A 71,605-nucleotide genomic window follows, 5' to 3' on the forward strand; every position below is an offset into this window, starting at 1 on the left:
GAGTCTTCACCTTGGTCTCCTTTAGACAGGGGTCAATAATGACAGAGTATCCGCCTTTCACACTCAGGCCCCCGGCCGCAAGTACAGTGTCCTTCGCCTCCTGGGTGCGGAACCTCACGAGCCAGAGATGGTTCATCTGGTAAGCGCCACTGCCGCTGACATCCTGAAGGACGCCGGCATCTTCTAATGGTTGACCAAAGTCCTCTATTCGATACGGGAGCTTCGAGGTGTTACCATGCAAGAAAACACACAAACGCATACCTTTGTCAGCCGGCAGTGACGGTAGCTGAAAGCGATAACCAGGAGGTGGTCCAGGCACCGATTCATCCCGACCAACAAAGGCCCTTGCGACACGTCGCCCGGAGCGAGCCATGCCAGCTCTATTGCTTGGAATGAACAAAGGCGCGTCTAGTGAATGCGGTGTCTTCGTTCACTCCCATCTTCCTCCCTTCCCCGACGGCGAGACCCAGGTGTCCACCGAGGTATGCGAGACAGGTACATTTCCTTTCCTCAAAAACTAATTTGCCGAAAGGGCGATGGCGTTCTGTGCACTCCCTGCCAGCGTTGCAAGACGCTGTCGCGTTCCACTCTTAGTGGCGAAGCTTAACCGCATATCACTGACGCAACCAGCAACACCGCGCTTAAGGCTTTCGCCTCACAGCACTTTAGGACAGCAAAGTGCACCACTGAATTTTTTAAAGCGAAAAGCTTCACTATACTCCGTTTCATACATCATGTGCAACGCGGTGAAGGCTACGGAAGTAGTCCGCAGAAAAAAATAGAGGTGTATCCCTCCGCGCTGTTTTGTGGCCGTGCGGTCTAACGCGTCGCTCCATCTTCCTCCCTTCCCGTTACGGCGAGGTTTAGGTGTCCACCGAGATATGACAGATACATTTCCTTTCCTCAAAAACCAATTTACCGACGAGCAAGGCGTATTTGTCCGCGTTTCAGATTGGTCCAAATTGTCGTCACGCCGCTTAGCTGGACGCCGTTTTCTCAAAAGTAAAAGGGAGGCGGACAGAAAGAGTAAACACGGCGGCCAGCGGGGACAGCGAAAACGTGAAATGGAAAAAGACGACACACGCAAAATACAAAATCACAGATCTCGACCGATTCGCTCGCAATATCATCGTTTTTTGTCACGCTGATGACAAATGTATTACCCACGAAGCCTGTCGGCAATGCATTTGTTATTTTTCGCTCACCACAAGCAACGCACTATTTTCTGTCACGGATGCAGGCTGCGCAAAAAAGAGCGCTAGCTTTGACAGCGTTGCACCTGATGTATGAAACGGAGTATAGGCTAGTCAACACAGAGGCTAGAGTGGGCCCCGTCGTCAAAAAAAGCCACAGGTGCGCAAGCGCGAACTGCGTGACGTCACGGTGGACACCTGAACCGCGCCGTAAGGGAAGGAAAATGAAAAGAAAATTGGTTTTAAGGAAATGAAACGAGGCCTGTCTCTCATATCTCGGTGGATACCTTGAACCGCGCCGTAAGGGCCTTAAGGAAAATTAAATGAAAATTGGTTTTAAGGTGAGGAAATGCCTGACTCTCATATCTTGGTGTACACCCGAATGGAGTGACGTCACACGTTGCACAAATAAAAAAATAAAGAAAAGACAAGCAGTGCATGATGAACCTCTCATATCTCGGTGGACACCCGAACCGCGCCGTAAGGAAAGGAAAATTAAAAGAGAATTACTTTTAAGGAAAGGAAACGACTCCTGCCTCTCTCATATGTCGGTGGAGGAGGAGGAGGAGGATAAGCTTTATTTTCGTCGACAAATGTATCTGACGCTGTGGGGTTACAGCCCCATCAAGTGGCCATGAGCCCGTGGCGTTCGGCGACTTCTATACTCCGTCTCACAAGCTGTTTGCAGCACTACGAAAGGTACAGCTCTCTCGTCCAATCAGGATGGCGCGCACTACATTAGTGTGTTCCTACGCGCCTGTGGTTCGATCCACCTGATGTCCAGGTGGCTTCTTTCTACCTATATAGCAGGTGGCGCTTGATGTCTTTTTATTCTTTTTTTGGTTTGTTTTTGGACAGGCGGACGCCCGTTCCAAAGGAACTAGCCCCACTTTTTTTTTTGTCGCAACCTGTTCTCATCAGTTCTTCTGTTGTCGCGTCGCAGTAAATTTCAGTAATCGTGTCATGTGCCTATAAATTTATTTACTCCAGCGTGCCGAGGCAGCCGAGTGTCGATGGTGGCGAAATGCAAAACAAGCCCATGTGCTGCGCGAGAGGCAACGCACGTTAAACGGCCCGCGTTCGACGTCTCCGTTGTCCACTTGTAAAGCGTTCGCTCGCTCACCTGCGTGAGTTTTGCCGTCCTCTTGATGAGCGCATTTGTACTCCAACTGCCCCCGCACTCGACGCGAAGCGCTTCAAGAACATTTAAAGCCATCTGCTTTGCCTGCTTGGGTAAACAGCGCACTGTCGGTGTAGAGCACACAGGAGACACAACAGACTCGACCGACGCCATGTTGGAAAGTGGCGACGCATCACTACCTCGCAGCAGGCCTCCGCAGAGCTGTGTCCGTACGGGCTTTGTCTGGTAATTTCACCAGTGATTGAAACACTCCCTACCATTTAAATATACCTGTCCAAATCATGTTTTTAGTTGCAATGCTTATTGTTTTGATTAATAGTCATACACTCCTCAAATATTCGAGGGACTATTTTCTGCGTTTCTGCAGCCCTGATTGGACGAGAGAGCTCTACCTTCCGTAGTGCTGCAAACATCTTGTGAGACGAAGTATAGGGCTCTTGTCACAACCCGGATCTGTGTGTCCGAGTCGGAACTGAGCAATGCGGCCTCCGACTGGTCTGGATTCGAGAGCTGCAAGCCTCTAGGGGGGTAGTCCCGAGGGCAAGCCCAGAGTATGTGGGATAGAGTGGCATGTTGGCCACACATTTGACAGGAAGGGGAGTAGACCCCAGGGTATATGCGGGCATATATCGCGGGGTTGGGGAAGGTGTTCGTTTGGAGTTGCCTCCACGCAACTTCTTGGGGTTTGGTGAGATAACTATGTGCGGGGGGATATAGAAGTCTACCTAAGCGGTAGTGCATGGTTATGTCATGAAATGTGACCATACGATCTCTCGCCGTCCGCAGGACGGGCGACACCACAACCCGGTCGACGAATCCTCGGGCATAATTGTGGGCCGCCTCGTTCCCTGGATGCGATGAGTGCGCAGGGACCCAGATCAATTGGATCGGGCGGAGTTGAAGTTTGGTGGAGTGGAGGAGAGAGAGGGCGAGAGGGGAGACCCGGCCTTTGGCGAAACTACGAATCGCCGATTTAGAGTCGCTGAAGATGGTTTCTGCAGAGGTGGAGACCATCGCCAAGGCTATGGCCGCCTCCTCGTCCTCTTCAGGCGATCTGACCGGAATGGAGCACGCAACTAGCGGCCGTCAACAGTAGTTTACAACCGCGAGGGAAAAAAATTACCGACGATTACGTTACTTCCTAATGCGAAATTTGAGCGCAGCAAATAAGCTGTTTCACCTTTTCGATAGATTGAGGCAAAGAAATCGAGCAACACATGTATGCGCTATCACAGAGGTTTTTTTTTTATTTTTCACACGTATTCCTTTAACAAAGATTCCACTAACAGTTCTTGACAGTCATGAAGGAAGCTTTGTGGTCGGAGAAATAGACTGATATATGTTCGACTTGGTACACCAATGCTTGATTCTCAAAGACGAGATCTATACAAGTGCCTCGCGAGGTTGTCACAGCCGTGGGATGCGTTACGAGCGAGAGGAACGGGATGTTCTCCCGCATAAGTGTTAGGAAATTGCTGTTTGTCTTTATGTCAACATTAATGTCCCCCACTACTAACATCGGTGTGGATCGATGGACGGTTAATGCGAGTTGCAGGAAGTGCACGACGTCTTTCGTGAGTGCGGTAGGGGCGAAGTAGGCAGCTACTACCAGCAAGCCGTTGGGCAACTTTGCGGCGCACAGTTCGCCAACTTCATGTGACGTGCCAAACATTTCGACTGGTATTGCAGAGAGACCTGTGCGCAAGTAGATAGCGACTCCCGCCGCTCTGTTGTGGTCTCTGCGAGCACCAAAGCAGTACAGGAAATCTATGATTTCGAGAGGCTCTTCGGGATCCATCCAGGTTGCAGCAAAGCAAAGTACAGAGGAATGGCGCAGAATGTGATCGTGGTGTACGTCCTTGGCATGTGCGGCAAGGGAGCGTACGTTAAGAATGTGGTTGTGAATGATGAATCAAGTGCTGCCAGCGAATGACGCGTCCATTGGCTGTCTGCGTGTGTTACTGATGCGTGGTTAACATGTTAAGCTTCGCCTGTAAGAGTGGAACGCGACAGCGTCTTGCAACGCTGCCAGGGAGTCCACAGAACGCCATCGCCAATTCGGCTGTATGCCTTGCTGGACGGTAAATTTATTTTTTGAGGAAAGGAAATGTATCTCTCTCGCATATCTGGGTGGACACCTGCACCTCGCCGTAAGGGAAAGGGTGAAGATGGGAGTGAACGAAGACGCCGTATTAGCTAGACGCGCCTTTGTTCATTCCAAACCATTCAGCTGGCATTACGGAGTGGCTAGCGTGCTCGTATCGCACTCCGGAGACCCTGGTTCGATTCCCCAACTCGACCAATTTCGTTCTCGGTTTTATTGATTTATGCGGTCTAACTAGAAAGGTTAATTAGGCTATTTCATATTTATATTATTGTATTTCTATCCATCGTGTTCTGTCATTAACCTGTCAATTGTTGGAACTGTCTAGGATGTTCGACACAACGTATATGAAACGAGCAACGTCTTACTGAGTGGGGAAGTGCGTGGTGGTGGAGGGAACGCGGCTTCGTACTTATGTTTTTTTCAGCAGCGTCTCCTTCCGCGGACGCTGTTGTCGCTGCGGCGCGCGTCTTTCTTTTCTTCTGACCTCTTCATTCTCCTCTATATTAATTAGGCTAATTGATTAATTAAGCAATTAACTAAACTCAGTCCAACTTAGTTGCAGCATCACTATACGATCCCTTTGATTGGTTGCATGGTTACTAGCCAAAGTACAATTGGCCCCATTTGAAATTCGCGCACTGTGACGTCACGAGCATTTCGACCAATTGAAAAGCGTGACATTGGGGGCGGAGCTGGTTACGAGGCCGACGCCGACGCCGACGCCGACGACGACGCGAAACCCAGGAACGGACGCCAAAGAGCTGCGCTCTAAAAGCTTCGCGGTCGGGGTATTGGGCGGCGTCGACATAGACTGCTCTCTGATCTGTTAAATATTTTTTGTGCAGAGACTTAGCCCTGTGCTTGCGGCGAGCGACATGATACTCTGGGTGCATATTTTTAGGAAGAGGGGTAACGATAAGGTCACCAGGGGTGAAGTGGCCACCGACGTTATGGATGACGCCGAGGCATGAGATGGGAGGATGGGGGATGTTTTGATGCTGATAGTCTTACCGTGAAGCTGAAGATGCGCGATAAAAAGAGGTGGGCGGGCGGTGAGAGGGAAATGAGTTTTCAAAATACAAGGCTTTTGGCTGGCTTGGCCTGAAGGGTGATCTCTGCGCTGGTCTTAGAAGAGAGTTGTGCAGCGGAGATGACTGCGGCGAGCAAGTCGTAGAGAGGAAGCTTGGGAGTGAGGGTACCAGGGAGAAACTGGATGCCAACTGTGAGGATCTCTGCGCGCGGTCGGGTGGCGGAGGCAGGTTTATTATACGGCTGGCACCGATGGTGCTTCAGCCGATTTCCGGTGTTGGAGTGATATGTTCGTCTACCGGAGACGGCTTAAGGTCCATGTCTGCCGACGAGTCGTCAGCCTGAGACGCAGTCTGCGACGCGGGTGCCTACAATATAGCTGCAGGTCTTGGTGTCAGCGGAAAATGAGGTTCGAGTAGGCGCTGCGGCACTGGCGGCGGTGACGAACGCAGCCGGCTGCGATGCATCTATGGCCCCAAAACTATTGGCGTCCCTTAGAGCGTGGAGTTTGCTAGAAATGGAGGCTACGGCGGCGACGAACGCTGCCGGCTGGGCCGCGGCTGCCGACCTGGAGCTCACAGCGTTGAACGCGAAAGGAATGTGCGTGGTAGCGTGGGCGGCGTTGAACGCAGCTGGCTGTCGGCCTAGGATTGGTCACGTCGCTCATAACATTGAGCGCGGTTGGAGTAGGCCCCACGGCGGCGGCGTCAGAAGCTGAGGCCGGCGAGTCATCGGCGGGTCTCGGCTGCAGGGGCTTGATGAGACGCTGCATTCCAGTGGTGCAGGCGCGGCGCGTTAGGGTTAGCGAGGAGCCGCACCGCTTCTGAGTTTTGGAGGGCCAGCTCGGCAGCGGACCGTGAAGCCAATGGTGTCCACGTGTGTTGGTAGTCTTCCTTAAGCGATGGAAAGTAAATCCAGGGGCGGGCGAGGCCTTGGACCAGGCCAGGGGCAGGTGAAAGCGGAGCACAATAGGCAGCCAGCTAACCAGGGCGGCTCCACCTAGCGGAATCCCCTCGCTATTGAAAAAGTACCATACGATTTTATATGGGAAAAATAGGAATTCATCGCAGGTGGTCGAAATTTCCGTAGCCCCTCACTACGGCATCTCTCATAGCCTAAGTCGCTTTGGGACGTTAAACCCCTATAAAACATTAACATATGAATTCATATGGGACACACATCAATTTATATAGGACACACATTAAGCCATATGTGTTGTCCCATATGGGCACTAACCTCAGTTCTTATTATGGGGCATAGGGGAGCAAGTGCAGTTGATATAGGAGGTGATTGAGACCATACGGGCATGTGTGCACATGTGCTCATATGAGACCTGGTTAGGTTAACAGAACTCACTACCGTCATGTCCATCGAGCACGGGAGAGACCCTTGGATAGTCACCGTTTTAGAAATTCTTTAGAGTTCGAGTCCGTGCTACAGATAATTCGTCCCGAGAATTCATCCGCCCAGCTGGCGTGCTCTATTGCCCTAATTACCTGCTCTACGGACGCAAATGATTTCTGGTCACTGAGCCGCCTCAGTGGCTCAGTGGTTATGGCGCTCGGCTGCTGACACGAAAGACGGGGTTGCGATACCGGCCGCGGCGGTCGAATTTCGATGGAGCCGAAATTCTAGAGGCCCGTGTACTGTGCGATGTCGGCGCCCGTTAAAGAACCTCAGGCGGTCGAAATTGCCGGAGCTCTTCGCTACGGCGCCCCTCGTAGCCTTGAGCGACTTTGGGACGTTAAACCCTCATAAATCATAAACCGAATTCTGGTCATCCCCCGCCATGTAGGCACTGACATCTGCACTGCTTTCCACGAAAACACCCACTGTGATTACTGCGTAGTGTTGGAAATTTATACGCGCCAGAATCTGCGGTGCTACTGCCGTGGAATATACGGCTTTGTTGGGCACTTTGTGCGCTGTTGCCTCTCCTGTCAAAGCCGTAAAACCCCTCCTTTCACTTCACCTCTTCACTGTAGTTGCCCTGTCCTGCACGTCCGTTTCACGATTTTGGCATAGACTTCTACAGGCATTTGCCTACCGTTCTTGCTGGCCACAGCTGGATTATCTGCTTATCGTGCCTGCAGGCCAACTCAACTGTTATTTGTTATTTATTTTATTTACCACCACAATATACATGGTGACAGGGTGCCCATAGTAAAAGCGGCCTCTTGGACCGCTTGACTTGGCCATGGACACCCAGCTGCGAACTTTGGCAACAAAACCGTGGCACACTTTCAAACTAAATACAATATTGCAAAAAAAAAACCGCGACAGGTACTTCCCGCAAGAAAAACAAAATGACAAACAATGCAATGAAGAGTGCAATACAGTCAATTCGGTTCACAGATTCAATGCAGTATCTGTAAATAAAAATATGCTAAAAGCTTTCTGTGTGAGGTGGTTTTTAGGTCAATGTCATTGACACAAAGAGCATTTAGCAGACGCGCTAATATGTTTTCAAGTGTTTGACAGCCATATGTTGTTCTGTATGTTTCAATGTGCCACTGATCGACGTTTCTTGTGTTGTGTACTTTATAGCTTACTTCAATGTTGCAGAGTTCATGAAGGTAGGACGTGTGATTAATAATTTCGCGCTTCAGTGCGTGGCTGAGGCGAAAGGTGTACTATTTAGTTACCGGGAGTATTTTGTATTTATAAAAAGGTTCTTGTGTATGGAATGTTCTAGGAACATTTTCAATTATTCTGATACAATGTTTCTGTAATACGAGTAGCTTATTGATGTTTTCTTGCGAAGTTTTTCCCCACACTAAATTACAGTAATTGAGGCGAGAACTAAAGAGTGAATGATATATGGCCAGCAATGCTCTTATTGGCAGTAGTTGGCGATATCTGCAAATTAAACCAACAATTTGCGACAGTTTGCTGGCAATAAAATAGGCATGGTCATCCCAAGTCATTTTTTCATTAAATACAACGCCCAGTGTTTTAAATGTAGGTACTATATCTACATGAACATTATTGAAGCAAATGTCTTTTACAAGTGTAACTTTCTTATTTTTTGCTCTAAAAATAACTGCTTTTGTTTTCGCGACATTTACCTGTAAACCATTTTTTTTGTCCAGTCATATAAATTTGAGAGGGTAGAATTCACTTTATCTATTAAAGTATCTACTTGAGTTCATGAAAAAAATATACTGGTATCGTCAGCATATATTATGTACTTTGCAGGGGCGATTTACACAATATCATTAATAAAAATATTGCCACGCGCCTAACGCGCCGCGCGGCCTCCGCGCTGAGTCGAAGACGACGACGAAGCGGCGGTGGGCTCTCGTGGCGCGCTGTTCTGTTCTGTGTCGTGGAAGCTGGCTCGATAATTAAAAAGAAGGCTCCCGGTCTTGGGTTCTCCCCGACGTCTACCTTCACGGCTCCTCTGGTCGTGACACTGGTGGAGGTGCGGCCGATGCTCCCTACTCCTGAGGACGACTCGACGCGTCCGCCTCTTGTGACCACCCCTGTCCATCGTGCCAGCCGGAGGATCCGCGGCCTGTCCCCCGAGGCCCTTCCTATTGTCAGCGCGCCTTCAACTACCACTCCACTCATGGCGACGCCACTGCCCGCCCTGCCTACGACTGTCCCTGCAGCCAGCCCCACCTATCTCACCCTTCAGACTCCACGCAAGCCTAAGCCCTTTCACGGCGACCTGTTTGAAGATGCCGAAGACTGGTTGGCTCACTACGAACGGGTCGCGACCTTTAACTGCTGGGACGACGCTACAAAGCTGCGTAACGTTTACTTCAGCCTTGAAGACTCTGCACGAACGTGGTTCGAAAACCATGAGACTACTTTTTCTACGTGGCCGGACTTTCGACGTCAGCTCCTGAGTACGTACGCCAACAGCGACCGCCGGGAGAGCGCAGAGCGTGCACTGTCCTCTCGAATTCAGCTCCCCAATGAGGGTGTTGCCATGTACGTCGAGGATGTGAAGCGTCTTTGCCATCGCGCCGATCCGGCCATGCCTGAAGAAAAAAAGTTGCGGCACCTGATGCGCGGCGTAAAAGACCAGCTCTTTTCCGGCCTCGTGCGGAACCCGCCCAACACCGTCGCGGAGTTCCTGGCCGACGCCGTGCACATGGAGAAATTGCTGCAGCAAAGATCCCATCAATACGACCGGCAACTGCGCAAGACGTCGACTCTATCAACGTTGGACCGGTTGGACCATGATCCCAGGACGAATCCGGACTCTCTTCGCGAACTCATCCGTTCCGTGGTCCGCGAGGAGCTGCAAGCACCTTCAAGCCACCTTTGCCCCTCGCGTCGATTCCGTCACCAGCGTCATCCGCGAGGAAGTCCGACAGGCACTCAGGGCACAAGACGCTGCAGCTGTGCCGGCGCCGCAACCGACCCCAATCGCCCCGACGTCGCACGCCGCATCGCTGCACAGTTTTCCCCGCCGCGCCTTTCGTATCGCCGCGATGCCGCAACCCAAGTCGCCGACCCGCTTCCGCCGCTGCACCGACCCAATCGCCCCGACGCCGAACGCCGCATCGCCGAAGAGTTTCCCCCAACGCGCCGCTTGAATCGCTCCGACAGCGCAACCCCAGTCGCCGACCAGGTTCCGCCGCCGCACCGACTGAATCCTCCACAACAGCCATCGACGGGCCGTACTGAAGGCAGGGTCTCCTTGGATATCCCTGTTCTCGTCGACACAAAGGAGGTCAGCGCGTTGGTTGATACGGGCGCAGATTACTCTATCCTTAGCGGACGGCTTGCGACGGCCCTGAAAAAAGTGACGACACCCTGGGACGGTCCCGACATACGCACGGCAGGCGGACATCTCATCATCATCATCATCATTTATTTACCCTTAAGGGCCCCAGGGGGCATTACATAAGGGGGGGGGGGTCGAACAGTAATCAAGTCACAAAGAACAAAGAACAAAGTTGGAACATAAACTTAGGCACATGTAGATACAGCTGTGAACACTTCAAAATAAAAACAAGCGAGTAAGTAGGTAAACACAAGAAAAAGAAAGAAAAAAAAAGAAAAGAAAAAGAAAAAAGAAAAAGAAGAAGGGCCTTCAACGGGAATCATTTGGGGAATAAATCAATTAACATCTGTTTAAATTTTAGGGAATTAACTTCATTCACAACACTGTCAGGAAGGACATTCCACTCGGCTATGGCCGCTGGCAAGAACGAGGAATTGAACGCATTGGTTGAACCATGAATGCGTTGAATACTACGGCAATTAAACAAACGTCGCGATGATCTTAAAGGGGGCAAAATTAGGCTCTCACGCAGTTGGGGAAAATTATAATAAAGTTTATGAAATAGACAGAGCCTTGCTATCTTACGACGGGATGCCGATCTTACGACGGGATGCTTGTCGCACCACTCGGCATGTGTGCGGCCCGGGTTACGGTTCGAGGCTGCACATTCGTTGCCACTTTTCTCGTTCTCCGCGAATGTTCTCGTGATGTCATCCTTGGCATCGACTTTCTTCGCGAGCACGGTGCGATCATAGACCTCCCGAACCGCTTGGTGACCTTTTCTACCGCAATGGCCACAGAAGAACCTGCGCACCAGGGTTCTCGGTCCGCCCTGCGAGTCGCCGACGATAACGTTACGGTGCCACCACGTGCCAGCATTCTCGCGAGAGTTACCTGCGACGAGCCACATAGGGGACTCCGGGTTGTCGAGCCTAATGTCTCCCTCGTACTCACTAAGGGGGTTGCGGTGGCACGGGGCCTTGGATCCTTTCATGACGGTTGTACAGAGGTCCTTGTCACCAACTTCTGCAATGAACATCGACATCTGTTCCGTGGCACAGCCATCGCTTACGTCGACCATGTTCAGGAAGTGGCCGAATGCTTTGCTTGTGCGGAGGACACACCTGGAGCTGACGCCGAAGCGGTCACCAGCGTAGACATAAATCCTGGCCTTCCACCCACTGAAAAGAGGCAACTCCAGGACCTCTTGCGGGAGTTTGGTGCGTGTTTCACGTCGTCGTCCAAAGTGCGCCAAACGTCGATAGTTAAACACCGCATTATCACGCATGAAGGAGCCCGACCCATCCATCAGCAGCCCTATCGTGTGTCCCCTCGTGAGCGAGATGCTATTCAAACACAGGTCGAAGAGATGCTCACAGACGGCGTCATCCAACCGTCAAGCAGTCCGTGGTCGTCTCCTGTCGTCCTCGTGAAAAAGAAAGACGGGACACTACGGTTCTGCGTCGACTACAGGAAGCTGAACAGTGTGACCAAGAAAGACGTGTACCCGCTCCCGCGTATCGACGACTCACTCGACCGACTTCGTCAAGCCAAGTACTTCTCTTCAGTCGACCTCAGAAGTGGTTATTGGCAGATAGAAGTTGATGAGAGGGACCGTGAGAAAACCGCCTTCATTACACCGGACGGGCTGTATGAATTTCGCGTCCTCCCATTCGGGCTCTGCTGTGCTCCTGCCACGTTCCAAAGAATGATGGACACCGTTCTCACCGGTTTGAAGTGGCAGACCTGTCTTGTTTATCTTGACGATGTCATCATTTTTTCCGCAACGTTCACGGAAGATCTGCACCGCCTCAGGACTGTCCTCAAAGCCGTTCGATCCGCCAACCTCTCCCTCAAACCAGAAAAATGCCACTTTGGGTTCACCGAATTGAAGTTCCTCGGGCACGTCATTAGTGCTGACGGAATCCGCGCTGACCCAGAGAAGCTTGCTGCCGTTGCTGCCTTTCCGGTCCCCTCCCACAAAAAAGCTGTCCGACGTTTTCTGGGCCTGTGCTCCTATTATCGCCGCTTCATTAGAAACTTCGCCCAGCACGCCAGCCCTCTGACGCTCCTAACCCGTGATGACACTTCATTTTCCTGGGGCAACGAACAACAGACTGCCTTCGACGAGTTACGACGCCAACTCCAATCAACGCCCATCCTGGCACATTTCGACGAAGATGCCAACACGGAGGTGCACACGGATGCGAGCAACGTCGGTCTTGGCGCCGTTCTAGTTCAGCGGCAAAACGGTGTCGACAAAGTAATTGCCTACGCCAGCCGCGCACTGTCGCGTGCTGAGTTGAACTACTCTACCACGGAAAAAGAATGTTTAGCGGTAGTCTGGGCCGCCGCCAAGTTCCGCCCATACCTCTATGGCAGACCGTTTCGTATCGTCACCGACCACCACTCGCTGTGCTGGCTGAAAAATTTAAAGGACCCTTGCGGCCGCCTAGCACGTTGGGCATTACGCCTGCAGGAATTCGATTTCACCGTCACCTACAAGTCAGGCCGGAAACACACCGACGCTGATACCTTGTCACGTGCTCCCGTCGAACCTCCTCCGCAAGACCCCACCGACGATGATAGCTTCCTTGGAGCGGTCAGCACATCTGAGCTCGTTTCCAGACAGCGTGCCGACGCCGAGCTCCGTCTGCTCATCGAACATCTCGAAGGTGGGTGCCCTGAAATACCACGAAACCTAGCTCGTGGACTATCGTCGTTCTGCCTGCGGAGAGGGGTGCTTTATAAAAAGAACTCTACTTCAAGTCCGACAACTTACCTGCTCGTCATACCGTCTGATCTGCGGGATGAAGTCCTCCTTGCCTGCCATGATGAACCGACTTCCAGCCACCTTGGAGTTACCCGCACCTTATCCCGAATCCGGCAGAACTATTACTGGCCCAACCTAACTTCAAGTGTCAAGCATTATGTCCGGACATGCCGGCAATGCCAGCGGCGAAAAAAACCCGCGCTCAAGCCTCCTGGGCTGCTTCAGTGCATCGAGCCGCCACAAATACCATTCGACAAAGTCGGCATGGACCTTCTGGGGCCATTTCCTCTCTCGTCGACCGGCGACAAGTGGATCGTAGTCGCCACAGACTACTTGACCCGCTACGCTGAAACGAAGGCCCTTGCGCGAGGTACTGCCGCCGAAGTTGCCCACTTCTTTATGCACGACATCGTGCTTAGACACGGCGCCCCATCGGCCATCATTACTGACCGAGGCAAGGCGTTTACAGCCCGAGTCCTACGTGACATCTTAGCGCTTAGCCATACTGCTCATCGACCAACAACAGCGTATCATCCCCAAACAAATGGTCTAACGGAACGGCTCAACAAAACATTGGCGGACATGATCTCGATGTACGTCGACGTTGAACACAAAACCTGGGATGAGGTCTTGCCGTACGTCACCTTCGCATATAATACCGCGACGCAGGAAACCACCCAGTTCACCCCGTTCCGTCTCGTGTATGGCAGAGAGGTCCGCATGATGCTAGACGCCATGCTGCCGTACGGCGACGCAGAGCTTCCCCCTGAAGCTGGCCACTTCGTGGAGCAAGCAGAGCAGGCCCGTCAGCTGGCCCGCTTGCACATCAAGGACCAGCAATGCGCCGATGCCCGACACTATAACCTTCGGCACAGGGACGTGCACTACGAGCCGGGCGACCACGTGTGGGTGTGGACACCAGTGCGCCGCAAGGGATTATGCGAAAAGCTTTTAAACAGGTATTTTGGCCCGTACAAGGTCCTGCGCCGCCTGAACAGCGTCAACTACGAAGTTGTCCCCCATGGAACTGTGGTCGTCGGCCCTCAGCGTCAACGGCCTGAAATCGTGCATGTAGTGCGCTTAAAGCCGTACTTTTCGCGTGACTGAGCGCTGTGTTCACGCTGTTTCGTACCTTTTCCCCTTACCCCACGTGTGAACTTGACTCCCCTGCATGTCATCTAGCGCGCACTGTATAGTTCACCTCACCCCCAGTCCTCCCCTCACTGTACATATCCCATTCCACATCGAGACGATGTTTGCTTTCGCGGGGGGGAATAATGCCACGCGCCTAACGCGCCGCGCGGCCTCCGCGCTGAGTCGAAGACGACGACGAAGCGGCGGTGGGCTCTCGTGGCGCGCTGTTCTGTTCTGTGTCGTGGAAGCTGGCTCGATAATTAAAAAGAAGGCTCCCGGTCTTGGGTTCTCCCCGACGTCTACCTTCACGGCTCCTCTGGTCGTGACAATATTAAAAAGAAAAGGACCCAGTATGCTTCCCCGGGGAACACCGCGGTGAAGTGATTCTATTTCCGATATATACCCATTATTACTGACAGCTTGTCTGCGATTACTCAAGTAAGACTGTACAAGGGATCCTGCGTGACCTCGGAAACCGTAGCTGTCGAGTTTGCGGATTAGTAATGCATGATTCAACAAATCAAACGCTTTTGTAAAGTCTATGAAAATGCCGATGACTATTTTATTTTGATCAAGGTGTTTTAATATGTACTCTTTTTGAGCTAGTAATGCGTGCTCTGTAGAACGGTGCTTACGAAATCCATACTGTGAGTCAGTTATTATATTTTGTTTCTCCTCGAACTTCCATTACCGTCTGCTTCCGCGCTTCACGTTCCTTCCCTTCTTCTGAAGAACTTGATCTTGAGTCACAGTGCTCCTGCGCAGCGACCAAGGTCGCGTGTACCTATCTGATTCACTTGAAGCCCTTCCGAAGGAGTGCCGAATTATCTACCGCACCGCTACGCCTTGCCACTGTCAGACGGTGGCCTGAAGGTGGTAAAACCACCCTCAGCATCTAGCCACTGTGACATGCTAGCGATGTGCTTACGTGAACGCCGACCAATCCAGCTGGTACCTAGTTTTCTCACTTAATCTCCAACGCAGATAACCCCCCCTATGGAAACCGCCACTGGATTCCATTCCTTCCTTTCCGACACGGGCGCAAACCATCCTGCACGATGGAAACTCGTCTTCCCTGCCGTTTCGACATTTCCGAGTCCATGCCACTCTCCGAAGGCGCCACGTACTCCGAATAATGCCGTCAGCTCGCTTCCTCGAATACGACACAGAACCAGTGGCAGCAAAAACATCACCGCGACACCTCGATGCGAGGATTCTTCATCCTATCCTCCCGACTCTCTTGCGTTGCTCTTGGTGACTTCTTGAACTCCCGACCTTTCACAGAAGCTGGTCTCTCGGTGTCATGGTCCCTATCGCGTCCTTCGAGAAACGTCCCTTGCGCCCATGAAGTGAGCAGACGCCCGGACTCGAGAATGCCAACAAGAAAAGCTGGCTTTAATTTTGTAGCGCGTTTCGTATATAACTACAGATAACCGGTTCAGGGAAAGGAACCTGGTAAAAAGAAAAGTGATAGTCGTCGAGCGTTGCAGCACTCCGAGGTCATAACATTCTTCTTCATAACAATCTCTGCCCCTACTGGCAGAACCACTGTGGAGGTCTTCGTGGACCTCCTCAGTAGCGATGTTGAATCCAGGGATGGCAGGCGTGTAGACGCAGGCAAACCTTCTGCAGGCGGTCCTCTGGTCGTTTAGGAGACCGGGATGCCTTCCGACTGGATCTAGGTGGGACGTTGGACTGATCAGGTGGCCAGAGAACATCCCGGAAGCCGCAACTTGACTCGATCCGCGTGACGGCGCACGGCCTCCCCAGTAGCGCCATATGTAGTTACCATCCGAGAACCTTGTGTTCCCCACACTGTGACCGGAGTCCAGGGCTCTCTTCGTCCAAAGCTGCGTAACCACACTGAATTTCCGTCTGAAACAAGCTGCGTACATGAGTATGGGTGGGGTTATGTTCGACAGGGGCCAGGGGTACCACAACGTTGTTGGTTTGGTTGGTTTATGGGGTTTAACGTCCCAAAGCGACTAAGGCTATGAGAGACGTCGTAGTGAAGGGCTCCGGAAATTTCGACCACCTGGGGTTCTTTAACGCGCAATGACATTGCACAGTACAAGGGCCTCTAGAATTTCTTCTCCAAAGAAATTCCAGCCGCCGCGGCCGGTATCGAACCCGCGTCTTTTGGGTCAGCAGCCGAGCACCATAACCACTGGGCCACCGCGGCGGCTCCACAACGTTGTATTATATAGAGTGCGGCTGGAACCCCAACAAGCGCATTGCCAGGGTCTATCCGCAGGCCAACGGGGTCGTGTGATAACCTTATCTAGGATCCTTGCTATACGGGTTTACAACGGCCCTTGTCGGTTCTTCTTCAAACCCTGCTTAACGGTCCGCACAGCTCGTTCTGCCAGACCGTTTGAGTGCGGATGATACGATGATTTGCGCATGCGTACGACTGTTTTCGTCCGCAAAAAGTTGGCGAACTTCTTTACCCTGAACTGAGCAGCGTTATCCTAAAGACCTTTATCCGATACGAAGGTTTCAGGGATCCCTGAAAAGTGCTGAACGTTGTGGTCAAAGCCTCAATTGGTGAGCACGCTGCGGCGCTTTCCATAGGCATGATCTCAGTCCACTGAGCGTGAGCATCTATCAGCAGCATTCACTTTTCAAAAGAACCGGCGAAATTGATGGGTAGCCTCGACTAACGCCATCCAGTTGCTGGCCAGGGCACCGACTCCCAGCTTAGGCGGCACAGGAGCCGTCGGCACGCAAACATGACAACTGTTTATGAGCTGCTCTATGTCAGCAGCAATCCGCGCGTACAAAACAGTGAGCGTGATAGTATCTTCACCGCCCCGATGCCTTCATGGGAGTCGTACAAAAGGTGTAGCATCGCCGTTCTTTCCTCGGTGGGCACAACACGCGATGACCCCAGTGCACGAGCCCGTTTGTTCTTCTCGTCCGTAACGCCATGGCCCTCGAAGAACGCTTCCAGAGATTTTGGTTGCTGGCCACTTGTCGATGGCCTTGTAGAACAGCAGTGGGCCTTAATGGTTCTTTTCCCGAGTGACGTTTGTCGGATCGTACCGCCCTTGTCGCCGCTGAGGTGATCAGACGTCTGAACCGGAGAGTGCCAGCAAGGAAAAATTACCAGCAGTTTAAATCAGCTTAAACCGATGTATGATGCGCAAGCCCGGTAGCAACGAAACACCGTAGCAATGAGACGGCGGAAGTCTCAAATCCGTGGACTATTTTTTGGTGGGTGACCCGGATCAAATTTGGAGGTCGCCATCGTGCCAGGCACGGTCAGTTAAGGTCGGACATCGATTTTTGCCCAATTCGCCCAGGTGCCACTTTTTAAGGGTGATACCCGGGCCAAATTTGGAGGTGGCCGTCGTGTCGGGCACGCGCAGTTGTGTCTGGACGTCGGTTTTGGCCGAAATCGTCCAGCACCAAATTTCGGCGGTCGCCCGGGCTAAATTTTTAGAAATCAACCTGGCCAAATTTGGAGGTTGCCATCGTGTCGGCCACGGCCAATTAGGGGGCCACATTGGCTTCGTTCGAAATAGTGCTAGGTTGCTAGGTTAAACTTCTGGAGTCGCCGCCGCGGTGGCTCAGTGGTTATGGTGCTCGGCTGCTGACCCGAAAGACGCGGGTTCGATCCCGGCCGCGGCGGTTGAATTTCTTTGGAGGAGAAATTCTAGAGGCCCGTGTACTGTGCGATGTCATTGCACGTTAAAGAACCCCAGGTGGTCGAAATTTCCGTAGCCCTCCACTACGGCGTCTCTCATAGCCTTAGTTGCTTTGGGACGTTAAACCCCATAAACCAACCAAACTTCTGGAGTCGCCCAGGCCAAATTTTTGGAAAGGGGAAAAAGGATCCTGGTGGTTCAGCCGATGCCGAGCGATTGGACCTTTAAGGCCCGTCGGCAGAGGCAACACACCACTTTGTCCCCGGCTTCCCCTAGACGGCACCTCCGGCCTGACCCGACCGGGGGCAATCGGCTGTCACCTTTTCCTGTCCTCCCCTCCATCTTTCACTTTCCTATCTTCTTTCTTACAACTATCCTGTCTTCTCCTCTCTTCATTACTTTTTCCTTTTTCCAAGCGGTGAGTGTTATCCCTGTTGACTAACTACCCTGAGTTACTTCAAATTGGGTTACAGTTATGGTGTACAGCTGGCGAGGGCAGGGCTTGCTTGCAAGTTCCTGTCCCGTCCCCTCGTTGGGCTCCATGGTGGGTGGCTGGCACCGTAGCCGAAAGACAAATAATTCTTATGGCTTTCCTTTCCTCTACCACGGCCGGACTGAATGCACCGGAGCGCGCTCTCTCTTTCCGGCCTGCGCAACGGGGGCAGTTGCCGCCTGCGGCCGCAGCTTGGAGGCGGCGCTGCTGCCCTGCCCGGCCTAGGGTGCCTCGATGCGCGCCCGCTCTCAGAGCGGGCGCGCATCGAGGCACCCTAGCCCGGCCGCTTGCGCCGTCGCGCTTCGGAATGCATGCGCGCGTATGCTACGGGTTTTTCGGGCTCGGTAGGATTGCCGGGCATGAGATAGCAGGCGTGCAGAAATGTACCATGATCGACTTTCGCTTTCTAGGATCGCGCAGGAGCAGCTGGCGAGCGGAAAAATAGCAACACAACCACTCCGCCACGCATTTCTGGCGAGTTAGTATTTTTCATTCTCGGTCATTGAATGATTCCACGGCATCGCTGTACGGTAGAGCTACCGGTAAACGGTAGCAGTGCGCTCAATATTAATAATAAATAACATAAGCTCTGACATTTCACTAAGTAAAGTACGCCGATCAAAATGCAAAATACCTTTTATTTACAGTACCAAAAATTTCACAGCAAGACACAACAAATCTGGTATTACATGCGAGCTTGCTTGCGAAACATCACGACTCATTATCGTTTTTAAATGCTAAAAACTCTGTTACTGATTCAAAAATTTGCCGTCAAAGTAAGCGCGAATAATGCTTTCATAACACTAAGCTGCACATTGCTATAACATCTAGCACAGAAACAGCAATACCTCTCGCTTACAGAGCATCAGAGCCTGAAATGTTTCCTTGAAGGCTTGTGAACATAAGTACATGTCCTATCATTTTGCTCAGTGACCTTTTTTGTGTAATTGACCAGATATATCCTTACAAATTTCTCAGCAATTAAGCACGCTGACCTTTTAGCATGGCTATTGTCCACCCCCTTCTGGGCATCTGAGTACAGCTGACTTTTCAAGCTGTGGCTCAATTACAGTCTGAAGCACCTCAAGAACGTTTGTGCGGGGCAACTGCTCCACAGCCTTTTCGAAGAAGTTCTCAATTTTGTCCAAAAGAGCTAACAGCTCCGGCTTTGGATAATAAAGTCCACTCCTGTCCTGACTCTGCAGAAGCTTGTAAATCGGATCACTCCAATTACTAGTTGTCACAAGAAGAGTGCAGGCATCACACCCGAAGTCATCGATGAGCTTAGCTATATACCCTCCTACATATACGTTGCCCGAACATGTCACGGAGGGTGTCGGAACAGCTGAATCATCATCTGTCACGCTCTTGGGGTTTTCTAGCAGAGCTGGTGACAGTGTTGCAGCCACTTCCTGTGCGCCAACTTCGAGCACCTTGACGTCTTTTGGACGCGGGATATCTTATTTGACAATATGATCAAGTGCTGCCGTAACGGCCCTCGCGTTCAGCATATCGTTGCCACCACACATTGATCTTAGCCTGCCGAAAAGTGCCTCAACGGTGTCACTGTTAAATTTTTTTGTCAGCACGTAGTTCACACCTTTTTTCAACAGGTACCGCACTGTCTCCACAGCTGACTTTGATGTGAATAGCAGGGCTTGGAATGTCTCATTGGTGAAAGCATCCTTTCCCGAGGCCATGGAAAGTTTTTGCATGCTTTCTATGTAGCTGGGAAATTCATCTTCAAGCCAAAGCAAACGTAGGTCATTTTCTTTAGAAATCGGCAACTTTTGGCCAGTTCCTGTCAGAGTTGTATCATGAATATCAAACCATTTTTTGATGACTTTCATGAAGTGAATCGAAGAGCTTGCATCCTTGAAAATGAAGAGAGCGCGATCACTGCGTGAGTTTTCTTGAAGGTGCTCCAACGCTGCAATCACTTGTGGTGAAAATATCTGCACAGCTCGTAATACATTCATCTTTTCCAAATTCGAGGGATACACATGCTTTCTGGTTAAATTCCTTGCCAATTTTACAGTCATGTTTTTTTGGTACTCATAGAGGTTTTGCACAAACACACCGCTGACGATCCCTGAGCCGTCAGTCAGCTCACGCTCCAGAAACTGACTGCGAACATTCTTGAGCACATGGCATGGATCAAAACTAAAAAAATAATTCGCTTCTTATCATGGGGGTGTTCCACTACCGTCGAAAGGCACCCGTTACCGAAGCGCTTGAACATCGTTGTGTTCGCAGAGTAATTGTCGGTCACGATGCGGACAATAGTGAATCCACATGACTCTACAGCCGATATCACCTCTTTCGTCCATGCAAACAAGTCTCTTCCGCTCAGCTGTCTGGTGAAATAGTAAGCGCACGGTATTTTATAGTTGCTTGTGACACCGTGAAGTACAAAACACAAGACTCGGTTTGCTAGAGTTGCCTTCGAGTTGGATGGCACGTTTTCGTTCGGTCTGTCTTTGAAGCCAAAGACTGTATCTGACTTTCTGTCATAAAGACATTTGGGCTTTATAGCAGCCTCGTCTATTATTAGAGACGCCATGTGCTGCTTGCTGCTCAGCATCGAAGCTTACTGCACGAGCCTCTCTTGAACCGCAGAGCTTATCCCTGATGACGTTGGGGTTGGTCCCATGTATCGCTGGAGCGTGCATTTGGCTGGCAGCGTTAAAAGACCAGACGTTCGGGCGTGGTCATAGGCTTTTGGCGAAAGAAATCGCCATATCACACACTCGCGAATGATTTCCTCTGGGTAACATGGCCTCTGCATTTCGTAACATTCCACTTGGTGTAGCAGAAATGATGCCTTTTTGTCGCCTCCCTGCGCATTCGCCACTATCTTCTTTAGTGAAGAGTGGCTTTTGCTGGTACGGTAGTACTCAACCACTTTCTTTTCAGCTGTAAGATCTTGCAAGACCTTCGTGTACCTTGAACGGTGATAAGTAACCTGCGAGCGAAGTCGCCCGATCATTGCGAGGTATCGACTTGCGCGCTCACTGGCATCGTTCCTCGTTTGTGTGCTTATATCGAGCATCGTGCGCTTCTCGGGGCCATCGTTGGCTGGGCTGTGAACATCATGCTCCAAATCTTCTGTGTCTGCTTTCCGCTTGACTGGGCGTCGCGGAGGCACAGGTTCTCGATCTGTGGGATCTCTCCGAGCTTTCTTCGCGCATGGTGCCTCGTAGGAGGGGTACCCTTCAAAAACAATAGGCACAGCCCCTGGAAGCAGCTTCCTAATGCGACACTTAGAATCATAGCCACTCTCACGAAAGTGCTTGCTGCAAACTACAGTAGATGCAGATTTGTCATTGATCACCAGGTTTTCCCTCGAAATTTTCTTCTGCCACTTAGCACACAGTTCACTATCACTGGGGGATTGGTGAAAAGAAACTCCGGGACTCTTACCGGACCGAGACTTACAAAAAGGTACACAGCAGTACACCATCGCGCGATGTACAGTTCAACGAGGCACTGGCTCACGGTATGTGAGGCATCACATACAGAATAGGTCAAAAACGTCCTATGTGCCGCAAGCTTCTGTCCCCCGCTGTACAAGGCATTCGCTTCAGAAGCCAACGAATAGCCGATGAAGGGAAAAGAGTCAATGTACACCAAGCTCGTGACGCACAAACCGGCCACGTTCGGAGTGCTCAAAAGCTCGAAATTTGCCACAAACAAGCGTGCGCTGAAGCCTCGCGTCCGCTGTTGCTACAAAGGCCCGACGGCTAGCGGGGAGCTGACGGAGGGTAGGCGCATCGCGCCCTCACGCGGCGAGCGGGGGCGCGAGGCGCTGAGAATATTTTCCCTTGGTCTTCAGGCGAATGCGCAGGCCGCAAGAGAGAGCGCGCTCCGCTGCATGCAGCCCGGCCGTGCCTCTACAAACGATCGCCCTCAAGAAAGAGTGTGGACCGAAGGGACTGTAGAATTTTTCAGAAAAAAAAGAATGAAACCTTCACCAGATTCCACGTAGTTCACAGTGAAACTGAAGAAAAACCCTCAAGGATGCTATCATCATTTCTCGTCGCAAAATGTCTTACAGAAGCCTTGGACTCAGGATATCAGATTACTAAAATTACATGTGGAGATCTTTTAATTGAACTAAAAGATAATGTCCAGTACACAAAGCTCCCAAACTTAGTATCCATAGGGGACACGCCTGTCACCGTAACTGCTCATAGGTCTCTGAACACCGTCCGTGGCGTGATCTCGGAAAGCGATTTTGTACATCTCACCGGGTAGGAAATGTTGGAAGAACTGAGTGACCAGGGTGTCACCGTTGTCCACAGAAAAAAAATTCGGAAAGGCAAATAAAAAAATTGGCACAAAGAACCTCGTCCTTGCGTTTAACTATAGCACGCTTCCAAATTGAATAGCAGTAGAATACCTGAAAGTAAATGTCCGCCCTTGCATTCCAAACCCGCATCAATGTTTTAACTGTCAGAAGTTTCGTCATGGCTCACAAAGTTGTCGCGGCCACAAAGCACGTGGCAAATGCGCGTCAGCGGCACCGCACTGCGCAAACTCTGAAGGGGATAACCCCGCTTTCTCAAGGTCTTGTTCAACATGGAAGACTGAAAAAAGATCACTATCAAGACGAAGGAAAACATCTCGTACAAAGAAACGCGTATGCGACTTTCACACACCATTGGAATATTTTTCCTTCACTGCAAAAACAAACTTCGCCGATCTGGTGCGGGGCCGCGGCACACCACACCAGGCTCCGGCACTTGCCCAGGCCACACCCAGTGAGCCTGTGGCAAGACCATCCACTCCCATGGTTGGAATAGACAACACTAGTCCACCAACGCCAAAGCAGGCTTCGCAGACCCCCTGGCCGGCGGTCCCGAAGGCCTCTTCCCACAGGTCGAGGCATTTCTTGAACATTCACGTGCCTGCTGCGCGGTCGTCCAGCGCCTCTGTGGAGGCGATGGACACTGCCCAAGGCAGCCCTACGCCGTCCACATCAGACAGACGGTGGGGCTCCTTGGATCGGTCAAAAAAAAGACAGGCTCTGAGTCACGGGGCCACCAAAAACCTAATCTAGTTTTTTCGCTTCACACATATAAACTAAAATGGCTTTCCTAGTATATTGGAACTGCAGGAGACTGTTGGGGAAGTTGAGCGACACAAAAGAAGTCTTTGCTTCGCTGTCTCCTGTCGCCATTTGCACACCAGGAACAAACCTCTGTCCCCAGCGCTCAAATGTGCTTAAGAAATATGTTTTCCGCCGCGACCGAGAACAGGCGAGCAGGCTATCGGGCGGAGTCGCCATTACAGTACAAAGCGGAGCTGCAGCTCGTAAAGTACAACTTAAAACTAGATTAGGGGCCGCAGCAGCCACGCTGCTTACTTATAAAACCATAACAGTCTGCTCCGTATACCACTAGCCACACATGAAAATAACCCACATAGATTTAGAAAACCTTGTGGAGCATCTGCCAGAGCCTTACTTGGTAGCTGGAGACTACAATGCGCATTCATCTTTTTGGGGAAGTGAGAAAACAGACACCAGGGGTCAGATTATTAATAGATAATTTTATTCTATGTAGTAATGTTTGTTCTCTGGTAAACCCAGATTTATTTATTTATTTATTTATTTATTTGAACATACTGCTAGCCTCACATTTGAGGCCGTCGCAGGAGTGGGACATCACATACACTAAAATAACACAGGTCAAGTAAGTGTCAACACAAAGGCGATCGTAGTCCAACAAGGCAATATGCAATATACAAAAGGCAAAACAAAATAGCAAAACAGGAGCAAGTAGCATATTTGAGGACTTCGGCACAGTGAAGAAAAAAAACTAAACAAGAAAAGAAAAAAAACACAGTAACAAAAATGCAGACAAGTTTTTAGTGAGCAAGAAATGAAACAATAGCTGCTGAAGAATGATACTGTCATGAGAAACGAGCAATAAGGTTAAAAAAATATAATAAACGAGAGTCACATAAGAAAGTCGGGATGTCATCGTCAGCAAGGAAAAAAAAAAGAGTGCAAGAGTACAGCGCACCAGCATCGTTGTCGTTATTGCAAAACAGAGCGTGATATGTTGGCGATGAAATCTTTGAGTGATGCGCAGTTGACAGCATCGCAAGGCAGACTATTCCACTCACGGATTGCTTGTGGGAAGAAAGAGTACCTGAATATATCGTTGTGAAATCTGTACTCGGTTAAGTGCTTTTGGTGTTTTGCTCTGGTAATGCGCGTGTTTGACTTTATTAAGTGCTTACTCGTATCGATTTGCATACCGCCATTAAGCAGAAGGAAAAGAAACTTGAGGCGCAGTAGTCTGGCTCGGTTATGTATAGTGGGAAGGTCGGCTTGTCTTAAGAGCTGTGTAGGGGAGTCATGACGGCGATATTTGTTAAAAATAAATCTGACCGCTTTTCGTTGTACGCCCTCTAATCTTTCTATATATTGTTTGCGGAAGGGGAGCCAACATATTATTGCATAGTCCATTATAGAGCGAACAAGTGAAGTGTATGCTAAGAGCTTAGTGTCGACTGATGCGGATTTAAGCGAGCGTTTAATCGAGTAGAGAGCTGCCAGCGCTTTATTAGTAATATAGGCTACCTGCTTGTTCCATTTAAGATCCGAGGAAATTATTACTCCTAAATATTTATATTCTTCCACTTTCCTTAACATCTGTCCTTGTAGATAATAAGGGAAATTTATTGCCGCTCTCTTATTTGTTACTGTCATGCAAACCGTTTTTTCTATATTAATCGTCATCTGCCACGTTTCACACCATTGTGCTATGCTTTCAAGGGCACTATTTAGAATTGCTTGGTCTGCATGGCAGGCTATTTCTTTGTAAATGATGCAGTCGTCTGCAAACATTCTTACTGTTACGTTAGTGCTATTATGCAGGTCGTTGATAAAAAGAAGAAAGAGGACAGGGGCCAGAACGGAGCCTTGTGGCACGCCAGACATCACATCGCCGCAATCTGAAGAGTGCCCTTTAAAGTATACATATTGGCGCCGGCCTGTAAGGTAGCCTTTCAGCCATTTGGTAAGGTTATTGTCACCGAGATAATGGAAAAGTTTTTGGAGGAGCTTAGGGTGGGAGACCCGATCGAACGCTTTCGAGAAGTCTAAGAATATCATGTCTGTTTGGCCACATTTGTCTATTGTAAACGCTAGGTCGTGAATTGTCTCTATTAATTGAGTAGTCGTAGACAAACCTTTTCTAAAGCCATGCTGGTTAGGCACAATTATGTTATTTTTTCTAGAAATGATAGGATATGTTTAAGAATTAAATGTTCGAGAATTTTGCATGTTGTACAAGTAAGCGAGATTGGTCGATAATTGGATGCGTTGGTAATGTCGCCCGATTTATGTATAGGAATGACCTTGGCAATTTTCCATTTCTCCGGGATTTCGCCTGTTTGCAGTGATTTTTCAAAAATAATCATCGAGAACTTTGACATCCATTCCGCGTAAGGCTTAAGAAATGCATTTGGTATGTTGTCGGGACCACCGGATTTTTTAGGATCTATTTCCAGTAAGAGGGAAAGAATGCCCGATTCATTTATGATCAAATCATCTATTTTTGCTGTGTTACTCGGAGGATATTCTAGGTCAGGTTTTTTCCATTGTCATGCGTAAATACTGATATAAAGTAATCATTGAAGTCTGTAGCCTTCGCGATAGCCTCGGCGGGTGGTGGATTACTGTCCTGACGTGAATTCGAATTCAGGTACCGCCAAAACTTGGAAGGAGATACTTTGATAAAATTACTTAGGGTGACGTTCATGTACTCATCTTTAGCCTTTTTTATAGCTGCCTTTAGTGCATGAGACTTTTCGCGTAATTTATCAGTGTAGACGGGTAGCGGCAGTTTATTCCTCAGTTTCCTATGTCTTGCAGTCTTGCGCTTTAATTGTATAATTTTTCTTGTTATCCAAGGGTTTTTCTTATGCACCGGCTTGACCTTTGTGGGGATATATGCTGATAAGCAGTGCTGAATAATTCTTTCAAACGCTGACCATAATACTGAAGCTGAACTATTCATGGCGAGAGAACTAAAGGTGGAATACGATTCATCCTAGATATTCCAGGACACTAACGTCGTCGGCGTTTGTCCAGTCGAAAATTCGTGCACTCATCTTTACCGCAGGTGGTGGCACGCCCAGCAGCAAGAAGCTGCTCTGTGGTCTGATACGCCATCCACAACTTTCCATGAAACTCTGTCATTTGCAATGCTATCACTCACAAAAATCAAGTCGAGTACATTTCTGCTTACTGTGGTAACACGCGTAGGTTCCTGGATAAGCTGTCTAAGGCCGAAGTTAAAGCTTACATCAAGCAGTGCATCTGTATGAGCCGTATCGGAATTTTTTTTATCAAGCGTGTCCCACGTTATGCCAGCCAGGTTAAAATCTCCCGTAAGGATTATCTTAGTATTGTGGGTGAAATGACTTTCCATATAATTTGCTAGCACGTGTAAGATATCTAGGGTAGCATTAGGGGGCCTATACATAGTGCCTAAAAAAAAAGACGGATTTGTCTACCATGATTTTGCACCAAAGTGCTTCAGCGCCTATGATTTCTGGCATGGGTGTGACGTAGATGTTTTACTTGATCAAGATTGCCACACCACCGCCGCGAGAGCACCTATCTTCGCGCATGACAGTGTAACCAGGAGGGAAGACATCGCTACTTGAAATATCAGGAGAAAGCCATGTTTCTGTGATTGCGACAATATCAGGAGAATGTTCGAGAATGAATGCTTCAAGTTCTGTGGTTTTGTTGACTACACTTCTGGCGTTTATTTTTCCCCCTTTGAATGGTTGGTTTTTTGCCACGGGTACTCTGGCTTCTCTATCGTCGTCCCAGACATAAACCTGCTCATTGATTTTAATCTTGTCGTACATAAGTGATACTTTTTCACCCCTATCTCGGCTGTCTTTGCTGCTATCCCAAAGTTTTTTTCGAATGCCACGTACACGTAAAGAAAAATCTTCGCCGACCGAAACACCGGAATTCTTTAGTTTGTAACAATTCTTCATTATGTTTGCCTTGTCTCTGAAGCTTTGCAACTTCAGAATAACTGGTCGGGTTTTGTTTTCTGCTTTGGTGCCTAGGCGGTGCATTCTCTCGATTCCCGAGATTGTGACACCAAGGGTACCGCTAATTTTTTCTGTGATTTTTGAATTCAGGTCATCTGTTTTCTCGTCCTCTTCTTCCGTAATTCCGCAAAAAATTAAGTTTGATCTTCTACTTCTGTTCTCAAGGTCATCAACCTGAAGAGCTAGCCTACTAATGATGTTTTCAAATGTCTCCATTTTCTCCTCAACACCTGCGATTCTGCCTTCGAGATGAGCCAACGTGTCCAATTTCGCATGAATGCCTTCCAGAGATTCGTTTATAGCCTTGTTGTCATTTTTTATTTCAGCTATCTCACCAGCCAATTTGCGGATTTCAGTCAGGACTTCCTGCATGTTAGGTCCGGGGTTACTTTCCACATCCCCAGCAAGCAACAGCAAGCACCTCAAAGAGACTATGCTATCACAAATAATTGTATACTCTTCGCCTGGGCAAGGCAGCACCACAAGAAAAATGTCGCTACTTCTGTAACATTTGCCAAACCGTTTTCTCACCTGGAGCAAGAAGATGAACGGTTTACTCGACATGTTCACTGCGGTGCCACCATGCCCAATGCCGCTGTCGGTCGCATCGCGCCCTTTATAGGCACGTGGTGACGATGGCGCTGGGGAAGCCGCTGTGCCTACGAGGGGGGCGTAGACCAGTCGATCCAGCCGTCCAAGAAATGCGCCGGGAACCAGCTCGTTCAGCGGGGCTTTGCAGCACTCGGTACAATGCGGAGCGAGCGGTGCTGATGCGGTACGGTTGATTGTCCGGGTGCCGTCCACGAAACGGTCGCAAGAAATGAGGAGACCAAGCGCCTGGAGCAAGAAGATGAACGGTTTACTCGACATGTTCACTGCGGTGCCACCATGCCCAATGCCGCTGTCGGTCGCATCGCGCCCTTTATAGGCACGTGATGACGATGGCGCTGGGGAAGCCGCTGTGCCTCCGAGGGGGGCGTAGACCAGTCGATCCAGCCGTCCAAGAAATGCGCCGGGACCCAGCTCGTTCAGCGGGGCTTTGCAGCACTCGGTACAATGCGGAGCGAGCGGTGCTGATGCGGTACGGTTGATTGTCCGGGTGCCGTCGACGAAACGGTCGCAAGAAATGAGGAGACCAAGCGCCTGGAGCAAGAAGATGAACCGTTTACTCGACATGTTCACTGCGGTGCCACCATGCCCAATGCCGCTGTCGGTCGCATCGCGCCCTTTATAGGCACGTGATGACGATGGCGCTGGGGAAGCCGCTGTGCCTCCGAGGGGGGCGTAGACCAGTCGATCCAGCCGTCCAAGAAATGCGCCGGGACCCAGCTCGTTCAGCGGGGCTTTGCAGCACTCGGTACAATGCGGAGCGAGCGGTGCTGATGCGGAACGGTTGATTGTCCGGGTGCCGTCCAAGAAACGGTTCGCAAGAAATGAGGAGACCAAGCGCCTGGAACAAGAAGATGAACGGTTTACTCGACATGTTCACTGCGGTGCCACCATGCCCAATGCCGCTGTCGGTCGCATCGCGCCCTTTATAGTGTAGCGTACTTGCTGACGAAGGGGGCTTTATTAGCAGGCACGAAAGGGAAGGCCAGGCCAGCTGGGGCAACAAAAGCGACAGATTCCCCACAGCGCGAGCCGTACTTCGTCGTCGTCGCCCTACTTCGTATGCGCCACCTGGCAATACTAGGTGGCATTATCCCCCCCCCCCCCCTTATGAAGAAAAAAAAAAGAAAGAGCGCTGTCGCTATCGACGTAAGGGTGAAACAAAAAATAAACAAAAAATCAAGCGAAGTGTCGCAACTGAAGCGCGCGAGAACATCAGCACGGTTGCGTTACCGTGTATAGTACGGTTTAAGCAGCACAACGTGCACAATGTCAGAGTCGGGCTGTCGGCGTCGCGGTTGTGCAGCACCGTCCGGAACCACTTCATAGTTAACCTCACTCACACGCCGTACCACTCTGTAAGGGCCAAAATAGCGGCAGAGCAGTTTCTCACACAAGCCTTGGCGACGAACAGGAGTCCACACCCAGACTTGGTCACCGGGTTTGTAGTCAACCTGTCGGTGGCGAAGGTTGTAACGGCGCGCATCCGAGCTCTGCTGTTGCCCGATGTGCACGCGGGCCAGCTGACGGGCTTCTTCAGCACGTTGGGCAAACTGTTGGGCGTCTGGGGCGAGTTGGTCATCCTCTGGGCACGGGAGCATGGCATCAAGCATGCTCTGGACTTCGCGTCCATACACAAGGCGAAACGGGGAGAAGCGCGTAGTTTCCTGCAGGGCGGTGTTGTAGGCAAAGGTGACATACGGCAGGACCTCATCCCAAGTTTTCTGTTAGACATCTACGTACATGGACAACATGTCCGCAAGGGTCCTGTTTAGAGAGAGAGAAAGGAATTTTAATGAGGGAAAGGTGGAGAGGTCGGCCGGTGGTAACATGGCCCTGGCCTGCTACTCCACACAGGGGAAAGGGAAGAGGAGGAAAAGGAAAGTGCGAATGAAGGCTGATGATGGCATAATACAATGAGTTTCTCGGGTGATGTCTACACACACACACACCACACACACCACACTGGCTGGCACTCGCATCGCGGTGAGTAGACGCACATAAAACTCATAAAACTGGTGTCAGCAATACAAACACCGACACATGTCATTAACCATGTAGGTTGTGCACAGGCGGTCACAGACGAGTATCCAGGCCTGTTTCACACAAAAAGGTGAGCAGGGCCTTTGTCACACGGCACCAATCAGAACGTCTCGTCCTGGCGCCCAGAAGAGTTTCCTCAGAGAGAGGGCGAGAGTCCAGTCGTTTCACAGTCGCCTCCAATGTTGTTCTTTCAGCAGTATAGTTCGGGCACTCGCAAAGAAGGTGTCCAATAGTCTCTGGAGTGTGGCACTGTGCGCAATGTGGGTTACTTTCGATGCCGATCTTGTGAAGATAGTGTTTGGTGTAGGCAACGCCAAGCCGTAGCCGGTGGAGTAAAGTCCCATGACGTCGCACCACCATAGATGGCAAATGTAATCGTGAGCCAGCGTCAAGCTTACAAACGCGGTCCTGTTGACGACTCGAATCATGCCAGTGCGACTGCATTGCCGCTTGCATTAAATGCGCCAACAAGGCTCCAATGTCTGATCTAGAAAAGGCTATCTCAATGAAAGCACCATCACTATGTGCCGTCCGAGCCTCGGCGTCAGCACGCTCGTTTCCCGCTATGCCGCAATGGCTCGGTATCCATTGAAACTTTATGATATGGCCGCGGTGGAAAGCTTTGGCTAACAAAACCACAATTTGTTGAACCAGCTGCTCGCATGCCCTTGGTTTTAGATAAGTTTGTACGAACTGCAATGCCGATCTCGAGTCGCAGAATATAGTCCATTGCTGCGCTGGCTGGTGACCAATATAAAGGACGGCTTCTCGTATGGCTGCCAATTCGGTTGCCGTAGAGGACGTTTTGTGCATGAGCCTGAAACGGTGACATGAGGCATTTCCTGGCACTATCACCGCTGCAGCTGAAGAAGTGGTCGTCACGGATCCGTCCACGAAAACATGCTGGGTGTTAGTATACATAGATGTAATGTATGACAGCGCCAGCTGTTTCAGTCCGACTGTTGGAATGTGCGTCTTCTTTGTTATCCCTGGGATTGTTGTCCGTATAGATGGTTTTGGTACTGCCCAAAGTGGCACCTCCGCAATCTGGTGTGGCGCGTAGTTCGAAGGCACCGCATTGCGCTGCATCCTAAGGGCTCTGGAAAAGGCTGCATCTGGACGCGCCGCACTAATGTTGGTCAGGGGGTGATGACGATGCCTGGTCAGATGCCGCAAATGCACACGAAGTGGCTCCTGTTGAAAATAAATTCGTGCTGGGCAAGCTCGGGCCTCATAAAATGTGCCCCATGTAGAAGTTTTACATGGCAAACCAAAGCATACTCTTAAAGCACGAGCCTGCGCGCTTTCAAGCACATGCAGGCCTGATAGTCTGACTCCCGAGAGAACGGGTGCACTGTATCTGAGAAGACCGACTACCAGCGCCTGGTACACATGTAGTAAAGATCGCTCAGAGGGACCCCAAAATTTTCCTGCCATACACCGCACAATGCTTACAAAGCTGTCGAGCTTTTTCTTGAGCACAGAAATGTGCTTCGTCCAGGACAGGTCACGGTCTATCGTAACACCTAAGAATTTGTGATGTGTTACGTATGGAACAATTTGCCCGTCGATTGTGACCGGATACCACGCCATTAACTTGCGTGTGAAAGCCAATGCTACGCTTTTAGTTGGCGAAAGTTCAAGCCCCTGACGGCGCAAGTACGCAGACGTAATGGAAACCGAACGCTGCAATCTTGCTTGCACTTGGGGACGCGTGACACTTGATGTCCATATGCAAATATCGTCTGCGTAGGCGGATATCGAAACAGTCTTCGGCAGTTGTTTGAAAAGGCCAATGAGCACGAGATTGAACAACGTTGGACTAAGCACTCCTCCCTGAGGAACACCACAAGCAACATGATGATCTGCTGTGTCTCCTTCAAGAGTCTCCATGTAGACTGTCCGGTTTGTCAAATAGCTTGCAATCCAATTGTGTAGACGTCCGCCTATGCCATATTCATCGAGTGCATTTAGTACTGCATCATGCTGAACATTATCGAATGCGCCCTTGATGTCGAGGAAAAGAGCAGCAGTCAACCTGTGACGGCGTTTTTCATGTTCTACCGTTGACACGAGATCAATAACACTGTCGATGGCAGACCGGCCTTTGCGGAAACCCGTCATTGTGGAAGGATACAGTTCGCGTTTTTCAAGGAACCATTCTAGACGGGTTAGCACCATACGCTCCATCGTCTTGCCAATACAACTTGCCAGAGCTACTGCTCTGTAGGATGCTAAGTCGAGTGGCGATTTTCCTGGTTTGAGCAAGGCCACAATGCGGCTTCTTTTCCACTGCTGTGGAACAGTGGCAGAGGCCCAAGAGTGGTTGAACAATGTTAAGAGGGCTTCCATTACCTGTGGGCCTAGATGACGAAGCGCATTGTATGTTATTCCATAATCGTTCGGTCAAGCCATTGCTCTGCGGATGGTAGGCCGTGGTCTTGCGGTGTGTTGTGCAGCTCAGCCGAAAGATGTGGTCGATTAGCTGCGCTGTAAACGCCGTCCCTCTGTCTGTAATCACGCGCGAAGGAGCGCCATGTCGCAGGACGATGTTGTGCATGAAAAACTCTGCGACTTCTGAAGCTGTGCCACGAGGGATCGCCTTGGTCTCGGCGTAGCGAGTCAAATAGTCGGTAGCAACTATGATCCACTTATTGCCGCCCTGCGACAAAGGGAAAGGGCCGAGGAGGTCCATGCCGATCTGGTCGAACGGAGCGCGAGGGGCAGTAACGGGCTTGAGAAAACCCGCCGGCTTAAGTGGTGGCGTTTTCCGGCGCTGGCATTCTCGGCAGCTTTTAACGTATCGTTTGACATCAGCAGAAAGTCCAGGCCAGTAGTACATATTCCGCACTCTGGCGAGCGTACGTGAAAAGCCCAAGTGGCCAGACGTGGGCTCATCGTGGCAGGCGAAAAGAACGTCAGCTCGGAGGTCGGCTGGAATGACGAGAAGGTAAGGTCTCTCGTTGCCTCTCGAGTTCTTGTTGTACAAGAGACCTTGCCGCAAACAGAAGGAGCCAAGACGTCGAGAGAAGTGGCGAGGTATAGCCGTATCACTACCTTCAAGGGCGTCAATGAGAGGGCGAAGGTCCGAGTCCGCCCTCTGCCGAGTCAGTAGGTTGGTGGCGGTGAGAGTACCAAGGAAGCCGCTGTCGTCATCGGGCGCTGCGTCGGCAGGATCAACTGGTGCACGCGACAGTGTGTCGGCGTCTTCGTGTCTGCGGCCGGACTTGTAGACAATAGTAATGTCAAATTCCTGGAGCCGTAAGCTCCAGCGTGCCAGGCGTCCAGATGGGTCTTGCAAATTTGCCAGCCAGCATAGGCAGTGGTGATCGGTGACCACTTTGAATGGGCGGCCGTATAGATAAGGGCGAAACTTCATGGTGGCCCACACGACCGCAAGACATTCTTTTTCAGACGTGGAGTAATTGCTCTCGGCGCGGGAGAGAGTACGGCTAGCATAGGCGATAACCCTCTCAAGGCCCTCTTGATGTTGAACAAGGACAGCGCCAAGACCGATGTTGCTGGCGTCAGTGTGGACCTCGGTATCGGCATCGTCGTCGAAGTGCGCAAGAACGGGAGGTGTTTGAAGGCGCTGGCGGAGCGTAGAGAAAGCGGTCTGTTGCTCAGTGGTCCAGACAAAGGAGGTGGTATTCCTGGTGAGGCGCCTCAACGGCTCAGCAATCTTGGAAAGGCCGCAATAAAGCGCCGATAATAGGCACAGAGACCCAGGAAGCGCTGGACAGCTTTCTTGTCGGTCGGAACGGGAAAACGTGCGACGGCGGCAGTCTTTTCGGGGTCCGGCCGCACTCCCTCAGCGCTCACAACGTGACCCAGAAATTTGAGCTCTTCGTAACCGAAATGACACTTCTGGGGCTTCAGGGTAAGGTCTGCCGAGCGGAGGGCTTCGAGGACAGCCCGCAGGCGCTGGAGATGTTGGTCAAATGTTTCTGAAAAAACTACGACGTCGTCCAAGTAAACAAGACAGCTTTGCCACTTGAGGCCTGTGAGGACGGTGTACATCATCCGTTGGAACGTAGCCGGGGCGGAGCACAAACCGAAAGGAAGCACTTTAAATTCATAGAGGCCATCTGGAGTCACAAAAGCGGTTTTTTCGCGGTCCCGTTCGTCTACTTCAATTTGCCAATAGCCGCTCTTTAAGTCAATGGATGAGAAGTACTTAGCGCGCCGTAATCTATCCAGCGAGTCGTCAGTGCGCGGCAACGGGTAGACGTCCTTTTTGGTCACACTGTTCAGTTTGCGATAGTCGACACAAAACCGGAGAGTGCCGTCCTTCTTCTTAACAAGGACTACAGGTGAAGACCACGGGCTTTGGGAAGGTTGAACAACGCCATCGTCAAGCATTTCCTGAACCTGAGTTTGGATAACCGCCCGTTCTTTAGCAGAAACACGATAAGGCTGCTGTCGTATAGGGCGAGCGTCGTCATAGGTGATGATGCGGTGCTGCGTGATGGGTGTTTGACGAACCTTCGAGGAGGAAGCGAAGCACGACTTGTATTCCTTCAGCAGCTGTTCCAAAGCCAGTCGTTGCTCCCGAGACAGGTGGCAGTTTATTTCGACGTTTTCAAGGGAAGGTTCGTCAGTGCCGGCTGCCGCGGACGCAAAACAAACGGGAATATCGGTAACAGGTTCGGCAGAAGCGATAGTAGTTCCTGCAAAAAGGTGCCGGTACTCATTAGAAAAGTTTGTGACCAGGACCGCAGACCGACCACCACGAAGCGTCAGTAGACTGCGAGCGGCGCAGATGCCTTGAGTAAGCAGGAGTAAACGGTTAGCCTCGGCGACTGCTTCTGCGTCATGCAAGTCGTTGCAGGTGACTTCAACCAAAACACTGCTCCGTGGCGGCAACGTGACACTGTCTGCACAAACACGAAGGGCGGCACTGCGGTGGCAAGATTCGGCGAGGTGGGTCGCTTTACTGGTCGAAAAGGTGATGATTCGTTGGCGGAGGTCGATGACAGCACCATACTCCCGCAGAAAGTCAATGCCGATAATGAGATCGCGGGAGCAATTGCACAGAACTACACAACTGACGACGAACGTAGATCCCTGAATCTGAACGCGAGCCGTGCAAATACCCTTTGGAGTAACGAGATGACCACCGGAAGTACGGAGATGCACTACAGAACAAGGCGTAAGCACTTTTTTTAGAAGAGTCGCCAATTTATCGCTCATAATTGAATAGGCGGCCCCGGTGTCCACTAATGCACTGACTCTGTGACCGTCGAGACGAACAGGTATGTCCAAGGAAACGCAGCTGTCTTGGTCAGATGACGGTCGGAGCGTAGCGGCGGCGGCGGGAGGTCTTCAGCGCAGCGACTCCCAGCGACCTCGCCCCCGAAGGTCGCTGGTCTCAGTTTTCCCGGTGAGGGCTCGGCGAGCGACCCTGTGCTGCTCGCGAGGAGCTGTGCGGGTTCGGGGAAGAGCGCCTCGGAGAAGATGAGCGCGGCTGATGCGGTGCACGGGCTGAAAGTCGCTGTTCCGCCAGGAAGTCTTCAATGGCTGGAGGCCGGTGGCCAAACCGGGGTCTGGGTGAATCGGCTCGAAAGCCCTGCAGACCGAGGCGTCGATAAGAGCAATTGCGGTAGAGATGGCCTGGTTCTGCGCAGTGAAAGCAGAGTGGCCGGTTGTCAGGTGCGCGCCAGACATCGGCCTTCCGCAAGTGCGCTCGGCGACCGTTGAAATACTGGACTGGTGGAACTGGGGACAGCGGTGCAGGAGGCGTTACTGGAATCGGCGGTGGCGAAGCGGCAGCCGGGCGTCTCGCAACTTCGGCATAGGTGGGGCGGCTGTAGTCTCCCGGCAGAAGTGGTGTTTCGACGGTAGGACCCCTGAACGCCTGTTGCATCTCCTCGCGAACAAGAGCGGAAATCGAACCAAGTGCAGACTGCGAAGGGCTGCAAAACTTGAGGACCTCTTCACGCACGATGGAGCGAATCAGTTCGCGCAAATCGTCTGGGTGGCTCCCGGCGGTGGCAAACGATTCGGTGACTGCAGCAGCATGCACGGGCCGGTTGTAAGTCGCAGAACGTTGTTGAAGAACCTTTTCCATCGTCGCGGCCTCGGCAAGGAATGCAGCGACGGTCGATGGTGGGCTGCGCACGAGGCCTGCAAAGAGCTGTTCTTTGACGCCACGCATCAAATGCCGGAGTTTCTTTTCTTCTGGCATGGCCGTATCAGCTCTTCTAAACAGGCGCGTCATGTCCTCAACGTACATCTGAACGCTTTCATTCGGCAGCTGAATGCGGGATTGTAGCGCACGCTCAGCTCGTTCGCGACGATCAGCGCTTGTGTAGGCCTCCAGCAGCCGACGACGGAACTCATGCCACGAGATTAAAACGTCCTCTCGGTTCTCAAACCAGGTGCGAGCACCATCCTCGAGGCTGAAGTAAACGTTGCGGAGTTTGGCTGCGTCGTCCCATTGATTAAACGCAGCTACGCGTTCAAAGTGAAGGAGCCAATCCTCCACATCCTCAAAAAGTTCCCCACGGAACGTCTTGGGAATCCGCGGAGTCTGCAAGGTGTAGTGGGATGGCGCGGCAGCAGCGGTTTGCAGAGGAGGAGCAGCGGCTGTCGCCATGGCGCCGCTCTCTGATGGTCCAACCTCCGATGGCAGTCCCTGGATCCTACGGCTGAAGCGATGTACCGGGGTGTGAGGCGGTACAGGGCTGGCTCGACGGCTCCCTGGAGGGGTCTCTTGCATGGGCTCACGGGTACCCCGCACCTCCACCAGACTGTAGCGTACTTGCTGACGAAGGGGGCTTTATTAGCAGGCACGAAAGGGAAGGCCAGGCCAGCTGGGGCAACAAAAGCGACAGATTCCCCACGGCGCGAGCCGTACTTCGTCGTCGTCGCCCTACTTCGTATGCGCCACCTGGCAATACTAGGTGGCAATAGGCACGTGGTGACGATGGCGCTGGGGAAGCCGCTGTGCCTCCGAGGGGGGCGTAGACCAGTCGATCCAGGCGTCCAAGAAATGCGCCGGGACCCAGCTCGTTCAGCGGGCCTTTGCAGCACTCGGTACAATGCGGAGCAAGCGGTGCTGATGCGGTACGGTTGATTGTCCGGGTGCCGTCCACGAAACGGTCGCAAGAAATGAGGAGACCAAGCGCCTGGAGCAAGAAGATGAACGGGCACTCGACATGTTCACTGCGGTGCCACCATGCCCAAGATACTGCTCCCCAGCCTCGGGTAAAATGAGATGTTTAGATTTGGATTTTATTTCGCCGTCTGTTTGTAGCTACTTTCTGTAGTGTGCTCGTATGTGACCTGCCACCGTTGTATGTATGTGTTTATTTTATTTATTATTTTGTAATGGCTCTTAGATGAGCCACAGGCATTTTCAAGCTATTCTCTTTAGCTTTCGGCCTGTGGCTCATCCTAAGACTGTATGCACATTTGTGAAATAAAGTTTAAAGTTTAAATGGCACATTTTAGACGATACATATGGAAGCGATCATCTCTCCGCCATGATAAGCCTATCATCCTTGCTAACTGTCATCCCTACAAAACCACGGCGTTGGAAGTTCGATTTAGCTGACTGGACATTGTTTTGAAAAAAATCCAGTTTATAGGATATAACTTTAGAAAATGATAGCATAGATGACATAAGTGAAATGTTTGCAACAAGCATTCTTTCTGCCGCACACCTCTTTGGACAAGCAGGAGAACGAATGTCGTGACTTGGCAATTTTCAAAGGGGACAAGGCATGCTGTCTCGTCCATATCGGCCACTGCTGCAGGATTGGGGCAGGTATTTTGCATATGCCCTTCTTTATGACAATGATAACAGAAGATACGGCGAGGACGAAAGGGCTGTGGCTTGACAATCGCGCCGTAGTAGGTCATGTAGTCTGGTAGATTGGATGGGCCTTGAAGGGTGGGGACTTACGTTCCCCGGCACCCCATAGGCCGGGCTTTAAGTACTGTGTCTGTTGAACACCGAATATTTGCCCTCACTTCCTCAGAAGGGCTACTGCTGTCCACGTGGTAGACGATGCATCGGAGGGTGTCCGATGCATCGATGTCCGATGCATATAGTTGTACCGGGACATGTTTACTTGAGTCCAGAGGGATCTGCGTAACAGCGGCCGCTGGGAAAATTCGCACTAAGGATCGTACGTTCACCACGTTAGTGTTGGAAGAGCGATGAACGACAAATCCACAGTAGTAGACGAGCAAATAGTGGCTTGAACATAACGGGAGAGATGTCAGTTATGTCAAAGCGCAATGTAGGCTTGAGGGTGACGCGGAACAGTTTTGGAGTCGGTAGAAGTGCACCTGAGGAGCTACTCACCGGGGGTTTGTGTTGGGGTGGCAGGGACTCAGTCGGTTCAGTCGGTACGGGTGTACTTGGTAGGGAGGACACAGCTGGTTCCACAGGCACAGTTCTTGAGGCATCTGACGAGGTGTCAGGGGCTCAGCCAGTACTGTTGACCACTTGACACAACTGAAGCCATGGGAACAGTTCCTTGAGGCAGTGCGAGAGGCATGTGGGTGGTGGAGCAGTCCATGCCACAGGTCGCAGAGTCGGAAGACGCTCCAGCGTGCAAGTCCGTAGCCGCCGAAGCTTGTATTGACATGGATGCAGCAGACGGCTGCGTGGCTGCCACCGATGAAGCCGAATCCATGCCACAGGCGCGTAGCGCAGCCTCGCTCAGCAACGCCGAGCTAAGCCTAGCTGCGCCCCTGTTTGTCAGTTAGGTTTTCTTACCTGAGGCTTCGCTCATCTTGCTGGAAATCTGTCCAGAGGTGTGTCTTTGGCCTTCGTTTACACAGAAGGCAGTTCGTAGCCTTCACAAGATGACCGTGAACAGGAGAAATAATAATAAAACACAAAGCTCAGAACACACACGTCTCTTCTTCTTCTTCTTCACCTCTTTATAATGGCACATACACACGTCTCAGCTCGAGCCCTTCTTCTTCTTCCTCTGTTTCAGGACTTGCGCACGGGTGGAAGTTTATCGAGACGACAATGCACAGCGCGAGAGTGTGTTGCAGCTTCAGACGGGGTGTGATCCCCTCCGGCGACAGCATAGTTATCACGCCATAAAGCGCTGGCGGCCTCTGTTTAGTCCACTTGTGTGTCCGGCAGATGGTTTCACGTTTCATGTTTTTCCGGGACATTACACAGCCAATAGTGCGTTCTTTTCTACAAGTAAATTTCGGTCATGCTTTACCGAGCATCACTGTGTCCTCCAATGTTCTGATCGTCCGTGTTTGTGGGGATTCATGCATGAGGTGTGCTTGTCTGTTCGGTATTTTCCGAGTTCCTTTCTTCGGTGTCGAGGAAACAGTTGTACAAGAACTTAATCTGTATGCTCCTTCCTCCGCCAGTGTATCGCTCTTTGTATTTTTGTTTACTGGGACATGACGCACTCAAGAAGTACGCAATATTCCCGCTTGCCATGTATAAAAACATTTTTTTTAAGGTACACACTGAGGCCTTACCATTTAAAACATGGCTAGAGAAAAAGGGAATTTTCGTGTCTACAGTTAACTGTCGCCTTTGTGATGCTCTTGAAACGATTGAGCATTCTTTAATCAACCGCAAAGATGAAATACTCTTCTGGGACATCATGCAACGGACACTGAAAAAAAAAAGAGTTTGACGGTGCATTCTGTACGATCTCTTACTGCACAACCATTTGTTGATGAATCCTTAGGTATGTTATATTTAATTATACACAGCCTGTGAAAAACACGCATGATGGACCGACAGTGTGAATCTGTTTTTTGCTAGAGTCCATTTCTGTAGAATGATTGTAGAGCTACAAGAATAGTATGCCCAGAACGAGTTTAAACCGGAATTACGCTCACTCCTAGCGCTGTGTTGTTCATTGTCTTTTTTTTCTAGATCTTTGTTGCTTAGATGTGTCGTGTTACGATGTATTAGCTACCTGCTCCGAACTGACTCTTTTCTCTTGCTTCTTTGCTTAAGTGTGTTGATGTGCCACTGTTTTCTTAATGTGTTTAGATAGCTCATGTACAAAAACATGGCATCACTGCAATAAATACCATGTTGAAAAAAAAAGCGGCAATAGCATAGTGCTCTCGTGCGGTGGCGAGCGAAGCTGATTTGTTCGCGCCGCTGTGGGTTCGATACGCAGTCCCGGGAATATTATATTATTCATCCAGTTTGGTCAAGGTCGTCCTGATTCAAAGTCTCGTTTATTTACCGCCATTTGGCACATCACGTGATTAATCTCAGAGGTTTCATCACACACCGGCATTTACCACGTTATTAGGCCAATAGTGCTTTAGAGCTAAAATTATTCCCCTTGCTCAAACTTCTGAAATATCGGGCGCGGTCTGTTGTGTAACCAGTCCATCATGAATTCTTCTCTGAAACCCTTTTATAGTTCACCAAAAGCCGCGGTAACTCTTTTGCTTTGCTAAGATTCGTAACACGTGAAATTGCCACGTCGTGATGATGGGCTGCCCACGTTGTTTAAATGCTAATAACTGTACATTACTGGTAGTGCTGTGAGGTTCCGGTTTTTTCTTCAATGCCTGTTGAAAAGGACAACCGAATTTTTTTGTTAAAGTTTTGTATTGCGGTATTTCTGTCTGTAGACTTTTTGTTGCAATGCAATTTTCTGTAGTATTGTTCTGTCCCTAGTCGTAGCGACAGATCTACGGCATAATACATGAAACCTACTGAAATATTACACAGTACAACTGTAAAGTACTGAAATAGTAAAACAAATCCGTGGCTACGTGAAAACGACAAAAATATTCTCGTATTTTGGGCAAGATTATGTAATTTCTTCTTCCACGTTCCATTCTTCAGCGCTTATATTTTCGCTTCTGTCCGGAAGGGCAGAGCTATGCTAGATGCGAAGAGAAGCATGTGCTCCGCTGCCGTCTACCACCAAGCGGGAATGCCATACTCTGAGCTCTTCAAAGTCATACCGCACAGAAATACTGACACCCCAAAAACAAAGCATAGCTCAACAACCTTGCTGCTTTCGAAATAGGCAGATGTTGTGCAGTGGCAGTCTGCTCCTTTTTGTGTGGGCGCAGTGGAGCCCGCAGCCTTTCCTGGAACCCAAGGATTGCATCACGGGCTCCGTGCCAAGAGTGCGGGCCTACGAGCCTGTATTGGTAGTTGAGGACGGGAGAGGTCATTAGAGTGTAATATAGCTTCGGATCCGTGAGTAACAGCTTCCGGTAGTTAGGCTTAACACCGATGGCTTTAGCAAGATCTTCGATGTAGGCGACATTGTCGGTCATCAGGTAGTGTCTCCGTGTATTAATGAAGCAAGACATTATCATCCGCTGCGTCACAGCCACGGCGTCTTCCATGGCCTCTTTGGAGGGCAGTGTCAGCTTCCCTGAGAAAAACCGCGCCATGTAGCGCGCCTGCATCTCGGACATCTGCAGAAGACTGCCCTTGCTGTCGACGAATCCCAGAAACGCGACATTTGGGTTCGCTGGCGGGATCATCATCTTGTAAAGGAGAAGACGCTCTCCGTTTGTGGGCAGAGCGTCCGTTGGAAACGGTAAGCCTGTCCTAAAACCGGTGGCAAAGACCACGGCATCCACTTTCTCCTCTACGTTGTCCATGACGAGGCCCTTCTCAGTGAACCTTTCCGGTGGTCCGCGTATCTTGACAGTCCCGTCGGCGATCTTGCCGTGGATGTGTTGGCTGGCGGTGGGGCGCTGACTCATAACATCGTGATCGGCAAAAAGACCCAGGGCTTTGTTGTCACCAATTGAGTTGGCAACCCTGACGAGAAAACGATTGAAGCACCACTGTGGCAGCCAACTGTAGAACCAGAGCCGCGCTTGGTTGAGAACGTACACGTCGGTGGGGACGGACTTGTATAGAAGTGGAAAAATCCAGTTGACTCGCCTCGTGCTGAGAAAAACCTGGGGGTGAAAAAGTACAGAACTCAGTCGCGAAGCGGACGATATGAGTTTTGTGAACTCGCAACGGAAGTGTCATTCACTGCTGCTCGCTCCCTTCAAATCCAAAGAGCTACAACACTAAAAAAATGTAGACTGCAGCAACTACATGAATGTCAGGGATACTCCGAATTTATGCTGTATGGTGGGTGCCGAATGCCGACAAGCAGAATTTGGAATTACTTGTACGCTTTCATAACAATGTTAATTTAACAAACTTACATTTCCCGAACATTTCAGGAAACAGTCGCAAAAATTAACACTCTAATCAGTGCTAACCAGTACCAAATGAACATATTCCACGACGCCAGAACACGACACCTGATTCACGACACCTGATTAGGCAGCCCCTCCTACTATCAATGCACGTGCTGGAGCACAGCTTTGCCAGTTTATTCGGCGCGGAAAACGCCAGAGAGACACTATGCCTCCCTGCAACTCTCTTGAGGTGATGAGACACCTTATGCAGATAAGGCACCACCACAGGCTCGAACGCTTCACGTTCACTCGTTCCCCTCATGCTGGCGTACCGGTCTTCATCTTTCGTATCAGGTTTCATCATCAAGTTCATCTTTCGTATCAGGTCGTATCAGGATGCCGAGGCCCTGTTACCACCATGCGTATCATCCAGCCATGCGATCCATGCGAGCAAAGTGGTATGTAGGCAAGAACATCAGGCTCCTTGATGCTTGGCAACAATGCTTCCTTGGCGTCATATCCTTTCTGCCCAGCGTAGAAGCTTTCTGCATCGGCTACTAATCACTGAAATAGGGTAAGCAGCATTGGACAATCCACCCGCGTGCTCAAGGAATCATGTATTAATTTTGTTCTTAAAGGTTTAAAAACAGCATAGCACAAACAAGAGGTGACTAGAGCATATTTTACTATTTCTGGATGTTCGGAGTGCAAATGGGGTAGTTTAATGGACCGAGGGTGATAGCACCAACAAACTTGCTTGATGTCTAAGTGCAGAGATAAGTCAAGGAGCTGTAGGCAACTGCGATTCGGCACTTCAAACGTGAAACTGAAACCTTGTTGACTTCTGGTAAAAGGAAACGGGTTCCCAAAAACTTTCCACAGGGATACCGCAGTGGTTGATGAAACAAACTTCGTCATTGAAATCGGAAATACAAGACCTTATGCTCTGCATAAGGCCGTCGTGGTGAATATCACAATATACGTGTGGATGAGTCTGTGGATCGGCCCTAATCGATGTAAGTATGGTCCAACTAGCCGTCTGGCTCATTTATTTTATTGATAAAAAATGAGAGCGCTTATTTCTGCAAGGAAGGCTCTTTTGTCGTGCCGCAGGGCATATATCTCACAAAAGTCTGAAGTACCATCTAAAAGGTTTTTAATGAAGTATCGGTCAAAAAATGTAAGGCTAAGCAAAGGGTGATTCCGTAGCAAATGAAGCCAGATCGTATGGTGACAGCGGTGAAAACCGCAAAAGCGATGTGCCTTGATATGGTTTTCTAGGTAAAGATAGGTAAACGTGAGTTAGCTTACTGTGCGATCATTTCCTAGGGTGCGTCATGGCAACAAGTTCTTTCAGGATTTCTGCTTAAATGCCTTTTGGTTTTAGTAACTGATTATTCATTGGTGGTTCCTAATTCAGAAAAACTTGTGTGACACCTACACGCAGCTAACATGATGTGGTTACTGGCTTTTGCCATTGATGTTGAAGACTTATGATATCTTCCAAGACGGTCCTGTGCAAATCATAAATTATCGTATTTTCGATTTGAATGATGAAGTGCGTTTGATCAACTACCGAGGTATCCCTGTGAAAAGTTTTTTTTTTACCTGAAGTCGACTTTTGCTGGCGGGAGAGGTTCGTTGAACCTGCGCAATTCAGGGTTCTGTATTGGTTCCCGTGTAGCACATGTGCTTTCTGACATTTTTCTCAGCCGACCAGATAAACACATTAATGCTAATTTTGATCGTGTCCCTCTCAAAATTTTCAGCTCTGTCGATAATTATCGAGTGTTCTGGTTTAAACCATAACGCCATTGACGTTTTAAATGTTTTTAGAGAATGTACACGAGTTTTGAACTCCACTTTTGAAGCGTCGAATTACAGCTCCCTACATTTCCATGATACCGGCAGGCGATCTCAGAAGACGAAAAATCTTGTTAAGAAACGCCAAAGCATGAAAGCGTCTAACCCTACGGACAGAATAGAAGCGTAATAGCTATCAATGTTAATGTATAAGCGCAAAGCAGCCGACATAAGGATGTTTATTATGCAGAAAAGCGAGCAGGCTCTAAAGAACGAATGTAGCCTGGAAGCAGTAAAGAGGAAACTAGGCGTAGGTAAAAATCAGATGTATGCGCTAAGAGACAAAGCGGGCAAACTCATATCAATATGGATAAGGTAGTTAAAGTAGGCGAAAAGTTCTACATATATCTATACAGTAGACATTCTAATCAGAACGTTAATGACAGAGACAGCAGCACACATCACTGGGACATCCCGCTAGTACCCAAAAGAGGAAATAAAGCCTTAGGAACAAAGAAAAGGGGGAAAGCAGGAGTTGAGGATCAGGTTACAACAGATCTGCTGAATAACGGATGGGAGATTACGCTAGAAAAACTAGCCGCTCTGTATACGCAATGCCTTATGAGCTCGAGCGTACCAGAAGCTTGGAAGAACGCTAACATTATCTTAATTCATAAGAAAAGAGACGTCAAGGAGTTGAAAAATTATTGAGCGATCTGCTTACTGTCCGTTGCCTACAAGGTATTTACTGAGGTAATCGCGAATAGAATCAGGACAATCTAAGAATTCAGTCAACCAAATGACCAGGCAGGCTTTTGAAAATTGAAAACTTCTGCAATCACATTTTTATCTGTAACGATGAAGTCAATAACGATTATTTTATAAAATTTTCTATCTGCTTTGTTCGAGAGAAGCTGCGAAAATTTACAAGGATTTTCACTTACACAGCGGGTGAGCGTCTGGTTAAAGTATCGCTCTCCTGGTTCTAATAACTTTGTGGAGAGGGTAGCTTTTAGGCAGCTAATGGAAGTCGTGGGTTTTTTTTACGGCATTGCTTGAGCTTACGTTTAATGTGGATTATCTCTCTTGTTATCCACGGGGTCATCCTGCCTACTTTCTTTTTCTTATCTGGGACGAAGCTGCGGAAGCAGTAGTGGCAAAGAGACTTAAACTTTACCCATAGTGTGTTAACATCTCCGGAGTCAAATGATTGTAGCGAGTCTTCTAAATAGGAAGCAGTGCATGAATGATCTGCTAAAGCAAATTTTTTTACTGTCATAAACTTGCAAGCAACTTTCCCTGCACTGAGCGGGAGGGTACAACTTAACGTTACTACTTTACGGTCAGAAATGCCATTGTGCATTTCTGTAGCATAGTTTGCAATGTCACTTGGACATAAAATTAGATCTAACACTGAAGCTGTTGATTCAGTTAAAAGAGTAGGAAGTACTAAGAGGATTCTGGTGTGGGCTAGTTGGCTCATGCTTGATAAACAGATTCACACAGCGCTACGGAACGAGGACAGAAGGAACACGAAAAACACAGGACGGGCGCCCGTCCTGTGTTTCGTGTTCCTTGTCGTCTTCGTTTCGTAGCGCTGCGTGGATCTGTTTATTAAGTAAAACCACCTGTTTTGGATTGCACGCTAGCAACATGTCAAGCAGGGTTTCTGTATTGTGTACTTCATGTCCACCCGGAGTCAGCGATTCCCTGTTTACCTGGGGCAGATTAAACTCGTCAGCTATTATCATTCTGTGCCTTAGGTATCTTTCTAACTCATCGTACAGTTTTAACATAAAGCTTTGAGGAGCGCCAGGGGCTCTGTAGACGGCAGATATTGCGATAGAATGACCATAAAAGTCAAGTTGTCACAACAGGCTTTCATGATCACTGTCAACTGTTGGGAGCGCATGAGATGACAAACCATTTTTAACTAAAACCGCAACACCGCCTCCCTGCGATAGGCGATCCTTGCGTTAGCAGGTGTAAGAAGGTGGGAAAATACAACTGTTAGGTATAACAGGCTGTAGCCATGTTTCGGTAAGTACCACCACATGAGGATCGCATGACAGTAAAACGTGTTCAAGCTGTTCCTGCTTATTGCACGCACTACGCGCATTTAGAGAAATAAATCGAAAATCCTTATCGCGTACGGCTCCTCGAGTGTTACGGCATCGTGGTTCTTTCTGTCGATTAGTTCTGCCGAGCAGCACCCTAAAGTTCGTAACATCGTCCCAAGCATAAAGTTCGTCGCTTATCAACAGTTTGTCGCAGATTAACTTTGCTTTGCTTTATCGCCAGGTTGGCCATCAGCTTCCACGGATTGCCGTAGTTTTTTTCTGTTTCTGTAGTGTGGTGTGTGAGTAATCATGAGACACTGACACTCCAGAATACTTGAATTTTGAACAGTTTTGGAAGGCTGCAAGTTTTTTTGTTGTAGGTAAAAAAGCGAAAGATGACTGGCCGAAGCCGCTCCTTCTGAGGTTTGCCAATTCGATGAATACGTTCGAGCGAGCTGACACGCCAAGTTTTTCTTGACATATTTTCTTGATTGCGTTCTTTTCTAAATCAGCTTTGATTCGTTTGAGATTTCTTTTATACCGAACACAGCAACGTTGTTCCGGCGCGCACGATCCTCATACTCTATCATTTTTTTTTTTGTCTTGAGCAGCCAAGGCTTCTTCCAAATGTTTAACCGATTCTTCAATATGATGCATCCTATCTTTAGCTTTACACAATTCAAGAACCTCGTCTAATTTTGATAGTTTTGAGTTTATCTCGGAGAGTGTAGAACCGCGAGACTTCTTGGTTTCCTTCAACTCTGCGTTCAGCAAGAATGAAAACCAGTACACAAAACTATGGTAGAGAGAGGGTGCGGTAGATGGTCCTTGGCGATCACAAAATGAACAAGGGAGGGGAAAACCTCAGTTTGCTAGAGCCAACGTTTCGACAAGGGGACTTGTCTTCGTCTGGGCCCAGACGAAGACAAGTCCCCTTGTCGAAACGTTGGCTCTAGCAAACTGAGGTTTTCCCCTCCCTTGTTCATTTTGTGATCGAGTACACAAAACTGGCAGCTGAACCGAACCTTCGATTACCGCCTTATTTAGCTAACGGGTACCTACGGCAGCTTCCTCGAGCGTGCATGTACTATACTGCCTGATTGCATCACACGTTGACAACAACTCCTCCTTTTGGAACCAACATGGTTTCCGTCGGGCCTTTCACGCACATCTCAGCTATTCGATTCCACAATAGATACTTACCTTAACCTTGACTCGAGCTTTCAAACAGACATCATGTACATTGGTTTGGTTTATGGGGTTTAACGTCCCAAAGCGACTAAGGCTATGAGAGACGCCGTAGTGGAGGGCTCCGGAAATTTCGACCACCTGGGGTTCTTTAACGTGCACTGACATCGCACAGTACACGGGCCTCGAATTTCTCCTCCAAAGAAATTCAACCGCCGCGGCCGGGATCGAACCCGCGTCTTTCGGGACAGCAGCCGAGCACCATAGCCACTGAGCTACCGCGGCGGCGCCATCATGTACATTGAATTTTCTAAAGCATTTAACGGCGTTCCCCATCGTGGCCTCATGGCCAAACATTCCAGCCTTCGTCTTGAAAAACTGATTTTCTCTTCGATCAAATGCTTTCTTTTTAACTTTTTCACTGCGTGCTTTCACTGATAACAACCATTCCGCATCAAGTGACATGATTTCCGGTGTTGGTCAATGCGTTTTTGACATTTATCATTTACCTTCCCTCCAGCATGTCATCGTCATTTCGGCTATTTGCAGACGACTACATTTTGTATCGGCGCATATCATCTAAGAGCAATGAAACCCTCCTTCAAAATGACCTCAAGGCTGTTGCGCCTAGTGGTTGATGAGCTTGCATGTTTCCAAATTTATTTGTTGAAAGTATCCTGCAAACGCAATAAAATAAACCATAGCTATTTTTTAAGTTCAATGCCCTAACGCATGTAAGTCGTACCGGTACCTAGGAGTAAGATTAACATGCCAACCTTCATGGTCTGGGCATATCCCAAGCATAGTAGTCGAAATTTCGAAATCACGCAACCGACTGAGAAGATCGCTGGCCATGTCCTCTTCATCTATCCGCATGCTCGTCTATGAAAATATCATTCTCATAAAACCGGACTATGCCTCTCCCATTTGTAACCCTTGCCAGAGTTATCTTACTAAAGCATTAAAATCAGTGCAAAGACGTGCAGCCCGATTCAAAGCATCACGTTACGTCCGTAGCACCAGTGTTTTATGCGTAAAATCATCTCTGGACTTACCGCCGCTGTCTTTTCGTCGCAAAATGGCCGAACTTTGTCTTTTCCATTAAGAATATTACAATTTCTCTCACTTGCACAACATATCTCTACTTCGACCCAAGAGAACATCGGCCGTCTTTTAGCAGTTTAAGTTTGCAGCCTTTACATGGCTCCAATAATGGCTTCCATAAATCATCCTGGCCATCAGCCATAGAAGAATAGAATCAGCTACCACAGCCCGTAGCAACTGAGGGCGATCCGAACAAATTCGGAAATCTGCTTTTTAAACATATTTATCATTAGCCGCAATTAACGCATATTAGATACTGCCCCTCAAGCAACAAAGCTGCACGTTTCATTGCCGTTTTTCCCCGAGTTACTTGCTGCATTGTTATCCGTAATATGTGCACCCTTTTTTCTTATGTGTATTGCCGGATGGCCAGATTGTACCAATGTATATTCTTTTCGACGCTCTGCAATACCCTGTAATAATTTATGTCTACGTTGTTTTATTGCTATGGGATCTCATTCTAGTTTTGTTTTTTTGCTCCCATTATATGAAACCGTACCTAGGGGCCGTGAAGGGAGGATAAATCAAGGCGATAAATTAGGATAGCCGCGGCTGCCTGTGCCCGTTTAACATGCATTTGAACCAACGTGGCAAAGCACTTCGATCGTCGCTGAAGGGAGCATTACCTATGAGCGATAATGAAGATCACTGGTTGGAAAATTAAACATACAACCTTATTGTAACACAATCCAGCAGCTTTGATTATGAATGTGATGCTCCGATTAGCCTTTAAATATTGCTGTGTAATTGTTTAACTTCGTGTATAAAAAAATTGTTTTATTTATTTATTTATTTATTTCAAAATACTGCAGGCCTATGTGGCCCAGGCAGGGGGGGCAAACAACCTACCAATACACAAAAGAAACGAAAAAACAACACAGCATCATTCGGCGATAACAAAGGGAAGATAAAAACAACAGCATTAAAAAATACAAAATGAGACAACTTAACCAAGGAAATGTTCTTCCAATGCGTTGCTAAAATTGCTATTTTGAAAAAGGGATTCTGGGAGCATGTTCCAATCGGAGATGGTTCGGGGGAAGAAGCTATACTTAAATGAATTTGTTCGTGCGAAGATAGGCTGCAGTGTGTGTTCCTTAGTGTATCGTGTACGTCTGGTGGTAGAAGGTTGAACATAGTTAGGTATTGGAATGTTTACCTCGCGTGAAAGAATCTTACGGAGGAACAAAATTCGGTTTATTTTTCGGCGGTCTGAAAGAAGTGGGATGTTATTTTCTGCCATTAGCTTTGTGGGAGAATCAAATCTGCTGTATTTGTGGAAAATAAACCTGACTGCTTTCCTTTGAATGATTTCAAGGGAGTTAATGTTCTTTTTTGTATGCGGATCCCAAATAATAGATGCGTATTTGAGCTTCGTCCGAAGAAAAGTGTTATATGCCAAAAGCCTGATATTAGAGGGAGCGGAACTGAGTTTTAGTCTTAGGAAACACAATGTTGAGAATGCTGAAGAGCAAATTTGGGATATGTGCGCTGACCAGTTTAATTGATTGCTAAGTATTAGTCCTAAATACCTATGGCTGGCGGCTTCTTGAATGTTGGCGCCTTGAAGAGAATAAGTGAAAGTGCTAATATGTTTTTTCCTTGTTACACGTAGCAGTACAGTTTTCTTGATGTTAAGAGCCATGCTACAATCCACACGCCATCGATCAATAGCTGCCAGGGAATCTTGGAGAACGCCATGGTCTGAGGATTCTCTTATCTCTTTGAACAATATGCAATAATCAGCAAATAATCGTATGGATACTGAATTTGGAACAACACCTGGCAAATCATTTATATATAAGAGAAACAATAAAGGACCCAATACACTTCCCTGCGGTACACCAGAAGAGAGGCCTAGGGAACCGGAAACTGCAGCATTTACATCAACAAACTGACTCCTGTTTTCCAAATATGCATCTATCCATTGAATCACGTAGAGAGGAAGACCGATGAGCTCTAATTTATAAATAAGCTTATTGTGTGGGACCGTATCGAAGGCCTTGGCAAAGTCTAGGAACAGTATGTCAACCTGTCCCGAATTTTCTAGAACACAAGAGAAGTCATGAACGGTAGTTACAAGTTGCGTAACTGTTGACATTCCCTTTCGGAATCCGTGTTGAAAAGGTGAGAGTATGTCTTTGCTACTGAGAAAATCCCTTATAATACCAGCCAGTATATGTTCTAAAAGTTTGCAGCAACTGTTAATTATTTATATAGGACGATAACTGGATAAATTTGTTCGATCGCCCGATTTATAAATTGGTACTACCTGTGCGACTTTCCAGTCAGAAGGTAAATCACTTGAACGCAAGGAAGCTGCGAACATGTTGGCTAAGTATTCCGCTATTTGTGAAGCATAGCGTCTCAAGAATGTGTTTGGTATACCGTCAGCTCCGCAACCTTTCTTAATATCAAGTCTACGTAGCAATGATAAGACACCGTCTGCTGAGATAAAAGGAATATCAGAAGGAGTTGCTTTTGTTGTTTCGCTCATGTTAGCGGCTTATATTCGAGTTGTTGGATAAATTTTGGCGAGGCAGAGAACTTGGCTGAACTCTCCGCTTTGGCATGGCTCTTGCGTACGCTTACCTGACGTGCAACGCTGCTCAGATTGACGGCGATGTCCAGTGCCGAATTCGCAAACCCCACGACGACCACGGCCTTGTCCTTAAATGTGTCGTCGGCGTACTTGAAGTCGCGCGAGTGCATAACTCGCCCGCGGAAGAACTCTTGTCTGGGAACATCGGGCATCGAAGGTGACGCGTGGTGACCCGTGCAGACAAGGACGCCGTCGAAGACCTCCTCCCACTCCCGAGCACTCTTCGAGTCCCGTACCCTAACGGTACCGTCTTTCCCCACCCAGAGGACCTCGTGGTTGAAGTGGACCTTGCGGACCACGCCAAAGTGGTCGGCGTAGCTTCGAATGTAGTCGAGAACCTGCCAGTGGGTCATGAACCAGGGTGCGTCCCTGTCGGGTGGGAAGTCGCTGTAGCAGGACATCTCCTTGCTGGTGTTGGCCACCGTGAAGCGCATCACGGTGCCTGTTCCCGGCTCCGGCGTCTCATCCCTGTACCACCATAGTCCGCCACAGTTCGATGCCCTCTCGAAGCAGACAACGTCCAGACCTTCTTCGAGACAGGCCTTGACGGCCGTTATGCCGGAGCAACCGGCGCCGATTACGGCGATCCTCATCGCTCCTCTGTTCAGCAGGTCCAGGACACTGCGGTAATAGGCAAATGGGTAGCACTAAAGAGAGTGGTGCAAGCAAGCGAGTTGCTACAGCATAGCTCAGACAGTGGCACAACCTTGAGCACCCCAAAACTAGATCGGCAAGAATTTGATTAACTGCTTTGGCGCCTCTTCTCCCCTTTTATCCTTCCTTACCCTCCTTCTCCTACCCGGCCGATCCAGCGGATAGCGAGAATGACGAGCAGTGCGGATCACGAAGCTCTGCTTAGTTAAACTGTTAACGTTCCTCCATTTGCGCCGAACAACGGCGTCCTCGAAAAAGAAGCATGCGTGAGAGAAAAAATTCTTAGCATAACCTTCTAGATGTTGACCATTTGACCAAGAAAGTGACGAAGAACCACTTCATTCTGGTTGCCTATTTGCCTATTGGGGCTGTCAGGGCTTACTTTCAGGAATACGGTTTTGTCCCTAAGGGCAGAAGTTTAACAGAGATTAGAATAAATCAGAGAGCTGTTGGAAGACTAGCACTAGGTGCCACACACACTAACTACGCAGTACAGGGGATATGGGCTGAGCATCGTTCGAAGCAGGGGAAGTTGAGAATAAAATATTGTATGAAGAACTCCTGAGGGAATTGTATGATAACACGTGGACAGCCAAGGGATTTAAATATTATACAAAAAGAGCGGTGACCCATAATGACGGAAAAGGACTAGGAAACTAACCAGTACGTATGCTGGACACAGGGACGGAGAAATAACAGCGTTAAAGGACAGGTAAAAAACGTGGAAGGTGAAAACTGGATTAATTCAATGAAAACAAAGCAGAGTGTAAAAATTTATCGTGCTTTGGAAAGGCAGATGAGGTAGGAATCGTTTTATGCTAACCCAAGAGGAAGTACCCTACTCTTCGAAGCTAGATCAAGGTGTCTTAGAACGCGCAGCTAGAGAACGAAATTTAACCAAGAAGACACTTATGCTCTTTATGGTAAATATTTAGCATGTTTAACAAATTTCAGCAAAAATTCTCAGTATTGAAAAATTGTGAGGTTTTTTTATTTAAATTTAAATTTCTAAGCTAAAGTCCGCCCGTCCGTCCGCCCTCCCGCCCACCCACTCATCAGGAGCCCACCCAGCATACCTTCTGTGCACCGGTTTCGCTTCGTACGGGAACAGAGGGTTAGTGATGGTTCAAAATTCTCGCTTTCTTCATTCCACTATGAAAACTTTATTTTTCGCAGTCACCGGACTCCTGTTGCAGCCACTGATACCGGGATCCCCGGCTGCTCTGGCAACCGGTATATTAATAGTGAGCGGCTTCTGCAACCAGTTCTGAAGCCAGTTCTTCGCCAGCTTTTCCAGTTAGCCATCAGATGTCTACATGTTCATCATCTTCAGCTTGACTACTCCCACTGCAGGGCAAAGGCCTCTCCTATGTCTCTCCAATTAACCCTGTCCTTTGCCAGTTGCGGCCACCGTATTCCTGCAAACTTCTTAATCTCATCCGCCTACCTAACTTTCTGCCGGCCCCTGCTACGTTTGCCTTAACGTCGAGTCCACTCTGTTACCCTTGAGGGCCACCGGCTATCTTGCCTTCGCATTACATGCCCTGCACAAGCCCAAACCCTGCCCTGCGCAAGCATGTTAGGAATGGCAGAACCTCATGTGCTTTGTTGCATAAATGTCATCGGTGATTTATCCCGTGCATATGTTATTACTTCAGTGAGGTTTCTGGTAAGTGTGGTACCTTTTACACCAGTGCAGGCATCATTGCAAAACTGTCATATTTCGTTTCTCTCACCTCGACATAGTTCCTTTTGCCCTAGCTTGGAGAAATGACACAAAAGTCAGGCTATCTGAAAGTAGTGCAAATCTGGCGGGTATGCTGGGTGCATGAAACCTCACATTTATGAATTTTGCTTTACCACGGTTGCGGTCATGCAGCATGATTGGCGATTTCACACCAGTACGCTGGTAGCACAAGCTGCAACGCCGTCAACTGCATCCCCAGGTAGGGCACAAAGAGTTCATGAGGTTTAGCGGTATAACTTAATAGTATTTATCTGGGTTTGCTGGTTGGTAAGCAGCTTGTACAGGTGTATCAGTGGAGTGAAACAGAGCTGAGCTCTATTGTTTTGTCGTCCAGGTTCTTTGTTGTCGGTATATCAATGTAAGCCAAGAGCAAAAGAACACCCACAGTGGGCTGAAGTGACTATTTAGAAACCTGAAATCTGCATTAAAGCAGGGCCTACCTGTTGTTCGCAAATGAATAAGTTCAACTTTTTTTTTTTTTCAGGTGCAGACCACTCATACTTCATGGGTCTCCAGACGCAGCATCTGATGCCACACTAACAAAATTCAACCACCTTCTCGAACACTGAAAAACTAGAGCAGGCAAATAGCTTGCTTCCTAAGGAGAATTCTGTGCTCCAGAAAGATTTTGAGCATCTTAAGTCTCAGTTGCACTATGTGAAAGTTCAGGCGCTCGAATACAAACTTGAAAAAAGCTCCTGTCTCCAAAGTTCACGATTTTGTTTCACATGAAACGCGACTCGTGTCTTGCACGGGGTTTATTTACTTCAAAAATTTAGATGCATATGTTGAACACGTTGAAAACATGTACCAGGGACTGAAAAAACTAGCTGACGTTTAGGTCTGGTTAAACCGGGCAAGCTGTGTAAGCAAGCAGCAACTGTTCTGCCCGAGGCGAACGCGCGTATTTATTCCCCATTTCCCTCCCGCTTCCTCTCTCCACATTCCGACACATGCGTCGAGAGCGCGCGACTGGGCGCGCGGCAGCGGCGGCGGCGCAGCGACGGTCCTGCCGCCTGGTGGAGCGCGGCTGAAACGGTTGCTATGGCAACGGCGTTCCATCTGTTTGACCTCGCTGCGAATGAAGGTCAAGCGTGGCCACCGCCGGGAGCTACGCGACGGCTCGAAACCTGGCGCAGTGTTGCTTACGCAATAAAAGAGGTGCTGGCTGGCCACCAGCACTGAAAATGAAAGAACAGCTGATTGCAGTGCTTTGCAGGCTCACAGTTGGCTTACTGAAGCAGGATTTGGTAGAGTGTCTGTGTCGACCGTGAGTACTATGTATACATTTTGGGTTAATTTCTTGCTTGAAAATGTTGATTCTAATACCTTTGTGGCAATCACGTAACACAGTAGACATGTTCATGCTTGACAGTTTTTAAGAGTTTTACTGATCTAGACGCACTGTTCTGCGCTGCGCAGAAATTTTTATCTAGAACCCATCTGACTAGAACGCACAAAGCGATACTTTCACCTCGTATAAAAGAGGTAACATTGCAAAAGGCAAAAGGGCGCGTTGGCATTACTCCGAATCGGCTAAAATGCTTTCGGCTTCTAATATATTTAATTTGTGTTTTGGGCAGCTTCAGTCACAGAGCCCGCCTTGAAAAGGTGCTGGCCGACATATGTAAAAGGGGTGCGCTGGCTGCACAGTACCTGAACAAATGCTTAACTTCAGTTCTAGTGACTAATTCAAAATGCTAGTCACATTACTAGTCACAATTCATAACTAACTAGATATTAGTCATCAATTCATTAGTCATGACTAACTAGTCATTAACCAGTACAGCCAAGCCTCGCGCACTTTAAATCGTCAAATGCACCCTGAATGTTTTCGCCTTTCTGTTCAAGTAAAGTTAAGGAGCAGGTTCTAGCATCTCCTCCACACGGACGTCGAAACAACATTTTTGGAAAGTTGTTTTTTCTATGGGGTTAAAAATATGGCCTGCTTATTTTCGCGAAACACACTGAGCGCCTGACACAGAGCGCACCTTTATTTTTTTTATCTAACCGTTTCTCTTCGCTGCTTCGCATGCATTTAACTGGGGAAGCAAAACCACACGAAAAAACCCGCCTTACAGTCCGAAGTTACGGCTTTTTTCACTGAGAGACAACTTGGGAAAAATTACCTGGAAGCAAAAACTACGTATTTTCTATTATGCCTGAAAATGTACAAGCCAAAGAGAAACAGTACGGATGTGTTGCACATTCCTATCGACTGGCGCGCAGTGAAAGAACAAGCTGTTCTGATTCCTGTCGTGCATAAGCGGTAGACTACAAATGTCTGCCCGGGTGTATCAGATGTCAGGTCACTTCACATTCCAAACAGATGATGACAAGGCGGTCAATCTTCGGTGAATTCATCTCACCAAATACGAAAAATGGAGTTCTTACCATTCAGTCATTTCCACTGTGCACGGGGGCAAGCCAGATGTTTTGCAATAAGAGTAGGTACACAGAAGTCATCTTCGTGCTTTGTCTCGTTCTCTTTTCCTTCTGGAAAAAAATAAAGCGGCATGTAGTCAAAGCAACCGTTACTCGCAAAATTACATTCATTTCCGAACGCATTTCAAGATGAAAAGACGGTAGCACTTGCAAATAGGATCTTGCAGAGTAGGCTAGTGAACTGCTTGGTTTAGTTTGGTTTATTGGGGTTTGACGTCCCAAAGTGACTCAGGCTATGAGGGACGGCGTAGTGAAGGCCTCCCGAATTTCGACCGCCTGGGGTTCTTAACGTGCACTGACATCGCACAGTACACGGGCCTCTAGAATTTCGCCTCCATCGAAATTCAGCCGCCGCGGCCGGAGTCGAACCCGCGTCTTTCGGGCCAGCAGCCGAGCGCCATAACCACTGAGCCACCGCGGCGGGGCGCTAGTGAACTGCGTCGGAGCTTTAATAACGTATCATGAGTGGCTTTCCGCTAACGCATACTACGAACGGTGCCACCTCGAGTGTGCATGAGTGGCCGGCGCGTGCAAGCTTACTGCAGACAGGACCCGTCGAGTCCGAGCTGTGGCCAGTGACGAGGGCAACGACGGGAGAGGGGGGGAGGGAGGGGTGCGAAAGGAGGTGGAGAGTCATTATCTTTTTCGGAGCTTTCGTGGTCCTAAGAAAAAAATTGCCGATGATTACGTCACTTAGCGCAGCTCATCAGCTGTTTCAGATAGAATGAGGCAAAGAATTACACCAAGACATGTGTGTACAAGTACAGACAAATGGTTATTTTTCACACATATTCGTTCTTCAAGAAGCACTCCACTAACAGTTCCCGACTGTCATGAAGGAAGCTTTGTGGTCGAAGAAATAGATGGTATACGAGGGGGTGCTGCGAAGTTCGTGGCTTTGCACAGAAAGAATGTAGCCAGAGTTCTGAAAGTGCACATTTATTCAACATATTCCCCCCTGACTCTGATGCAGTTGTTGCATCGCTCTTTCAGCATTTCTATAGTCCGTTTAAAAAAAATTATGTTACATGTCGTCAAACCAGTTTTCAGCAGCAAGTTTGACGTCAGCAATGTCGTCGAAATGACGACCCTTCAGATGTTTTTTTCAAGTTGGGAAACAGATGGTAGTCAGAAGGGGCCAGGTCAGGTGAATGGTTGACCAATGGGAAACCCAGGGCCTTCAATTTGTGGGGATACACATGAATCCCCTGCCCCATTGTAACGGCCGCGCGTAATTATCACGCGATGCTATGCGCGCGCCGTTCGGGAGGTTTTGCGAGGGAGGGCACTCTCGCCACCCCCGCTTCCTTTCGCTCCCCGCCGCGGAGACTTTCCCTCTTTCCCCTTTCACAAAGGAGAGACCTCCTCTCCACAGCCCGCGAGAAGGCGCGATTCTCCCGAGGCTCGCTCGTCTTCTGGCGGGAGCCGTGCACACGCACGGATCAGAGATCTGCCACGGAGACCGCTGCCCTTATCGCCCGGCCACCGCGTGTGACTTGACCGCCGCGGGCCGTGAGCGAGGAACCACGCGAGGTGAGCGGAACCTTCTTCCCCCACATTTTTGCGTACGTTCTTTCCTTTGTGTTTTTCACCCCCGTACGCGAGCGGAACACTCTCCCTCGTTACGGCGGTTGTATTGTTGCTGCTGCACTGTATTGCTCGGGAGCAATAAACGCTCCTCAGAGTAACATACTCGTGTTTGTCGCCTCTGGCCCGAACCCGCCGTGGTTGCGACTCACCGCACCGCGTGTTGGGGGTCACAGCTCTGACTGCTAGGGCTGGCACGCTGGTGCTAGAGAGCGACAACTGCTTCTAGCCCTTTGAGCGTTACTACAAGAATAACCCCGATAAATTTGACAGCCACAACTTTGAACGTGTGTGCAGGTGCATTGTCCTGCAACAAAAGGATTTCTTTGTTCATTTTTCCCCGGCGTTTCGTCTTAATTGCCTGTTTGAGCTTATAGAGAAGGCCGGCATAATATTCTCCGCTTATACTACAGCCCTGAGGTAGGTAGTCTACCAACAGAACTCATCTTTGTCATAAAAAATGCACGCCATGACATTTTTGGCCGATTTCTGGGCGCAGAATTTCTTCAGCCGCGGGGACCCACTGTGGCGTCATTCCTATGACTGTGCCTTGGCTTCGGAATCATAAATGTGGAGCCATGTTTCATCCTCAGTCACTAATCTATTTGAAAAGTCTTTTTTGGTATCAAAATAGGTCAGAACAGCTCTGGATGCCTCAACTCGAGCCTCCTTCTGTTCACTGTTCAAACATTGCGACACACACTTCGCTGAAAGCTTCCGCATGTCTAGGATATCGGTAATAATAAAACCAACGCGCTCACGGAAGATGTCCAGTATCTGGGCTATCTCTTTGGTGGATATTCGCCCTTCCTCAAGAATAAGCTTATGGAGAGAACCGCTTGTTGCCGGGTCTGTTGAGGTTTTGGGGCCTCCACTACGGGGCTCATCTTCAAGAGTGAAATTCCCAGTCTTGAAACGAGCAACCCAGGTTTTGACAGTGCTGTAGGAGGGACACTTCTCCCCTAGTATTTGTGACATCTCACTGTTAATGTCCTTTGCAGACTTTCCTACAGAAACAAAAACTTCATCACGACCCGTAACCCCACAGGCGTGAAACTTGCTTGTGCCTCTGCCATCTCACGTTCTACCTGAAAAAAAAAATAGTCGTAAAAACAAGAAACATCTGATACTTGCACAGTTACATAAAAAGATACCATGCTTTTTATGGTACCAAACTATAGTTGTTCAATTCGACATGAACGGGGCAAAGGCAGGAACTTCTCAGCATCCCCTCGTAGGGTCGACTTGCTGCACCAATGCCTTGTTCTTCAAGATGAGGTCTACGCAAGTATTTCGCGAGGTTGTCACAGCCGTAAGAGGCGTTACGAGCGAGAGGAACGGAATGTTCTCCCGCATAAGTGGTATGAAATTCCTGTTTGTCTTTACATGTACATTAAAGTCCGCACCCACCCTGCCACTGTGGCAGGTTGCATATAACGGTTGATTGCGAGAGTTCGCGTACCATTGTCAGCGCTAACGCATGCAGTCCGCATCTCTCTCTCATCACCCCACGTACCTATACGCGCGATTCAGGCGTCCGCTGATCCAGTTATGCGCACTTCCTTTCCTTAAGATGGCACTACGCTGTCAATGCCAACGCATGCAACACACCCCTGTCACTTCGGCCACGTAGGTGGACTGAGGTGTCCACTGTTCCAAGAGAGCAGTCATGCGCCTTTCCTTTGCTTTACAAGCTACCGGTCCATTGGTTTAGCAGCTTAAAGCGCGACTAAGGTGTACGTTGCTGGTTACAACGTACAACGGCGATGCCTCGAAACGCAGAAACGGGCGCCAAAAAGGTGCGCTCTAAAAGTTTCTAGCTGAAAGCTGCATAAAGGGAGATGGAGGAAGGGTGCATGAACGGAGAATTACGTAGCTGCGTTATGGGGAAAACAGGTTGGACGAAGTGAGTTAGTAAAATAACTACAAATAAATAGCGCTTCGCTACGTGGGGGTTAGCCGTTTAGTACCCTACCTTGAAAAGGGCGCGGTGGGGAAAGGCGGTTGGGAGATTGGATCTTGTGAGAGAAAGAGCCGGGGGGGGGGGGGGGGGGTCGAAACGTGTGAAAGAGGGTTTGTGTTTCTAAGAGGATGCGTCATGGATAGTTGACAATCCAATTCCAATAATAGACAAGACAGTGGAAAACGTGAGAGCCCCAGATATATCGTAGCAGTCCCAGAGCATAAGCTAGATTTAAGTGCGAGATTGCTTTCGGCATCCGAAACGCTTGACGCGAGAGTCGTGGACCTTGCAGATCGATTCTTCAAGCATACGTTCCATTTTTGTGATTTAAATTTGCCATTCACAATTATTTCCTTCTTGCTTTCAGTGCCGGCAGCTAGGCCAGCTAGAGGGCCGGAAGCTACCAGAGGTTGCGGCCAGTGTATGAAAGTTATTATCGACCTTCCAGTCTTGCTCAAGTTACGCAAGGAAGACTTTTTTAACAAGGCTCTGCAGAGGGGCCACAAGTGATATTTTTCTTGAAAATTCTTTTGGTCAAACCGTTCCACTGTTTCACGTGTTGGCGGTCTTTTCAAAAAATGCCGTCCTTATAAAATTTTTTTCTCACCTTGTTCTGGTTTTTCTTTCCGGTTCTAGCCTTCAGTTTTTTGTTTCTAGTTTTTGTGGTTTTACCGCTACTTGTCATATCAGTTCGTCTTGCCCCGAGTGCATAAAATGACCGCCTGTTGGCGCCTGTGTTTTGGGCACATGTGCAGTGTTTCGGCACTTCTGGAATAAAGCTGAAGTTCAGCGCCTGTGCCGCCGTCTTTTTTGTTTCTGTCCCCTGTCCGTGTGTCTAAGCGCTGTCAACCGCAATTAATTGTTGCTGCCTTTGGTTACCGAGAAATCAATGACCATAACCTCTAAAATTTGTAATTGTGGAACACGTTGCTGATGTCAGTTTCCCACTTCCTTCCCACTTTAAGAACTTTTCTTACCGAAAGTTAGTAATCACTTGGGTATTCGAAACACCGAATTTAATTTATCAAATTATGCAGCTGATCACCTGATGAGTCATGACATAAAAATAGCTCCATCGCTATAATCATTGAAAGGCACCTTAGTAACTTCATTTCGAAACAGTAATATAAATTATCTTTCCGTATTTTTGCGGCGTTTCATGCTTTTTATGCTCTATTGTATACTTTTTAGAAAAAAAGTCGGTGAAGACTTAGGACTGTTTACGTGTGGAAATGCGAAAGTACTACTTTCCCTCGGTATATTGACAGTCAAGCACGCACGCACACGTACACACGCACGCACGCACACACACACACACACACACGCACACACACACACACACACACACACACACACACACACACACACACACACACACACACACACACACTCACACACACACACACACACACACACACACACACACACACACACGTACACACAAACAAACACACACACACACACACACGTACACACAAACAAACAAACACACACACGTACACACAAACACACACACGTACACACAAACACACACACACACACACACAAACACACATACACACACGTACACACGTACACACAAACACACACACACGCACGCACGCACGCGAGTATGACACCACCCGGAATGCTGTACGACTACCGGTCGCATCACAATTTTGATACGAAAGTCTGCAAAGGCATCCACTTGAATGCGCATGTGTCATCGGCTCGCAACCCTGTCGCAAGCTAACCTCCAACTTGACGAGCACATGCAAACTATATGCGAGGAGAAATCGTATGCCAGCACCCGGAAACGACAAGCAGTTGCGTCACAATTTTAATAATAATAATAATTTCTTTATTTCCATCGGTATGATGGAGGAGGTTGTGGGTAAAAGCTGCCCGTAAACGGCAGCTTGACAAAGGCCCACAGCCCCCCTCTACAGGGCAACAGCAGCAAGGCATGGAAAGACACAAATATACACATCTAAACTCTTCGCGATTTAGCAAAGCGAAAATGAAGTGCAGTAGAAACAAAAAAAGAAGAAAAACAACAACAATGCAATAAATACAGAGGGCACAAAGGGGTACCATAAACAAATGATTAAATATACATATAATAGGAACACACGTACAATTATTAGGAGTGTATGCAGTGAAGCTGTCGTAATTCGCGTTTAGATATATTAAACATGTCAGTTCGGGATTTTTTATAGTTGTTTAATAGTGTTGGAAGGGTGAAGGATAATTTTCCATTGCGTAGTTCTAGGAGTTGGTACAATCCACTCCTCTTTATGACGGGTAGGGTAACACACAGTTCTTTTTTCCAGTAAAGACCACTCATGCAAAGATTCAAGATGATATTTTAATTCGCGCTGGAATGCAAGTGCTAGCTTATAACTGTATAGATTGAATACTGGTATTATGTTCGCTTTTGGCAAAAGACCTTGCGAGTGACTGTTGTATGACTGAAAAGTATTCTGATAAGTTTTTTTGAAGTATGAAGATCTTTTGCAAATTTGTATACGTGGTTGTGCCCCAGATTAAAAAACAGTAGTTAAGATGAGAGTAAAACAGGGAATTATAAAGCTGAATCTTTACTTGATACGGAAGAAAAGTTCTGCAACGGGAAATAATGCCAACTGCTCGAGATAATTTGGTTAAAACAGCATCAATGTGACCATCCCATAGCATGCTCTGAGAAAATGTAACACCCAGAATTTTGATGTTATTTGTGATTTCTGTTGGTGCTCCACCATAAATTAAGCCTACATGAAAATTTAACTGCCTAGATTTAGGTCTAAATATTACAGCTTTCGTCTTATTAACATTTATGGTTAAATGGTTCGCTATTGACCACGTTTTAAGCTTGGTAAGGAGAGAGTTCGCGTCGCCGTGTAAGATGTGGCAATCTGGAGCAGAAAGAAATATGCTAGCGTCGTCGGCATATAAAAATATTTAGGCTCAGTAGAGAGGTTAGTGAGATCATTGATGTAGATGTTAAAAAGAAGTGGACCAAGAATGCTGCCCAGAGGAACACCTTTGATTATGGATTTTAATTGAGAACGATACTGTTCAATTTGGACGAACTGCTGTCGAAAACTGAGATATGATTTGATAAGTTCGAGAAAATGTCCTCGGATTCCATATATTTCCAGTTTCTTCAGCGAAGTTAAGGGATGAATACAATCGAATGCTTTAGAAAAGTCGACATAAATACCAAGTATAAAGTTCTTTTTTTTCAAATTCGGACAAAATAAACTCTTTCTGTTCCAGCAAAGCTAATTCGGTCGATTTATTTTTCCTAAATCCATATTGAGCATCTCAAATTAGTTTGTGTACATCAAAGAACGAGCAGAGCTGATTATGGATAAGCTTCTCCAAGCCTTTCGAAAATATGGGTAAGAGGGATATGAGTCGTTAATTATTAATATCATTAGGATCACCCCTTTTAAAGAGCATAGTTACTTTATCGATTTGCATTCGTTTTGGAAAACATGCACATTTCAGGCAATGGCTAAAAATATGAGTTAAATATGGACATAAGACATCCAACACAGATTTCACCGGGCGTGTCTGAACTCTTTCAGCATCGCAACTTGAACTATTATTTAAAGAGGAAAAAACTGATGTAACTTGATCTTCTGTTACAGGGCTTAGGAAAGCAGAGGAATTATTTCTAACTGCATAAAACTGTAAATATCTTCAAGTATACCATGATCAGAATAATGAAGTAAATGCTCATTGAAAGAATCTGCTAGGGCGCAACCAGACACTTCACAGTCATTTATTGACAACTTCTCGATCCTAGGTGAGAGTTTCGTGCCTTTAAAAATAGTGTTCAACTTTTTCCATACGAGGTCACTTTTCTTTAGGCAACTCGGGAATTCAGAGTAAATGTAACTAGATCTCCTTATTTTAACCTCATTGTTTAATTTATTTCGGTACGTCTTAAATTGCTTTAAGGTATCAGGATCTTTTGTTTTGTTAAACTGATCGTAAAACCTATTTTTTTCGTTGATCTTTCGGCGCTGGGTTGGAGTTATCCATGGCTTTCGGATTTTTTTACCGCGCTTAAAAGTTTTTATTGGAAAATGTCGCTTGTAAATTTGCAGTAATTGGTTCATAAAGCTTTCGTACCCTTCATCGGCATTTTTTATCTCCATTACCCATGTAAAATCTGACTTCAGTACTTCAGTGCTGAAGCTGTCTAAATTTGACATAGTGATAGGCTGAAAAAAAATGGGTGGTCGGCTTTTGCACCCTTCTAAATTCTGCTTCTCTACCATAACAAATATCGGCAGATGGATCCCTAAGACTGCATGATATAGCTCCCGCTGTGATGTTTTGTTGTCAAAATTTGTCACAAAAAGGTCTAGTAGTGTTTTATTGTCTTTCGTAATTAGAGTTGGTAATGTGATTGCATTATCGCAACCGTTTGATGTAATAAGGATTTGCATGTTTAATTTGTTCGTTAGTGTTAGCCAACATATCTATATTAAAGTCAGATTTACTTTTGTACTGCTTTGCGGTCAGCCCGGCACAGCCCGGCATAAGAATGTAGGGAAAACTAGGGCGACATGAAGGTCGGCCAGTGGCGAGTATATACAGATGTATGACATGAAGAGGACAGTATGAAGTGGCTGTGCTCGCTTTGTTGTGTGCGTCATATGGACGCTTTATGACGTCACCCTTTTTTCTTAGCATCGCTGGGATTTTCTATACCATCTGCGAGTGCGCACAGGCCGCCGGCCTTTTCCGTAAAGGACTAATAATGCTTTCGCATTAATATGTCCGCAGGTGTAGGATTGCTAAGCAGAAAATATTGTGCGAAAGCAGGATTTTTAGGGTGGACGCTACTACCACTTGCACACAAAAAGCGATTGTGGTGTCTACTGATCCAAGGAGGCAGTTATGGGTCTTTCCCTTCCTCAAAATGAACGGAGTATAAACATTCACTGCTTTTGAGAAACCGGAAGGAGCATAACTGCCTCAGTTTGTGGGTGGACTCCACCGCCTGCTCACAGCGCGACTGAGGTGTTCACTAACCCAGTCAGCCGGCTACCCTTGCTACTCAAAGGGTTCACACATACACAGACATACAACGCTGAAACCTGCGGAGTGCGGCTAGAAGTGCTTCCACACTAAAATCTTGTTATAGTGATTTGCACGCTCATTACAACTCGCCAGTCTCACCGTCGATTTTGCTGATGTATCTGACCAGATTCCTTATGATGATAACCGTCTAAGTTTCAAGTCGCTCCTGTTACCTTTGCTGTATCTGCCACTAAAAATGCTCATTACTTCATCCATTTTATAAGAAGATATTGCAGTGCAATACTCTACCATGGGGCGATTTCTATATAATAATACGAGGAAGAAACGTGGAGGATAACGAAAAGAGTTCCTCTTAAGTTAACGACAACGCTTAGAGCTATAGAAAATAAAATGATAGGTGCAACGTAAAGAGACAGCAAGTGGGCAGAGTGGGTCAGGGAAGAAATGAGGGTTAATGATATCATAGTTGAAATATTTCGCACGAAAAGGCAAGCGTATTCAGGGGATGGCAGAAAGTTAGCTGGTCGGATGAGATTAAAAGGTTTGCCGGGGTACCGGGACCGCAGCTGACATACGACAGGGTTAATGGAAGAGTTACGGGAGAGGCCTTTGCCCTGCAATTGGCGTAGTGAGGCTAATAATGGCATTCTTTAAATGTCATGTAGTTCAAGATAATAAAAATTTCAAAAACTCCACGGTCTTACTAAATGGGCGTATGGAGGTCACTATCACTATGGCGCGTTGGTAATGAAACAGGAAAACGTCACCTCAATGGAAGAAAAGAAAAACATTGACAGGTAATAATGCACACCAAACGCATTCTGGTGCGTCAAAGCAAATCGCCATACAAAAACTGGAAGCGCAAATGCTAGAAGACTGCAATCACTGCGGCTGATATCACTGTCGCAAGCAGGTGCCAAAGCGAAATTAAAGAGGAGTGACAGCGGAGAAAAAATTATCGGGATGAAATTTCCTGACGCTCTAGTGCTCTCTAGGTAGAGAGCATTAGTATGGGCCGCACAGGAGTACAGGCCATGGGAGGCAGGCCGCAGCATTTTCGTGCAGTGGTGAGAACACATGGATTTAAATGCGCACACGGGCGAGTATTTCGGAATGATCTCTATAACACACGAAAGGAAGGAAACGCAAGAGGACAAAAATTAAAAATTAGAGACACTTGAAACATGGCCAAGAGCTTTATAACGACTACAACGCACAGTAACTGCATTCCTGATGTAATTGCCGATTTGGAGCACGAGGCTAATGCTCCATAGGCTACCCTGCGCCATTTCCTGGGGAAAGCCAACAGCCGCTGAAACCAAGGCGTATATGGGAATGTTTATATATATATATATATATATATATATATATATATATATATATATATATATATATATATATATATATATATATATATATATACATGGTCTGTTCTGAAAGTAGTAGGACTCATTTTTTTAAACAAAATTTATTCTAGAGAATAGTACAAACGATTGAAATTTTTCAAGGTAGCACCCTTCCGCACCTACACGCTGCTGCCAATGAGTTTTACAGTTTTCGTACGCCTCCAGGAACGCCTGGACCGGAATGCTGTTTAGCTCCCTCGTCACGGCCTGTTGAACCACCTCTACCGATCCGTGATGTTTCCCCTCGAGCGTCGGTTTTCTTATCGGGCGTAGAAAAAAGTCTGGCGGGGCCAAGTCGAGGCTGTAGGGGGGCTGAGGCAGCGTTGGTGCCTTGTGCTGGGCAAAAAATCGGGGTCCTCATTCACATGATGAAGATCCTACCGGTTGGCCTTTTACTCCTCTGACAACACTCCCGGCACCAACTTCGCGCGCGCTTTCCTCATGGATAAGTTTTCGAGTTTGAGGAATGATCAAGTCATCAGCAATCATTCTGATACTCATTCTACGATCACTGTTAAGTAAATGCTTCACTCGCTACACATTTTCGTTGGTCTTGCTGGTCGAAGGGCGTCTGGAGCGGTCGTCTTCCTCCACTCTTTCCTTTCCTTATCGAAAAAGCTTGTGCCACTCAAAAAACTCCTGATCTACCCATGGAAGCGTCACCGTAGGCCTCCTTAATCATGTTGTGAGTCTCTTTGCCCGTTTTACCAAGATTTACTGAAAATTTGATCGCGTATCGCTGATCCAGTAAACGCTCGACGATACTGCGTGACGAGACATTTCGACAGGGGTTCACAGTACAAGCGACCTCCTCTCTTCAACGGCCGAGAGCCTACTGCCGATTTTCCCCAGCATTCCCAATATCCTCCTTCAACGATCCTGCACGCGCAGACCACCTCTCGTCCGCCCGTTCGCCCAGGAAAAAACCAGTCCTACTACTTTCAGAACAGACCATGTACAACAACAACTTTATTAAGTTGTTGTTTTTCTACCGTGTCTCAACCGAATTACGTTTATGTTCTACCGAATCCATCCGATCTTCACCCCCCCCACCTATATATATATATATATATATATATATATATATATATATATATATATATATATATATATATATATATATAGGTTGCGAAAGCATGAAGTACTTGACAGCTTACAAGAGTATATAGCAGCGAAGTATACGCTTCGTTAAAGGAAACATATTTATTCGACTCGACGTTTCGATCGGAAGACCGATCTTCAGAACTCCTGAAGAAGATCGGTCTTCCGATCGAAACGTCGAGTCGAATAAATATGTTTCCTTTAACGAGGCGTATTCTTCGCTATATATATAATTTTATGACGTTGTTCAGTGGGAGAACGATACTGTGATTAACCTGTCACTTAAATACAATTACATATACAGCAGAAGAAAAAACAACCATACAGCCAGCGGGATCTGAACCCACGACTTCTGAGTTTGACTTCCTGTCCTCCAGCAAGTTAGCTACGGCTACGGCTTCCAATCTTCTACCTTCGGCGGCATTTATGTTTGCATGTAAGCGAACCTTGAACGTTTTCACCTGAGCCACCCCGTCCATAGCCGCGCATGTGGTACGTCTTATATTACCGCGAGTATGACGTAGAATGTCGTATTAAGGCGAGGGCGGAAGTTGTGCGTCTGGTTTATCGCAGCATTATTGTCCCATTAATTATCAGCATCAATTGAAAAATATACAAAAATTTCCTGATCCACCTTGGTTTCGGCGGCTGTTGGCTTCCTTCATGTGCATGTCAAAGGACACCCTCATTTCCCTTCCTTTGTCTGCTGGATTCCTGGGGAAAGTTCTTTTTGCGAGCGCAGTCACCGTACATTTATCATTAGTTTTCTCAGGAAGCGAAGGACTTGGACACTTGAGGTCCATGCGGCATTGCGGCCATATATCGATTTTGCCAGAAGTTAAGGTTGACGGAAAGGCTGCCAGTGCGTTCGAGCCCACCGCGCGTTGCGCCTATTCCCGAAGATAGCCTCTATAATATAGGCGTGGCCTACCTGCGTTACGTTCGCACGAAACAAGCCACAGTATCTTTGCTACACACTCGACGACAAGCATATAAAAGGTAATTCATGTCGCTCTTGGCCTGTGCACAGGTTGCGTAATTACACATCAGTCAGTTTTCTTCGGAGAACAATGCGCTTGCCCTGTGCTTCCGGTTTCATGGATAGTTGCACAATTAACGCCTCGTTCGGCACGTGCATAGAAAAACCAGCGTCTTTGCAGTGACCAGCGAACAGTCCATGTTTCAGTATTAGTGAGCGATGCTTTCCTACTCTGCTGTACAATCTGCCTAGCCTACGTAGAATCTGTCGCGGAGAAGTGGGCTCTCGACTTTGCATCGGGAAAACCGCGTGCGTCTTGCATCTAGCTCTGGGGCTCGGTGGATGAGCAAGGGGCCCTAGCGGAGCAAGCGTTCTTCTTTCACAGTCCTAGTGTTGGGCGTGAGGGAAGTTCTTTCTCCTCCTCCTCTCACTGCAGGTAGAATTATTTTTCGCACTAATGAAGGCATGGGTCATACTTTCTACCTTGTCCGGCGCCTCGTTCGCCGTATGTTATGTCGACTTTCTGGACGCGTTGTGTCCCCTTCTGAACCTTCTCTTGTCATTTTGTAACGCAGTATATTTCGCCTTCGCCTGCTAAGCCTAAGGACCCGGGATCAAATTTTGGCTTCTGGGATCCCATTTCGATGAATGCTAAATGAGAAGATAATCTAGTGCCCTGCGACGCCAGTGCAGTTTGAAGTATCACGGGGCTCTTTTAATGACATTGTCTCTGCATTGTCTCGGTCTGCATCGCCACCACAAAGCAAGAGTTTACCGAGAAAAAGAAAGCACAGAGGCAAGACTGCTTTGGGTGCACAAAAGAGAACAGCGGTCCCCAATTTTTTCATCTTTGTTCATGACGTCGCTACTGGCGGAAACGACCTATGCATGTTCGCTATGTGACAAGGCTGGCTCCCATTGTAAAATATTGGGCACCAGCGTGAAAACACAACAGAAACACGCTACGTAGAATCAATACTTCGGGGGTATCTGCGGTAGAAAAGCAGTGAACAGAAAGTGGGCACTAGGGCCATCACTCACCTACGAAAAGTTATAGAGGTCTGAGTGTACACGTTCAGGCGGCAAATCCTGAAGAAGCGCTATGTCGGCTCTTTCTATGGATTTTTTTCATTCACAAGAGGTGAGTGACACGTGTCACATGGTCCAGAGGCTGCTTGCTGGGCGTTGCGGCGGTGTCTGTTCCGCCACGTGTTGGCGAAGGTTCGTCGTCTTCCATAAGCAAAGTAGGCGGCAGTCACACATGTGCATTCACCAAGCGTCCACTGTGAAAAATTTACAGATTGGTATGACGGCCGTCATGTGCACTGGAATGCGAACACGCATATGCCTATGGCAAAAACAATAAGAGCTAGCGGACGGCGCGCAATGCACATCACTTACCTCGACAACCAGCGGACGACAGGCTGTCGTACACTTAGCGAAGCAACAGACGAACAAGTCTCCGCGATAGTTTCGTACATTCAGGACATCTGGTTGTAACGCTGCACAAACAAGGCTTCTAGAGGTCAGGAACAAGGGACAACCGCAGAAGGCTTGGCTTCCACACGCACCCTGCTTCAGAAAGTCAACCTAAGCGTTGGGCCCACTGCAATCCACTTACACACGGCAGAATTCCCGCAACAACTGTCACTGAAAAAACAAAACGCTCAGAGGTTTGCATGCAAGGAAATATGAGCGGAAATTGAAGGTCTAAGCACACGCGCATACAAATTTAAGCCCGCAATCAAGGCCTAAAAGGTGTGGGTACGTTCGTTAAAGACAAAAGCTGAGAGGTTGTCCCAGGCTGTTCGAAATAGAAGCATGCCCAGTTGTGTCTATATTATCCCCCTAGTTCGCAATGAAACGCGGACGAAGAAAACCGATGTGAAGAAAACTTCCGCACGTAGGAGTAGCAGTTTAAAATTAAAGCAGTAAGCTGCCTCGCATCATTCACCGTCGTGAATTCAGCATTCTTTTTCGAATAATTGCAACTGTAGAGACAAACTGGGGGCGGAAACTCTTAAAATCCAGGGCTGCTTTTGTAGAAGGAACTGTCAAACTGTTTCGCAGAACAGCGCACGTGGTAATTTTACAACATGCCGCTCAGTTTCACCTCTCACGAACACGTATATGCTCAAGGTCAAGATGATTTGTAATATAAAAAATATAGAATATTTTTAATAGAAAAATTTTTCACCTAGAAAACGAGCGATTGGCGTCTTGACACTGAAACATTACTTTATCTGCCCTTCTACAGAACGAACGTGGTTTTAATGTGATAGCGTTTAGGATGTCGTCTCATAAAAAAATTTCTACCTTCTCTCTCATGAAATTCCTTAAATGATCCGGGGGGTCAAGGCATAATTAATACCACGTGACCACCACTCGACCAATCATAATACGCCAGCAAACTAAAAATCTGAGGACCCCTAAAATTTGGACGCTGGTCCATCCCCAAATAATCTAAAGGCCCTCTAATTTGTCGAAACAGGCCCACTGCAGGAAATGAATTATGGTGGGTTAGTGGGAATAGTCGCTAGATTAAAGCCGACTAGTTGTGAAGATGAGTATAGTTGGTCGGATTAATATTATACTCCCACATGATAATCCACTGGAAGCTACTCTACATTCTAAAAGATAATGTCTGATGCGTATTATAAAACAATGAAACTGGCTCCACAGGAGTTTTGGAGGGCAAATCCCGAGAACTTGTGACACTCATTTTGGACATCGTAGCAAGCAATATTAATGCTGTCGCATTTTCTTCTTTTAGCGTGCGGTTAAGAAGGACCCCAAGTTTTATTACATTAGCAATACTACTGTAGGTATATGCGCTACTTAGAGCACAGAAAAATTCGAAACCCTTCAAGCGGACTCCCATGAGTAACATATCCTCGCGCAGCCCCGGTCGGTAGGGACGGATGAGCTTGAACAGCGTTGCTTGAGCTGCGCTCCGCCAGATGGCAGCGCTGTCGGCCCGCCTTGCAAAAGGACGAAGAGACGCGGGGATAATGAAACATAGGGCATTATGGGGGTACAACAAATATGAAGTACTGAGAGGTATTTCATCATCATCATCATTTATTTGACCCTTAAAGGCCCCTGGGAGGGGTATTACATAAGGGGGGGGGGGGAGTAGTACATTCATCATAACTCACATTGGTGGGGAAAAAAAGAATTAAAAAAAAGAAAGAACAAACAAGAAAACACGCACACAACAAAAGCATAAAGAGAAATAAAGTCACGAAAGGGAGATGAAACCATTTATACAGCAAGATAACACATCAGGCGTTCTTTAAACCTTTCTGGATCGCTTTCAATGACAACCGATTCTGGAAGCCGATTACAGTCTTGAATAGCGGCTGGCAAAAAAGATTTGTTAAAGGCATTAGTTGGATGCTCATGGAGTTGAATAAACGGGATGACGTGCGCACAGGAGGGACTAGAAGGGACTCGCGTAGGTTAGGAAAATTGTGATATAATTTGTGCAATAAACATAAGCGAGAAACTTTGCGTCTAAGGGCTAGTGGGCTGATAGCGATGGATGACTTGATAGCGGTAATGCTGTGGTGAAAATCGTAATCTGAAGTAATGAAGCGTGCCGCACGATTCTGAATGGATTCAATGGTGTTAATTAAGTAAGCCTGGTGAGGAGACCAAATTGCTGATGCGTACTCAAGTTTAGTGCGAATGAAAGTCTCGTATGCTAGTTTACGGATTGATTGCGGAGACAGTGAAAGTGACCTTCTAAAAAAACCCAGTGTTTTTGATCTATCAGCAACGAGTTGAGTGATGTG

The 71,605-nt window shown here is 48.2% G+C and overlaps 1 protein-coding gene and 2 pseudogenes across 1 annotated transcript; 1 reads left to right on the forward strand and 2 right to left on the reverse strand.

Annotated features, from left to right (window-relative positions):
• Window positions 1–5,730: 5,730 nt before the first annotated feature.
• On the reverse strand, window positions 5,731–38,421 carry LOC149345588 (uncharacterized). Its single transcript, XM_089541155.1, has 3 exons — window positions 38,318–38,421; window positions 35,948–36,782; window positions 5,731–5,838 (listed from the first exon to the last, which is right to left on the reverse strand). Exons 1-3 carry the CDS (start codon window positions 38,419–38,421, stop codon window positions 5,731–5,733), a joined length of 1,047 nt encoding a protein of 348 aa, XP_089397281.1.
• A 2,467-nt stretch (window positions 38,422–40,888) lies between these two features.
• Window positions 40,889–51,479, reverse strand: LOC149345589 (flavin-containing monooxygenase 5-like; annotated as a pseudogene).
• A 1,934-nt stretch (window positions 51,480–53,413) lies between these two features.
• LOC149345590 (uncharacterized) lies at window positions 53,414–57,862 on the forward strand (annotated as a pseudogene).
• Window positions 57,863–71,605: the final 13,743 nt, after the last annotated feature.

The sequence above is a fragment of the Amblyomma mixtum genome, chromosome 4, assembly GCF_055824585.1.
Source record: "Amblyomma mixtum isolate Tamu chromosome 4, ASM5582458v1, whole genome shotgun sequence".
NCBI classification, from domain to species: domain Eukaryota; kingdom Metazoa; phylum Arthropoda; class Arachnida; order Ixodida; family Ixodidae; genus Amblyomma; species Amblyomma mixtum.

Coding starts and splice junctions, on each gene's coding strand:
- LOC149345588 (XM_089541155.1), bottom strand. CDS start 38,421: ATGCCTCAAGAACTGTGCCTGTGGAACCAGCTGTGTCCTCCCTACCAA. Junction 36,783..38,317: donor CACCCCAACACAAACCCCCG/GTGAGTAGCTCC, acceptor CTGCTAATAAAG/CCCCCTTCGTCAGCAAGTAC. Junction 5,839..35,947: donor GCGAACTGATTCGCTCCATC/GTGCGTGAAGAG, acceptor GCTATATTGTAG/GCACCCGCGTCGCAGACTGC.